Source organism: Bubalus kerabau, chromosome X (genome assembly GCF_029407905.1).
Source record: "Bubalus kerabau isolate K-KA32 ecotype Philippines breed swamp buffalo chromosome X, PCC_UOA_SB_1v2, whole genome shotgun sequence".
In the NCBI taxonomy this organism is placed as follows: Eukaryota; Metazoa; Chordata; class Mammalia; order Artiodactyla; family Bovidae; genus Bubalus; species Bubalus kerabau.
In genome coordinates this window covers 61,617,886-61,689,974 of record NC_073647.1, presented here as the reverse complement: position 1 = coordinate 61,689,974, position 72,089 = coordinate 61,617,886, and the positions used below count along the sequence as shown (strand labels likewise).

Genomic DNA, 72,089 nt, shown 5'->3' with positions numbered 1-72,089 from the left:
ACCAATTAGAGCAGAAAAACACCCAGCTGAGCCCAGGTGACCCATAGAATCCTGAGCAATAATACATGGTTATTGTTTTGTTTACTGCTAAGCAGAAAATGGACATTCAAAACACTGTGATCTTGTGAATGTTACTTCTTTTTCCCCCTGTGAACTGTTATTATTGGATAGTATAGGGATTCTCTTATCTTTGAAGTCTTGATAGAACTTTGTTATCATTTTGACTACAATTTGTGTGTTGGTTTATGAGAGGGAGTGCATTTCTGAGCATTCCATCAATTCCTTCTTGAGGAGATTATCTACAGAAATCTTCACAATATATGATATTCACACTAGTCTTGGAAGTTGGAAAATAATTCTGTAATAATAAGGGTATCACATTTCAATCACACAAATCAAGGTACTGAGAAAGTGTTGCCACAATGGCTGCATGGAGGCAGATTCCAAAGGTGACTTGGTGAGTATTTATTCAGAACAAGGGGTATTCTTTTACTCAGAGAAAATTTTCTCAAAGATCTCCTGAAATATTTTCTCCTGCTACAGAGACTGCCTTTGGCAAGAAAGCCACTTTTTTGAGTACACATAGACATGACTCTTCAACCAGACAGCAGATAGTTGTCCACTGCAGTCTTTGACCTTAGAGACTGTTCAGTGCAACACTGCCAAGTGGACAAGTCTGTCCAATTCTGGACATCACTAATAGGAAACCCATTTGCCAGAAAATCTAATCTGCTTTCTCCAATTTCACCTTCATAAGGAATCAAGTTGATACATTGTTCTTATTTTTTTTTTCATATTTCTTAGTTGATTTACATAGCTCAGACATAGAGCAAGGGTGTATTTGGGGGGAGAAATAAGGACATAAGCATTTTAAAGCAATAACATAAGAGTTGGTGAACTAGAGAGGCATAAAAAGGGAGAACTGTAAGCTAATTGTAAAACCCACACCTAAGGGCAGAGTAGAACACATGCTTCCCTATGAGCAACTTGCTATAAGAGTTTTGAAAAGAAGTCTGTGCCATGAAACCCCTATTTCTCCATCCAACCTCATGAATAAGATAAGCCATTTCTGCAAAAGAGAAAGAGTAAGTGTGGAGGGGCTGGAGGTGTTTTCATAATGAGTGTCCTTTCACATGCAAGAAAATAGGAGTGATGGATAAGAGTTCCCCTGGATAAGCGAATTTATGGATTAATTAACTTGGTTTCTGCCAAATAAATGACTATTATTCTATGCCTGCCTCCTTGAAAAAACTCTGAGATTTCTCAAATGACTTTTTTTCTATATCAAGTCATATGGTTATAGATCGTGTCTTAGTTTTCTGCTGCTACTGCTGCTGCTAAGTCGCTTCAGTCGTGTCCGACTCTGTGCGACCCCATAGACGGAAGCCCACCAGGCTCCCCCGTCCCTGGGATTCTCCAGGCAAGAACACTGGAGTGGGTTGCCATTTCCTTCTCCAATGCATGAAAGTGAAAAGTGAAAGTGAAGTCGCTCAGTCGTATCTGACTCTTAGCAACCCCATGGACTGCAGCCCACCAGGCTCCTCTGTCCATGGGATTTTCCAGGCAAGAGTACTGGAGTGGGGTGCCATTGCCTTCTCCGAGTTTTCTGCTACAGATGGCAAAGTGCTTAGCACGGCCTGTGATTTTACATGTTCACCCTCTCATCTTCAAGAACCCTAGGATACCTCCCTGGGTCTCTGTGTAGTGACAATATTCCCCTATTGCTTATTTAAAGGAAAAAATTCCTGACTATAGGAATATGCTTTGTTCCAACAACATGTGCAGAGTTCTGCCAACTACCAGTCGTGGTCTAGTGCCTCTAATCATTATGCTTTCTCAGGTGGTGGCCTGAAGCAAAGGTGATTTTCTTCAGCGAAACACCATTGGTGTAGCAATGTGAGGAGACGTTTCCGGTGCCGAGGATAAGCCTATGTAAAGCGGTTGCCATAGACACTGGATGTCACTATGGCGACCATGACGACTTTTCTACGGAGATAGATGTGGCCTGAGAAAAGAAGGTCACGCCTTTAGGTGTTTGGAAAACAGCTTAGGGTGTGGGTACCCACAGGGCGGGGGGAGGGGGGGCTGGACCACTCTGAGATGTGGGGAGACAAAAGGATCCACATCCAAGTCGCCTTTTTCTCACTTTGGGGCTCAGTGCCCCAGCTGTGTCTAAGGTAAAGCATTGGGGTCCCTCCCAGCCCCAGTGAGTGCGGTGTCCTCCTGCTGCAGGGGTGTCTTGGAGCCACCTTCCTCCTAAATGCTGGGTCATGGGAGGTGGGACAGGTAGTGACTCTCTGAGCCTCAACTTTCCCCTCTGTAAAATGGTAAGAATATATCACCTACAGGATCGCTGTGAACATTCAGTGGTAACACATGAGTAAGCCCATGGTCCTGTGGTTATTGGGGGATCATGAATGTTTTTATGAATTCAGGCCACTTCTTATTCCTTTTCCACTTTGTTGTTAAGGGATAGATGAGGAAAGGTGAAGAAAAAGGCTGTGGTGAGAAACCCATTGTAACATCTGGTTGTTATGATCACTACCCAGTTGTTTCACTGTCATTTTCACTAACCCAGAGCCTAGCACTGTGCAAGTCACAATTACATCAGTAAAGCATGGTGATGCTGGATGTATCTCTCCCTGTGCAGCAACTCATGCCGATAGCCTTGCTCATATCAGGTGTCTGAAGGAGGCAGCTTCTGAGGATCAGTGTCATGGCTGATGGAGCTTCTACTCCAGGTTCAAGGGCAGTGGTCCTTGGAAGACCCCCCCCCCAACACTTCACATCTTCAGTTGGATATGACACTTGAATCAAGTGAGTTCATAGATCTGAAAAAAGTGTGTTATGGGATAGCTCCTATGAGGTTCACCAAGTGAAATGAAGTGAAAATTGATCAGTTGTGTCTGACTCTTTGCGACCCCATGGACTGTAGCATGCCAGGCTCCTCTGTCCATGGAATTCTGCAGGCCAGAATACTAGAGTGAGTTCCTTTCTCTAGGGGATCTTCCCAACCCAGGGATCAAACCCAGGTCTCCCACATTGCAGGCTAATTCTTTACCATCTGAGCCACCAGGGAAGCCCATGAAATTCATAAATTAGCCTAAAAGTAGAGGAACTACTTTGATCTCCTCATGGAAGAAGAGGTTTAGCAGGTGGTATTTCATTCCACCAGCACCAACATGCTTTGCAGTAACCCTGCTGCCCTTCCTACAAATGCTTTGTTTGAAAGCAATGAATTGTCTAGCTTGACGAAGGATCTTTATGTTTAACATGCATGTGCATAAATTTACATATATTTTTTCTGACTATAAGTAATAATCAGTGATTCTTATATGTCTCTCAGATGGTGTTGAAATATGCCATTGGTTCAAAGGTCTTCTGATTCTTCCATAAACACCATGTTTTTATCCATTGTATAATGAAATTTTTAAGATGCCAGGAATTTTTTAACTGTTAGTTAAAATGTCAGTTGCAAAAATGTTTGCATTTTCAAAAATATTAATTATCCTATAGGTTGCCCTATTGTAATGATACCAAACCATGTCCCCTAAAATAACCAGATAGATTTAAATATCATTAGTATTATTTTTCTAGAACATAACATTTTTAGTTCTGTACTACATGGGCTCCCTAGCCCTCCCACTGCCCTATTCCTGAGCCAAAACAGTTATCTGTCACTGTGAATTAGTTTTCATGTCCTAGAAGTATATTTAAATAGAATCAAAGCAGTTTTATTTTCTTTATTTTTGGTCTGGGTTTGTTCATTCATTATACTTATTTTTTAAATTTGTCCATTTTATTGCATATATCAAAAGTTCATTCTTTTGTATTGTTTAGTAGTATTCCAGTATATGAATATACCACAATTTGTTTCATACATGCATACTCAGTCACTCAGTTGTGTCCTGCTCCTTGGGATCCAATGGACTGTAGCCCACCAGGCTCCTCTGTCCATGGGATTCTCCAGGCAAAACTACTGGAGTGGAGTGGGTTGCCATTTTCTCTTCAGGGGATCTTCCTGACCCAGGGATCAAACTGGCATCTCTTGAGTCTCTTGCATTGGCAAGCAGATTCTTTACCACCTGGGAAGCCCCACATTTACCTGTTGATAGATATTTGGGTGGTTTAAAATTTAGAGGTTTTTATTTATTTATTTTTGGCTGCACTGGATCTTCTTTGTCACACATAGGCTTCTCTAGTTGCGGTTTGTGGGCTTCTGACAGTGGCTTCTCTTGTTGAGGAGCACAAGAGGCATATCAGATGAGTAGTTTTGGCACACAGGCTTAACTCACCTATGGGATGTGAGATCTTCCTGAACCAAGAATCAAACCTGTTCCCCTGCATTAACAACTGAACCAGCAGGGAAGCCCAGAGGTCTTTTAAATAAAGCTGTTATGAGCATTCAGTATTACTGCTTGTATAGACAAAGACTTTCTTCCTCTAAAATAGGAGTGCAATGGCTGGATCATGTGGTAGACATGGGATTAGCATGATAATAAAGTGACAAGCCATTTGCCAAAGTAGTCACACCATTTTTAATTTCCACTAACAGTTGTATAAGCATTCCATCCCACACGGTCTTGCTAAGACTTGATGTGTTCAGTCTTCTTCATTTTCATCCCAGTCATTGTCACAGGGATTGTAGTAGTATTTCATTGAAGTTTACATTTGCATTTCCCAAAAGAGATGGGCATACCAGACCACCTGACCTGCCTCTTGGGAAACCTGTATGCAGGTCAGGAAGCAACAGTTAGAACTGGACATGGAACAACAGACTGGTTCCAAATAGGAAAAGGAGTACATCAAAGCTGTATATTGTCACCGTGCTTATTTAACATATATGCAGAGTACATCATGAGAAACGCTGGGCTGGAGGAAGCACAAGCTGGAATCAAGATTGCTGGGAGAAATATCAATAACCTCAGATATGCAGATGACACCACCATTATGGCAGAAAGTGAAGAAGAACTAAAGAGCCTCTTGATGAAAGTGAAAGTGGAGAGTGAAAAAGTTGGCTTAAAGCTCAACATTCAGAAAACTAAGATCATGACATCCGGTCCTATCACTTCATGGGAAATAGATGGGGAAACAGTGGAAACAGTGGCTGACTTTATTTTTCTGGGCTCCAAAATCACTGCAGATGGTGATTGCAGCAATGAAATTAAAAGACTCTTACTCCTTGGAAGGAAAGTTATGAGCAACCTAGACAGCATATTAAAAAGCAGAGACATTACTTTGTCCACAAAGGTCCATCTTGTCAAGGCTATGGTTTTTCCAGTAGTCATGTATGGATGTGAGAGTTGGACTATAAAGAAAGCTGAGCGCTAAAGAATTGATGCTTTTGAACTGTGGTGTTGGAGAAGACTCTTGGGAGTCGCTTGTACTGCAAAGAGATCCAACCAGTCCATCCTAAAGGAGATCAGTCCTGGATGTTCATTGGAAGGACTGATGTTGAAGCTGAAACTCCAATAATTTGACCACCTGATGCGAAGAGCTGACTCATTTGAAAGGACCCTGATGCTGGGAAAGATTGAGGGCAGTAGGAGAAGGGGACGACGGAGGATGAGATGGCTGGATGGCGTCACCAACTCGATGGAATGGGTTTGGGTAAACTTTGGGAGTTGGTGATGGACAGGGAGGCCTGGTGTGCTGCGGTTCATGGGGTCGCAAAGAGTCGGACCCAACTGAGTGACTGAACTGAACTGAACTGAATAATTAATAATGTTGAGCTTCATTTAAGGTAGTACTTATTTGATGTTTGATTTTTTGTGTGTGTGTGGATTTTCTATTCATAATTTTTGCCCATTTAATTGAATGCCTGTTTCCTTCTTATGGGCTTTTGTGAGTTCTTCTATATTCTGGATACAAGTCCTTTATCAGTTACATGATTTTCAAACAATTTCCGAGTCAATGGCTTGTCTTCATTCTCTCAACAGTGTCTTTGCAGGAGCAGAAAGTTTTCTTTTTCAGGAAGTACAATTTATCGATTTGTTCATTTATGGATTGTGGTATTGATTTCTTATCTACGAAATTTTTACCTAACCCAGAGTCACAAGGAGTTTCTCCTGTGTTTTCTGGTACAGTTTTTGATTTTATGTTTAGGTTTATAATGTATTTAGAGTTGAGTTTTGTATATGGTACTGTGTATGAATCACACTTTATGGTTGTGCATATGGCTATCCACTTCTCCAAACACCATTTGTTGAAAAGACTATTCTTTGCTCACAAAATTGCCTTTGTAGCTTTGTTATAAATCAGTTGTTCACATATATGGTGGTCTATTTTTGACTCTTCATTTTGTTCTCTTGATATACATTTCTACCTTCACCTCAATACCACACTGTTTTTATTATTATAGAGTTATAAAGAATCTTAAAATCAGGTAGTGTTTATCTTCCCACCCTGTTATTGTCAAAGTCATTTTTCATAGTCTAGGTCCTTTTTGTTTTTATAGGACATTAGAAATCATCCTGTCAGTTTCTAGAAAAAGTATCTGCTTGGATTTTTATTGTGATTGAATCTATAAATTCAATTGAATTTGAATTCAATTCATTCACTTGAATCTATAAATCAGTTTGAGAATAGACATCTTAACAATACTGAGTCCTCCAAACCATGATGATAGCATGTCTCTCTATTTATTTAGGTTTTATTTAATTTCTCTGAGCAATGTTTTGCAGTGTTTACAGTATAGGCGTTGCACATCTGTGGACAAATTATCCCTAAGTATCTCATACTTCTTGCTGCTATTATAAATGGCAGTATTTAAAAAAATTTATTTACTTTAGTTGGAGGACAATCTCTTCACAACACTGTGGTGGCAGGGGCCACCGCATCAACAGAAATCAGCCATGGGCACACATGCGCCCCCGACATCCTGGTCCGCCTCCCACCTCCCTCCTCACCCATCCCTCTGGGTTGTCCTGGAGCACCTGCTTTGAGCACCCTGCTTCATGCATCAAACTTGCATTGGTCATCTATTTTACATGTGGTAGTATTTTTAATTAATTTAAATGTTAAAAGTTTCATGTATTTTATTTTTGTTGAACTGGCAGCAATCAAATGTTCAACAGAATCTGTTGAGGAATCTTTTTGGTTGAAAGCACAGAATACTCTAGAATGGAAAGAGTATTTGATGCATAACTTGCATTTCCTGTATTTCCACATCAGTTTTTATTCTTTATTGCTGATCTACTGAAACTTTGGAGAAAAATGTCCCAGAGACAGTTCTACAAGTCACTTCCACAAAAATTCATCATTAAAATGGCCCAGTAGCTTTGAAATTTATAGAAATGAATCTGTTGAATTGTGGGGATTTTCTTCTTTATACTCCAGTGAATCTACCTCAATGAATTCCTGGGATATTGAGTGGTGAGAGAATGAGGGTGGGAGAAGAGAGGGAGAGAGAGGGATAGATAGAGCATGTATATATGTATGTATCTATATACATATGTGTATATTGCTAGAGTTCCAGGAATATTTATTGTGCAGAATACTTGAGGTTAATTCCTGTGTGTTACATCAGTCCTAATTTCTATCGCATATTGGAACATAATCAGAGTGAATAGTGTTTGATTTTTTCCCAGTTTTACCTGACTGCATCAAATCTCACTGCAGTCAGAGTCACCATGGTAACTCTGACTGCAGTGAGATTTGACGCAGTCTGAGTGTCTATTTATGATTCTTACCAAAACCACTTGTTGCTATGGTTTCTGCCAAGTATTGCTTTTCCAATTTTGTCATTCCTGCTAGAATTAATACTTAGCATTTGACTGTAGGGTCAAGCTTTTCCTTTTCCCCATCACTAATTAATTATTAAAAAATTGTTTTCATTTGTATAAGACCCCTAAAGTCTTATTTTTCTCAAAGGGTTTATTATCAGGAAGTATTTTTTTTTAATTTATTTGGCTGGCCCAGGTCTTAGTTTCCATATGCAGGATCTTCATTGCTGCATGTGGGATCTTTTAGTTGTGGCACGAGGGAGCTAGTTCCCTGACCAGGGATTGAACCCGGGCCCCCTGTGTTGGGAGTGCAGAGTCTTAATCACTGGGCCACCAGGAATGTCCCTATCATTAAGTATTTTAATGCTCAAATTGTCCCCAAATTGGCCAGTGTTAGTGCTTCAAGTTGACCTATGGGTCCATTTGACACCTCCCTCTAATTCTTTGCCCATGTATGTTCTCTGTGCCTATCTCCTAATCTGTAGAAAGTAAGTAATGATGCCCACAGAACACTGCTTTGAGAATTTGAAGATAGAAAAAACAACCTATAGCACACAGTATCTAATAGGTCCTCAGTAATGTTAGCTCCCATTCCAACATTACATCCTTCATCCTGTTTAGCGTGATGCCTCTGATATTACCATAATAGCATCTCTACTGCTACTGGTAAAGAACCTGTCTGCCGATGCAGGAGACATAAGAGACATGGATTCAATCCTTGGGTCAGGAAGATCCCCTGGAGAAGGTCATGGCAACCCACTCCAGTACTCTTGCCTGGAGAATCCCACAGACAGAGGAGCCTGGCAGGCCACAGTCCATATGGTTGGAAAGAGTCAGACACGGCTGAAGCAACCTAGTACAGTACAGCACTGGAGAGAATACTTGGACATGTAACACAGGCAGGGATAAGCGCATATGTCCACGATGTGAGAGCCTCAGCGTCACTGCTGTGTGTGGAGGGGGCTGTGTGATGGAGCTGGGGAAGAGGAAAAGCATCATTGCACAACTTCCAGGGAAATGAGAGGGGGCAGACGAGCACATCCTCACCCCCTAACCCTGCATTTCATGTGCTTTCCCTTCCTCTCACTTTCCTCTCTATTCCACGTGCTTTCTTATCTCCTTACTCTTCCTTAAAGTGAGACATCAGGGAAGGATGTGGACACTGAGCCCCAGAAACAGGATCCAGTAGAGAAGAATTATGTGTGATGTTGAGTCTGCTAGACAGGTTCCTAGAGCAAGAGTGAAGAGATCGGGTCCCATCGTTGGACACTAGGTAAGTCACTACCCTTTCCCATGCCTCAACAGGATGAAAGTGAAAGTGCTGGTTGCTCACTCGTGTCCGACCCTTTGTGACCCCATGGACTGTAGCCCGCCAAGCTTCTCTGTCCATGGGATTCTCCAGGCAAGAATACTGGAGTGAGTTGCCATTTCCATCTCCAGGGGGATCTTCCTGACCCAAGGATCAAACCCAGATCTCCGGCATCTGCCTGCAATGTAGGAGATCCCGTTTTAATTCCTGGGCTGGGATGATCCACTGAAGAAGGGATAGGCTACCCACTCCAGTATTCTTGGGCTTCCCTTGTGTCTCAGCTGATAAAGAATCTGCCTGTAATGCGGGAGACCTGGGTTTGATCCTTGGGTTGGGAAGATCCCCTGGAGAAGGGAACAGCTACGCACTCCAGTATTCTGGCCTGGAGAACTCCATGGACTATATAGTCCATGGGGTCACAAAGAGTTGGACACTAATGAGTGACTTTCACTTTCACTTTCTTCACCATCTTAGCCATCAGGGAAGTCCATACAACAGGGTAACAATATCCAATCCTCTCCAGCACCCAAGAGGATTGTGGAGTTTAAGTGTGATGCCATATGGGAAAATAATCTGTGTTCATAGGCCGAGGGAAGGGTCAGTGCACTTTGCAGTAATTACATTAACAGAGATGCCCAGATATCCTAGAACTCTGCAGGGTAGTCATTAAACTTTAATTCTATGCAAATGTCTGTCCTTTAGGTCAGAATTTCTCAAAGTGCGGTCCTTGGACCATATCACAAAATGATCAGGGATTGCTTATTAAAATTACAGATTCCTGGACCCAATGTAGGTCTGCTGAATCAAAAACATTTGCAATAATATCTCCAACTAGTTATGGTATTCATCCAAGTTTGAAAAGCACTGCTGTGGTTTTACAAAAAGGTTTTCTAAAATTTTTTAATTCTTTAATGTCTAATTTTATTGTTATTTGCACCTGATAGTCAGTTTTCATTATCTTTTCTTCTGCAATGTGTTTCCAGGACTCAAGAAGCTTGGATTAACCTTGTTAGAGTGGAGTCCATTTGAAGTCATACATCTTAGGTGGGTACTAACATACTTGTTGCTCCCTGTGGGCATTTACCCTTCATGTAGGTCTAGAGATCAAGATGAGGAAGGTGTGGGATGCAAATATGGAATTGGTCTGGCATGCAGTAGACACCCAACACACATTAATAAATTAATGAGATGTAGATGCAGGAGAAGGCAAAAAAGATCATGTATATTTCCTCTCAGTCTTTTTTATTATAAACATTATGAATTTTTCAGAGAGAGTTGTGATCACTCAGTATTCCTTGGTTCATAATTTGCTTTGAGAAAAAAAAATCTCTGTTTATAAAGCATGCCTTTTCAATTGGGAGAAAATAATCTGAGAAGGCAATGGCACCCCACTCCAGTACTCTTGCCTGGAAAATCCCATGGACAGAGGAGCCTGGTGGGCTGCAGTCCATGGGGTCGCTAGGAGTTGGACACGACTGAGCGACTTCGCTTTCACTTTTCCCTTTCATGCATTGGAGAAGGAAATGGCAACCCACTCCAGTGTTCTTGCCTGGAGAATCCCAGGGACAGGGGAGCCTGGTGGGCTGTCATCTCTGGGGTCGCACAGAGTCGAACATGACTGAAGCGACTTAGCAGTAGCAGCAGCAACCTGTAGAAAGTAGAGAAAGATGCCACCTGGTGATCAGAGTCAGAATTGCAGATGTGAAAGTCTCAATTAGGAGACTAGTTTTGGAATAGATTTCATGGAAAGGAGGGAGGTAGATGAATTCAACATATAGGCCAAAGCCTTCAAGAATTTTCCAGACACTGATAGAGATCCTTTCATACTGATACCCATCCTGGGATTTTCTACTCCTACAGCTGGAAGTCAAGCCCCTGTGTGAACTGAATAAAATGCTGCACCAATCAGTGTGAATAATTAGTGTGAATAAGTTTGAGACAAAGAAGCACATGCATGCACACACACAAAAATATTGTCAGGTAAATTATCTTGGTCTGCTTCTTTTACCTGCAAAATGGTATACTATGATCATGTTTCCAAACAATGAATACATGCATGTTATATTTGTAATCAGATTCAAATATTTTTAAGTTTGTTTCCATATTTAAAATAGTATAGAAATGCAGATTTAGAAAAGGAATGGATCCACTCTGTCACCAATGACTACAGATTTAATTATTATCAGAGAAATATCTTTAATGTGATATTTTAATGAGATAGTGTATGAACATATTTCCAAGTCAATAAATGTACTTCTACTCTGTTTTTTGTAACATAGTTTACACATCTTGTTTTACAAAACTTTATCTCAATGACTAAGACTACCAATGGTTTTTTTACTTTTCCAACAACTATCAAATCATATGGAAATGTTTAGAAGATGAATTTATTCTTTCCCTTCTTCTCCCACCTTCTGACCACCATAATATAAAGCCCATCTCTGTTAGTTTATTAGTGTTTCTTCTCCAGATTTTTCTCTACACATAGCACACTAACTTGTAATCACACACATATATCATATACACATGTATTCATGTTGATATTAATATTTATTCAGTTAGCCAAAAAATTCTCTAGGGTTTTTATGCAAAACCCAAATGAACTTTTTGGCTGACCCAATATATTGATACTTTTGCAGAAATCCAATATGTTGATACTTTTGCAGAAATGCCATCATATCTCTCATTATATTTTATGATTTCCCTCTTTCACTATTATTAATTTTCATTTATTTGTTTGGTATGTTACTACTTGTACAAAACATCTGGATCTAGGACAAAAAGGGGGCTCTTAACCTTGGAGAAGGAAATGGCAACCCACTCCAGTGTTCTTGCCTGAAGAATCCTGGGGATGGGGGAGCCTGGTGGACTGCCGTCTATGGGGTCCCACAGAATCGGACACGACTGAAGCGACTTAGCAGCAGCAGCAGCAGCAATCTTGGTGAGAGCATGTTTATTGCAATCATGGGAACAGAAACATAATGCAGTGGAATAAGGAGTTAGTGGGAATTGAAGAATGTTAACAGGAAATGTATAAAACTTTCTGCAACTTACATTTTCAAAGAGAAGACAGGGATGGAGGGAGGGAAAAGCGAGAGAGAGAAAGAAAGAGAGAGAGAGAGAGAGAGAGAGAGACTGTCTCATAGCATGGGAATGAAGGTTCCAAGGAGGGAATTTTTTTTTTTTATCTTCAGTGCCTTGAAAGTTGAGAACATTTGAGCTAATGTGAAGGAGCCATTCCAGCTCATTTTAATCCCTGAATTTGCCCATACATTCATTTCCCATCTTATCATCTTATTTCCATATAGAGTTAACGAGAATAGAATAATATAAGTTTTCAGGCCAATGTATGTTTAGTTATTAATGAATGAAAGAATGGACAATTGTGCATCCATGAAATGCTAGTAATTTAGGGTTGTTTTTCTTTTACTTCATAGGAAGATAGTAGATGGCTAAAATCTGGTGCGACATGGATGGATGTTGCATGATCTGAAACCCCCTGCAGTGTTGAACGGAAGACAGGTCTAAAATTTTCCTATCAATGTATTAACACAGGGAGCAGTCCAGGAGCAGCAGTTAGGCAACACCAGAGCCCCCTCCCCTGGTACCATCTCTCACTGAGCTCACCAGGTGAGTAAGAGGCAAGCCTGTCTTCCCAGTGTGGGGACTGGATTAGGGTCTGCTCAGAGGCATGATGTTGGGCACTTCTTAGAAGCTTCTAAGTATCCCAAGAGACTAGAGACCCTTCTCTCTTTAAAACTTTGAACTCAAGCCATATCAGAGAGACATTTGCTTCCTTCATAAAGATATCTATCTTTTCATTAGGAGAACAGTGAGAAATGATTTTACACAGTGCCTGCCTTAGCCCTGAGGCTCAGGCAGCCCCAACTGCTGTGCCCCAACATATAAAGGGCCTTTAAAGTCCTGCCATGTGCTATACACTCTGGGCAGGTTTCCACATTCATCCCTCAGGGCAGCTCTGTGACAAAGGTATTGTGAGTCCCAGTCACAGGTGACAAAGCAAGTCCTTGTAGAGCATGTATATATCACCTTCCTAGAAACTGGCATTAGGGGAATGAGGTTCCATCCCCTGCCCTCTGCAATGGACTACAGAGCAGCCTCCCTTTTAGACAGTGGGCTTTTAGGGCAGAAGGAATGGTCATTTTGCTCTCCCCTGATATTGTGAAACTGTGAGGACTCACTCAAAAACTCCTCTTGATGATGAAGATCATACTGTACCTACATGCTCACATACATTCATTATCTTGGAAAATCATTCATCGTGTTCAATTTTGTGAGGAGAGAATCAAAATGGAATTGACAACATAGCTCTGTGTGTGTGTGTATGAGCGAGTATTGTAAGATAGGTTTCGGATCATTTTTAAGTCTCACTCTTTCTTTTCATTTTGATTTTTTGATAATGTGAATGTTAAATCTTGTCTTTTTTTGTGTTTCACTGAATGTATATACATGTATACTTATATATGGGCTTCCCCGACTGCTCAGAGGGTAAAGAATCCACCTGCAATGCAGGAGACACAGGAGACGTGGGTTTGATCCCTGGGTTGGGAAGATCCACCTGGAGGAGGTTATGGAAACCTACTTCAGTATTCTTGCCTGAAGAAACCAATGGACAGAGAAACCAATGTACAGAGAAACCAACGGACAGAGAAGTCTATAGGGTCACAAAGAGTTGGACCCAACTGAAGTGATTTAGCACACATGCATGGAGAAGGCGATGGCACCCCACTCCAGTACTCTTGCCTGGAAAATCCCATGGATAGAGGAGCCTGGTAGGCTGTAGTCCATGGGGTTGCTAAGAGTCGGACACGACTGAGCGACTTCCCTTTCATTTTTCACTTTCACGCATTGGAGGAGGAAATGGCAACCCACTCCAGTGTTCTTGCCTGGAGAATCCCAAGGACGGGGGAGCCTGGTGGGCTTCCATCTATGGAGTCGCACAGAGTTGGACATGACTGAAGCGACTTAGCAGCAGCAGCGGTAGCAGCAGCATGCTTACATATATTTACACACACACACAAATATATATATATATATATATATATATATATATATATATATACGCACACACACACACACATTTATATATAAGCTTACACTGTTCCAAAGGCTGTAAAGCCTCACAGTCTTTACAGACTTGTGCAAGCTGAAGAACTAGGAAAATTAGTGTCATAATGTAACACAATTCCTAAAGCCCAATAACCAGGGGAGCCCATGGTGTAACGCCTCTTCTGAACTCAAAGGCCTGAAAACCACAGGGCCACTGATGTAAGTCCCAAAATATAAGAAGGCCCAAAAAACAGGAACTCCAATGTCTGAGGGCAGGAGAAGATGGAAAACTCAGGCCAAGAACAAAGAGGAAATTCACCTTTTTTGCCTTTTTGTCCCATTCTGGTCCCCCAGTGTATTGGATGATGCCCACCCACATGCAAGAGGGTGAATTTCTTTATTTAGTCTCCTGGATCAAATGTAATCTGTATCAGAAACACCCTCACACCAGGAACACTCAGAAATAATGTTTAACCAGCTATCTTGGCATACCTTAGATAGTCAAGTAAATATTAAATTAACCATCACACCTCTAGTCTTTATTATTTCCTCTTAAGGAAATAATTGAGAACGACATCAGGTAGTGTTATGCTTTTATTTTAACCATCAGACAGAACTTAGAAATCTAAAGAGGAGAAGGAAAAACTATAGTATTTACCTATATTTGTGTTCTTTCTGTTTTTCTTTTTTCCTTACTAATGTTCCAAGTGTATTTTTTTTTTTTTTGCCAATTCCTTTTTTTTTTTTTTTAAGAACCTCCTTTAGCCATTCTTTTATGGAGCATCTGCTATTGGCAAATTCTTTTAGTTTTCCTTCTTTTGAGAATGTCTGTATCCCCTTTCATTCCTAAAGGACAGCCTAGCCAGATACATTGGATGTTGACAGTTCTTTTCCTTCAGCACTTTAAAATTGCCCTTTTCTTCCGTACCTTATGGTTCTTTATGAGAAATTCTCTGTCACTCACATTACTTTTATGGTGTCATTTTTCAATGTCTGCTTTCAAGAGTTTATGTATGTATTTAATTTTCTGAAGTTTGATCATGATGTGTTTTCACGGATTTATTATGGATTATCCTTTTGGGGTCTGATCAATAGTCTGTACCTGTAGGCTTGTGTGTTTTGCCAAATAATGAAGTTTGTCAGCCATATTTCCTCTGAATACTTTTTATTGCATGCACATTTTCTCTTCCCTCCCAAAACATCAATGACATATTATATCTCTTACTATGGTATCACTGGTATCTGATATTTTGTTCTATTTTATTTTCAGTCTATCTTTTTGGTGTTGTTCAAATTGGGTACTTTTGTGTACTATCTTCATGTTCACTGATTTTTGTTCTCTCTCTGCTCCATTCCACTGTTGCGTTTATCCGTTGAGTTTTTATCTCAGTTATTTGTATGTATCAATTCTAAAATTTCTCCTTGGTTCTTATGTATATCTTCTATTTATTTGTTGAGACTTTCTATTTTTTTTCACAGTTTTTAAACATATTATTTACTCATTGAGATATTTCTATGATTATTTTAAATAATTCTGTAAATAAATTACTTTAAATAATTCTAATATCTGTTTCATCTTGATGTTGGCATCTGCTGATTGTCTTTTCTCAGTCAAGGGAAGATATTCCCAGTTTTTGAATAGAAGAGAGACTTTTGTATCTGAGATATTTTGCATATTATGTTATTGACTCTGGGTCTTAATTAATCAGTTTTAGTAAGTCTCTTGTGACACCATGCCCGTTAGGGATGAAACTCATAATATTGTATAATAGCAGGTGGAGATGAAAGTCCAGATTCACCACTCAGCCTTCTCTGACTCAAGAGTTGGAAGGTGAGTGGGAGGGGAAGGGTGCCTCATTAGTGCTTGGTAGAAGTGGAATTTCAGACTCCCCACCAGGCCTCCCCCTACACTACCCTGGCTGGGAGAAGGAGCACACCTCCTTGCTGTTCCCCAAGTGGCCTCCACTGACACCATGTTGGGGGAGGGGGTGTTTATTACTGCCAGGTGGGGATAAAAGTCCAGGTTCCCCACTCAACCTCTACTAACATGGGGGATGGGGCAGGCATGGGGGTGAAAGAAGTGTTCTATGTTACTAGTGCTTGGTGGAAGAAGGATTTCTCTGCCCACCAGGCCTCTACCGACACCACCCAGGTAGAAGTGGGAAGGCACTTCCTACCTGCCCTCCTTGTGGCCTCCCCTGACACTGTAGAGGGGAGGAGACCTCCTCATCAATGGATGGCCATGAAAGTTACACCGTCCCATTTGGCTTCTGGTGACACCAGCCCAGAGAGGGGAAGAGTGCCTTCTCTTCTATCAGAGAGGAGGTGAAAGAGAGCCTCATTATGATTGGGTGTGGGTAGAAGTTAGGTGGGCTTTCCTGGAGGTTCAGTGGTAAAGAATCCACCTGCCAAGCAGGAGACTTGGGTTTGATCCCTGGGTCAGAAAGATCCCCTGGAGAAGGAAATGGCAACTCATGCCAGTATTCTTGCCTGGGAAATCCCATGGACAGAGGAGCCTGGCAGGGCTACAGCCCATGGGGTCAGAAACAGTCAGACACAACTTAACAACTAAATAACAACAGAAGTCAGGCTGCCTGCATGGTCTCCACTGACACTATGTGTGTGGAAGGGTGGAACTAATTTCTACCATGTGGGGATAAAAGCCCTTTTTCCCCAAGTAGTCTGTTCTGATACTGCTCAGAGGGTGGGGTGGGGTGCCTGCTTACAATCAAGTGAGCATGGAATTCTCCAAGCCAGAATACTGGAGTGGGTAGCAGTTCCCTTCTCCAGGGGGTCTTCCCAACCCAGGAATCAAACCGGGGTCTCCTTCATTGCAGGCAGATTCTTTACCAGCTGAGCTACCAGGGAAGCCCAGTTTAGAAATGGTATCTTAGTGTAGTTGTAATTGCATCTCTCTTACTTGTATCAAGTTTGAGATTCTTTTCATGTGTTTATGGACATAGTACATATTTTTGGTAAGTTGTTTATATTTGCTACATGTCTTTGATAAGGTTGCTGTGTTTGATGCCTCTATATTGATAAACTTATTTATAAAAGGAATATCAACAATTTATTGGAGATACTAGTTGTAAATATTCTTACCCAGTGTCCTCTTAATTGGCTGTCATGTGCTTTGAACATGCAAAGTTGTTGTTATTTTTACTTAGTTAAGTCTGTCGATCTCTTTTTCCTTGATGTGCTTGGATTTTGAATCCTAGTTAGGAAAGTTACCTCCAACTTCCAGATTATAGAGGGGTTTACTCATAGTTTCTTCTAATACTTGTATGGATTCTTTTTTTTTTACATTTAAATCTAAACCCCTTGTTATTTCTCCTGATGTAAAATAGAGAGATGGATCTCTTTTTACCTTTTAAACCATGTGCTTATTAAAATACTAGTTCTTAAATCACCCACCATACCTCTACTCTAAGAATGCTGCCTCAATCATATTCAATATCTCTGAATATAACTGGACCTGTATTAGTATTTTCTACTGTTTTATTAGTCTTTCTGTTGATTCATGGGGCAATATCACATTCTTCTATTGTACATTATTATATGTTTTAGTATCTGGTAGGACTAGCTGCTACCCTTTCCCATCATGCTTCTTTTTCAAGATTTGTTAGGCTGTTCTTGCTGTTTCTGCCAAATCTGAGAATCAGCTAATTATCAAATAAATTTTATAATAATCTATTAGTCAATCCTAAAGGAAATCAGTCCTGAATATTCATTGGAAGGACTGATGCTGAAGCTGAAACTCCAATATTTTGGCCACCTGATGTGAAGAACTGACTCATTGGAAAAGAACCTGATGCTGGGAAAAATTGAAGGTGGGAGAAGGGGACAACAGAGGATGAGATGGTTAGATGGCATCACCAACTCGATGGACATGAGTTTGAGCAAGCTCTGAGAGTTGGTGATGAACAGGGAAGCCTGGTGTGCTGCATTCCATGGGGTCGCAAAGAGTCAGACATGACTAAGCAACTGAACTGACTAATGTTATATTGCTAATATCACTGTCTAAATTCATATAAAACATTAATGATATTTAATTAGATGCACATTAAATTAATTATTAGCTTGGAAAAATTGGCATCTTTTTGCTATTGACTTTCCTTACTCAAGAATATCATCTTTTCTGTATGTTCAAATCTACTTTTGTGTTCTACTCAGGTTTTGAACATTGCTTCTTAAGATCCAGTCATTTTCTTTTCTTTTATTATGTCTTCTAATTTTTAAAGCATTTGTATATAAGATCATATTGATTTTGGATGTTAATAGAATACCTACTACTTTTCTAAATTCTCTTTTAGTTTCTGGTAACTTTGTTCACTTTTTCTTTGGATTTTCTAATGTGTAATCACATCAGCAGCATAGAATTAACTACCTCCTTTTGCTTTTAATTTTTTGCTTTTTCACTTCCATTGTAAAATATCTCCTAAAAAATGTCAAACATTAGAAGAGATAAGTTGACATTTTATCTTGTACTTGCCTTTAGCAGGAACTGAAGGGTCCTCACTTTCTGCACTCATAGATGTTGTCAAATGTCTCTGTAAAGAGATTATACCAATTCGTCCTCTTCCAACTGTGTATGAAGAATTAATGCCCTCCCCAATAGGTTTTTTTTTTTTTTTAGTTTCTTTCTTTCTTTATTTTTGGCTGTGCTGGGTCTTCGTTGCTGTGCAGGCTTTTCTCTAGTTGCCGTGAGGGGTGGCTACTCTTTGGCTGCAGTGTGCAGGCCTCTCCTTGAGGTGGCCTCTCTTGTTGCAGAACACTGGCTTTATGGAGCACAGATTTAGTAGTTGTGGCTCCATTACTGACATGGCATCACTGAAGCCTTGCTAAAAAAGATGATTTCATTAAGACCCAGAGTCGATAACATAATATGCAAAATATCTCAGATGCAAAAACTCTTTTCTATCCAAAAACTGGGAAAATCTTCCCTTGACTGAGAAAAGACAATCAACAGATACCAACATCAAAATGAAATATATTAAAATTATCTGATATGGATTTTAAAGTAATTGTAGAAATATCTCAATGAATAAATAACAGCATGCTGAAAAACAGCAAAAAAAAAATAGGAAGTCTTAACAAAGAAATAGAAGATACAGAACAAAGGAGAATTTTTAGAATTGATACATACAATAACAAAGTATTGATATTCCTTTTATAAATAAGTTTATAGGAGTTTGTGTGGCCGCCGCCACGGGAATGTGAGCCCAATAATTTTTCAACCGAGAAAGGCGAGGCTTTCGAGTTTGGCCGGGTGAGACTGAGCGAGTGGAGGGCTCCAGCAGCTCCCTTCTGACGTGACACGCGACATGGAGGATGAGCAGACCCTCCAGCCTGGCTACGAGGCCGTGGCTCCCGCGCGGTGCGCGTCTCCCGGTCGGAGTGCGGGGACGAAGCCCAGCGTCCGACTCCTGAGAAAAAGCAACGGTGTAGACTTGATGGCCAAGAAACAAAAGCATCTACGTTGATCACCTCCAGTGCAAATGATTTCAGTGACCCAGTTTACAAAGAAATTGCGATTACGAATGGTTGCATTAACAGAATGAGTAAGGAAGAGCTCAGAGCCAAACTTTCAGAATTCAAGCTTGAAACCAGAGGTGTAAAGGATGTACTAAAGAAGAGACTGAAAAACTATTACAAGAAGCTGAAGCTGATGTTGAAAGAGAGCAATTGTGCTGACAGTTACTACGATTACATTTGTATTATTGACTTTGAAGCCACTTGTGAAGAGGGAAACCCACCTGAGTTCATACATGAAATAATTGAATTTCCTGTTGTTTTACTGAATACGCATACCTTAGAAATAGAAGATACGTTTCAGCAGTATGTGAGACCAGAGATTAACACCCAACTTTCTGACTTCTGCATCAATTTAACTGGAATTACTCAGGATCAAGTAGACAAAGCTGATACCTTCCCTCAGGTACTGAAAAAAGTCATTGGCTGGATGAAATTGAAGGAATTAGGGACAAAGTATAAATATTCCATTTTAACAGATGGTTCATGGGATATGAGTAAGTTCTTGAACATTCAGTGCCAGCTAAGCAGGCTCAAATATCCACCTTTTGCCAAAAAGTGGATCAATATTCGAAAGTCATATGGAAACTTTTACAAGGTTCCTCGAAGCCAAACTAAGCTGATAATAATGCTTGAAAAACTCGGAATGGATTACGACGTGAGGCCTCATAGTGGTCTTGATGACTCTAAGAACGTAGCACGCATAGCAGTTCGAATGCTGCAAGATGGATGTGAACTCCGGGTTAACGAGAAGATGCATGCTGCTGCTGCTGCTGCTAAGTCGCTTCAGTCATGTCCGACTCTGTGCGACCCCATAGACGGAAGCCCACCAGGCTCCCCAGTCCCTGGGATTCTCCAGGCAAGAATACCGGAGTGGATTGAGAAGATACATGCGGGGCAGCTAGTGAGTGTGTCCTCTTCACTACCAATAGAGGGCACTCCAGCGCCACAAATGCCACATTCCAGAAAATAACAGCATTTTTGCCCTTTTGCCTGTGGGTCATTCACTGTAACTGGAGCTGCTACAAAGAGGTAGCAGATGAATACCTATTGAATTAGTCCTGCAGTGCAAAATTTAAGCACCTTAAACATTTAAAATCTTATTACAGTAATAGGTATACGCATACATATGTGAACAGATTCCGTGGTAGGGTATACTGAATTCCTTGTCACCAGCACTTTTGATATGAGCAGTATTTGTTACACAGTAACAGTTCCTTCTTAGAATTGAATTTTATAATTTAAGGTATCCAACATGTGCTCCTTTGGGTTTAAAATGCAAAGGTTTATTGCCTTTCCCCTTGAATGTCATATCTTACTGATGTTAAAATATGTGATGTATTTCTACATTAACGTCATTAGATCAGATCATTTCTTCAAAGGCAGAAAAGATCAGAAAGGTGGGCCTTTATCTACTAGCCTTTGGGTTTTAAGAATATTACAGTCCTTTTGATTTTTGAAGCTTATTTGTGAACATGAGCTGTGAGTGGTAAATTTCATAAAGAACTTAGTAAACAACAACAAAAAATAAGTTTATAAATATAGAGTCATCAAATACAGCAACCTTATCGAAGATATGTAATAAATATAAACAACTTCCAAAAATATGCACCATGTCCATAAACACACAAAAAGAATCTCAAACTTGATTCAAATAAGAGGTATGTAATTACAACCACACTAAGATACTGTTTCTAAACTGTTACACTGGCAAATTCAGAAGTTTGTCAACACATTTGGTGAGGATGTGAGAACCATCTCCTTTCCCACACTGCTCATGGAGATTTTTAAAGCTGCAATTCTGGATGTGATCAGCAAAGGGGCACATGTCTCCATTTTGCTTGGGAGGGGAAGTGATAGACTTTGAGACATGTAAACACAAACACACCCAGGTAAACACAAATACACACACGTCTACTGTGTCTAGGTAATTATTTTAGCCTTCTTTTTCTTCCAGGAGCACTATATTTTGTACATATTTCAAAGGTACTAAGTATATGTATATGTCTTTGTCAATCTGTTTACAAACATCTTCGCTCCAAATTATTTCCTTAATGCTTTTCATAATATAATATTTCAAACAATAAGTGAATATGTATTTATAAAATAAAGTTGGTATATGGTATCGTTCCCCTTACAAACCTCATCAAAAAGTACAAAAAAGTGCCTGTCAATAGACTGATAGATATTCTCCATATATATTTCTGTAGGTGAAGTATTAACTTGTACTTGCAGATAAACAAATATGAATGCACAATCACACATTCTTCAAAATTATAATCGCTTTATACATACTTGCCTTTTGTTTGCCTTCCAATTTAATGTCATTCATTTTGATTTTTACATGTTTTCATTGGTTATTGTGGTTTTGGCATTTAGAAGTACTTTTGTACATGTACATTTTTTTTAATTTTATTTTATTTTTTAACTTTACAATATTGTATTGGTTTTGCCATATATCAAAATGAATCCACTGCAGGTATACATGTGTTCCCCATCCTGAACCCTCCTCCCTCCTCCCTCCCCATACCATCCCTCTGGGTTGTCCCAGTGCACCAGCCCCAAGCATCCAGTATCGTGCATCGAACCTGGACTGGCGACTTGTTTCACATATGATATTATACATGTTTCAGTGCCATTCTCCCAAATCATCCCACCCTCTCCCTCTCCCACCTAGTCCAAAAGACTCTTCTATACATCAGTGTCTTTTTTGTTGTCTCGTATACAGGGTTATTGTTACATGTACATTTTTAAGTGAATTCTCCATTGCTGTCCTAACCATCTCTCTTTTGGTTAACATGTGTGCTTCTTATTTCAAGCCAGTCATTCATCTTTGCTAGATATTTGCTAGCTGTCACCTTCATCCTCTCCAGAGTGACTGTACACTCACCATGGCACCTGTTAGTTCCCTTTTGCCAAATCATGCATCCAAAGGGGAGGCTGTATTCTTGGTTCCAAACACAATTTCTGGAGTCAGACAAACAGGCCAGATGAGAGTGACTCTGTCTCTCAATAGCTGTGTAAACCTCAAAACATTCTTAACCTCCTTAGCTTCATCTTTCTAATGTGTAAAAGGAAATCCTGACTCCTACCTTAGGGGATCATTTTGAGGTGTTCAAGGGGAACTTCCCTCAAGATCCCAGTATGGTATTTGGTATAACTACATCACCAATATTTGCTGCCTTCCCATCCCAAATGCTTTTATCTTTTACAGGGATGAGGTTAGTTGCCTCAATAACATTACCATATTTAAGTGAGTATTTGGGATGTAAGAAGAAGGGAAGCACACACACTCCACATAATGTAGGAATTTCAGGGCCATTTCTGTGATCTTCATTGTAATGGGCTGGGTTGGGGATTAAGCCCTCACCCTTCCAATGGAATAATTGTGCTTTTCCTGTCCTCTGTTGGTTCCTCTATGTTCACATCATGACTGCACTGACCTGAGGATCTGGGACCTCCTTGAAGCTCCAAGATTAGGTAACTGCGGGTCTGCAGGGAAGGACAAGATAGCAAGAATCAGGAGCTCCTGGGTCTCAGTACTGGAGCCACCCAATGGTGAGTTCCTTCTCCTGTTGTGATCAGCATCATCACATGGGTGTTTACTGAGCATCTGTTTCCCCTCACATGTCCCAGGACCAAGGAGCTGCACAGGTCATGGTAATCATTTCACATGATCCTGATCCCTGTGGTGTTGTGGTCACTTCTGTTGTTTTAGTTGCTAAGTCATGTCCAACTCTTATAGCCCACAAGGCTCCTCTGTCCGTGGAATTATCCAGGCAAGAATATTGGAGTGGGTTGCCATTTCCTTCTATAGGATTACCTCTGTAGAACCCCCTTAGTTTAAAAAGAGGAACAAGTGCTCACTGGAGTCATCAGAGACTCCTGAAAGAGGAGCTGGGCCTGGGACAGTGGGCAGGAATTAAGGGGGCTAGATGGAAGGGAGGTGATGGGGAATCCATCCTGACTCAAGTGAAGAGTGGGGGTTCCCAGGTGAGCAGACAGGACTCAGAGCTAACTGATGGGACACTCCAGGGATCTGAGGTCATCCTCAGACTGATTGGGATTGTTATTTATAGCAGGACTGATTTCAGGGTTATTATTTATTTGCTTCTTTGTGTTACCACATGAGCTTCCAGGAAGTCTGAAAGTGGAAGTGTTAGTTGCTCAGTTGTGTCCGACTCTTTGTGATCCCATGGACTGTAGCCCTCCAGGCTCCTCTGTCCATGGGATTCTCCAGGCAAGACTACTGGTGTGGGTTGCCATTCCCTTCTCCAGGGGATCTTCCCAATCCAGGGATGGAACCCGAGTCTCCTGCATTGCAAGCAGATTCTTTACCGTCTGAGCTACTAGGGAAGTCCAGGAAGTCTGGGTGAGATCAAAACTTTGCCTGAGCTACGAGGTACTTGGCTAAAAGCGTGCCCTTCTCCCATTACTTCACCATTTTTCTTTGATGCAGTTTGGTGTGCTAAGAATAGCCAGATACCACTTTTCCCTGTCTTATTTTATTTTGGAGGAATGAGGGACAGTATCTAAACTTTTCTGCTCTCCTTTTAGTTTTCTGCCTTTGGATATGCCCAGTGAGGAGGTTCTTCAGTGTTCACATCCAACCACTGACATAGTCCAGCACAGGGGTTACAGAGTGGTGGGATGACAAGGGGAAGTTAATGGAGAGGAATTCTGTGATCATTAAGGGCATGATGACACTAAAATCCTATAAGAAGCCACACGAGATCAAGTGGAATCTCTATTTGGGAAGATAAGCAACAGTTACACACTGCTGTGGAGGTCAGTTATTACAGGGGGCATTCCCAGAGGCAATGGTATCTGATTAGCTCAGAGATAAGTTCTGGGACAAAGTGTTGGGAGCAGAGAGTAATACACAGGAGCCAGAGATATTCTGAGGGAAGGCACACAACTTAGTTGGAGATGAAGGATGGAAAAGGGCATCATCAAGCCACTTCCTCTAGAGTTACTACATCTGTTTTTGAGGCACTTTTTCCAGGCTCTATAGGTGGTACTAGTGGTAAAGGACCCACCTGCCAATGCAAGGAGATGAAAAGGACTCAGGTTCAATCCCTAGGTCTGCAAGATCCCCTGGAGGAGGAAATGGCAGCCCACTCCAGTATTCTTGCCTGGAGAATCCGATGGACAGAGGAGCCTGGTAGGCAACAGTCCATGGAATCGCAGAGTTGAACATGACTGAAGTGACTTAGCACACTTTGGAAGTGTCCATGAGCTTAATGCCTTTGTACTTGACGGGCAGAAGAGAAAACACATACTGGAAATAAGGCCTATTCCTGGAGCTAATCCCACATGAATTCCACAGCCCCCTATGTGACCCTATCCCTAAACAGAGTGTGCCAGGGCCCAGAGAGTGAACAGAACAGCTGCCCCTGGACCCTCCTGGTCAGGACTCCCATTTGCTGCCTTTCATACTAATCAGTCTTCCCATACCACACATCATACCATTTCACAGTCTAACTACACCTTAGTCCAAGCATCTACCATGGACTCAGTTTCTTGCAGATCTTTGATCAGCCTGGAGACCAGATACTGTGGAAAGGATGAATGGTAGGACTTAAGAAAATCTGCATTGCCTCCGCTGGGGGGTGAGTCAACCAATTCAGGACCATTCTGCTGTCAGGGTTCTCTAGCCAGAAGACTACCAGGAACACATCTGTAGCCAAAGTTGGGTTTTTTCCTTATTACAGTTTGGCAGAATTCACCCTGTAGATTCCTTAAGAGGACATTAGAAATGAAGCATTATAGGACTTCAATTTGTGTTAGGTGACTTTAGAGAGGGTCCATATTGCTTCTTATTTAATGCTGTCAGGAAGCAGGAGTGATTCTATGAATGAATATATTAATAAATTTTGACTGAAATGAGAGAAGAATAGAGCAAGGCCAAAGCTATAATTGGTAAAGAAGAATCAGTCACTCATATTCAGCATTAGAAGAGGGTGTTTGGTCATTTTTGTAGTTTGCTTAGTGATCTCCCACCCCCAGCATTATTGAGATATAATTGACATAACATTCTGTAAGTTTAAGGTACACAACATGAAGTTTGATGTATGAACATATTGTGAAATGATTACCACAATAAGGTTACTTAACACATACATCAGTCTCACAGTTACCATTCTTTCTGTGTGTGGCAAGAATATTTAAAATCCACTCTCAGCAACTTCCTAGTATAGAGAACAGTATTATTAACTATAGTTACCATGCTGTACATCAGATCTCCAGAACTTATTAATCTTATAAACAAACTTTGCAATCTTTGATCAGTATCACCCATTTCCCCACCTCCAATCCCTGGCAACCACCAGTCTACTCTCTATTTCTATAAATTTGTCTGTTTTAGATTTTACATATAAGTGAGATCATACAGTATTTGTCTTTCTCTGAGTTATTTTACTTAGCATAATGCCCTCAGAGTTCATCCATATTGTTGCAAATGGCAGGAATTCCTTCCTTCTCTTGGCTGAATAATATTATGCTAACATATATATATATATATATATATATATATATATATGTATATATAAAACATTTTATTTATTCATTTATCTGTTGATGAACACTTAGTTCCTCTGAACTACATGCTCAGATTGTTATCTGAGGAACAATTATGCAGGTCATTGCTGAAGTGACCTGTGTCCCCAGTGAATCCGCCTCAAAAGTGGAAGAGTGTGAATTTTAGGTGAATCTTCAAGCAAGATATTTGAAAACTTCAGCATCTTAAGTCCATTGTGTGTTGCTACAACCTATGACAAACTGTGAACTCTGTCTTTGGCCCCCCTTTAAATATATGTTTGGCAAAACTAATACAGTGTTTCAGGTTTAAAAATAAAATAAAATGAAATAAAAATAAATATATGCCTGGAGACTGCAAATGTGGTAGAGTCACTAGATGCCTCAGTTCAGTTCAGTTGCTCAGTTGTGTCCGACTCTTTGCAACCCCATGGACTGCAGCATGCCAGGCTTCCCTGTCGATCACTAACTCCCGGAGCTTGCTCAAACCCATGTCCATTGAGTCAGTGATGACATCCAACCATCTCATCCTCTGTAATCCACTTCTCCTCCTGCCTTCAATCTTTCCCAGCATCAGGGTCTTTTCCAATGAGTCAGTTCTTCACATCAGGTGGCCAAAGTATTGGACCTTCAACTTCACTTTCTTTATGGTCCAACTCTCACATCCATACATGACTACTGGAAAAACAATAGCTTTGACTAGACGGACCTTTGTCAGCAAAATGATGTCTTTGCTTTATAATATGCTGCCTAGATTGCTTTTCTTATAAGCAGCAAGTATCTTTTAATTTCATGGCTGCAGTCGCCATTTACAGTTATTTTGGAGCCCAGGAAGATAAAGTCTGTCACTGTTTCCATTGTTTCTCCGTCTATTTGCCATGGAGTGATGGGACCAGACGCCATGATCTTAGTTTTTTGAATGTTGAGTTTTAAGCTAGCTTTTTCAGGTTCCTCTTTTACTTTCATCAAGAGGCTCTTTAGTTCCTTTTCACTTTCTGCCATAAAGGTGGTGTCATCTGCATATCTGACGTTACTGATATTTCTCCCAGAAATCTTGATTCCAGCTTGTGCTTCATCCAGCCCGGCATCTTGTATGATGCACTCTGCATGTAAGTTAAATAAACAGAGTGACCATATACAGCCTTGATGTACTCCTTTCCAAATTTGGAAACAGTCCATTGTTCCATGTCCGTTTCTTATTGTTGTTTGTTGACCTGCATGCAGATTTCTCAGGAGGCAGGTCAGATAGTCTGGTATTCCCATTTCTTTAAGAATTTTCCACAGTTTGTTGTGAACCACATAGTCAAAGGCTTTAGCGTAGTCAATGAAGCAGAAGTAGATGTTTTTCTGGAATTCTCTTGCTTTTTCGATGATCCAACGGATGTTGGCAATTTGCCCTCTGGTTCCTCTGCCTTTTCTAAAACCAGCTTGAACATCTGGAAATTTTTGCTTCATGTACTGTTGAAGCCTAGCTTGGAGAATTTTGAGCACTATTTTGTTAGCGTATGAGATGAGTGCAATTGTGCAGTAGGTTGAACATTCTTTGGCATTGCCAAAGAATTGGATTGGAATGAAAATTGACCTTTTCCAGTCCTGTGGCCACTGCTGAGTTTTCCACATTTGTTGGCATATTGAATGCAGCACTTTCACAGCATCATCTTTTAGCATCTGAAATAGCTCAGGTGGAATTCCATCACCTCCACTAGCTTTGTCCATAGTGATGATTCCTAAGGCCCACTTGGCTTCACACTCCAGGATGTCTGGCTCTAGGTGAACAATAATACCATCATGGTTATCTGAGTCATTAAGATCTTTTTTTGTATAGTTCTTCTGTGTATTCTTGCCACCTCCTCTTTATATCTTCTGCTTCTGTTAGGTCCATGCCATTTGTGTCCTTTATTGTGCCCATCTTTACATGAAATGTTCCCTTGGTATCTCTAAATTTCTTGAAGAGATCTCTAGTCCTTCGTATTCTGTTGTTTTCCTCTTTTTCTTTGCATTGATCTCTGAGGAAGGCTGTCTTATCGTTCCTTGCTATTCTTTGGAACTCTGCATTCAGGTGGATATATACCTATCCTTTTCTCCTTTGCCTTTGGCTTCTCTTCTTTTCTCAGCTATTTGTAAGGGCTCCTCAGACAACCATTTTGCCTTTTTGCACTTCATTTTCTTGGCAATGATTTTGACCACCGCCTCCTGTACAATGTCAGGAACCTCCGTCCATAGTTCTTCATTCACTCTGTCTATCAGATCTTATCCCTTGAACTTATTTGTCACTTCCTCTGTATAATTTGATTTAGTCATACCTGAATGGTCTAGTGGTTTTCCCTACTTTCTTCAATTTCAGTCTGAATTTGGCAATAAGGAGTTCATGATCTGAGCCACAGTCAGCTCCTGGTCTTGTTTTGGTGACTGTGTAGAGGTTCTCCATGTTTGGCTGCAAATAATATAATCAATCTGATTTCAGTATTAACCATCTGGTGATATCTATGTGCAGAGTCATGTCTTTTGTTGTTGGAAGAGGGTGTTTGCTATGACCAATGAATTCTCGTTTCAAAACTCTGTTAGCCTTTGCCTTTGGTAATCAAACCAGTAGGGTATATCTGGGATTTCTCACGTGAAGTGAACTTTAAGCCGAGATCTGAGGCTAAGGAGGCTTTAGCCAGCAGAAGAGGAGAGAGTGGAGACAAGCCAGATATAACCAAAGGAAATATCCTGTAACCTGGTTCATCCCTTTGGAAAATCCAAAGTGGAAATCCCTTACCCTGCACTCTATCATGCCAGGAAAAACTTCGTGAAATTTACAGGACGGTTATAGAGAGTATGTACATGGATCCCTTCTGCCCTCCTTGCTCCCACCCCAGGCATATGCTAATCAGCAGCCCCCTAAGAGGAGTCATATTATTACTATGATTTCTATCTGGAAAACCACAAAGAAGAAGAAAATCGTTAGGCAAAGCAATTTAACTATGAATTTATTTTATATGTTCTTTTTAAACTTTTAAAACATTTTTCATTCCATTTCCCAAATAACCCATTTTTCACTGGATAAAATTCAGAAATTAGATGTCTGGGCCACCTGGTGAACATATCTGGAATGGCAGCTTGTCTGTCACTTAGCAGGAAGCCTTGGAAGGAGGAAGAGAAAAATGTGCCCATCACGTGGAGATTTCTGGAAGATTTTTGTGGCAAATGAAGCATTAAGGGTGAGTCAGAGACCATGCACATTAAATCTAGGGGCAAGAAATTTTCTTCAGCCCCTCCCTTCCAATTATGACAAGAAATGTACATATATATGTGATTGAGAGAAGGGTAATGCAAAAATATATAAATTTAGATATATACATTTAAGTCACATATGTATGCATTATCTTTGCAATGAAATTCCCAACCAGGTATGTATCATAATGTTATAAAATTTTACATCAGCTATTTTTCTGATTTCAAATTAATATTTTTATTTTGAAAGCTAACAAAGTTCAGGAAGGTGTATTTATTAGAAAAAATATTATTCTATATTTTTTATCTTCTTACATAGCAAGATGCACACCTTTTGTAATTTAGTTTACATTCCCCAGAAATACTTCTCTGTGTGAAGTACTATATAAACAGGTTTACATGAACATATATATTCTTAAAATTTTGCTCAATATATATATATATATATATATATATATATATATATACACACACTGTTCTTCACAGGTTATATAATGTTTATGTATATATGCATATTTAGAATGTATATATAATTGTTTAAGCTTTATAGTTTTATAATGAATAGTTCTTATTTAAATTATTTCAATAGATTTGAATGACACACTTTTTACTAACCAGGTTTATTCATATAAGATAATATTAAACAGTTGCTTACAAAGTGTTTTGCCTATAATTCATATGCATTTATATATGAGAATTTTGGAGGGAATAAAGAAAGATTTTTTTTTTAACTTCACTTAAATTTCTCTAATAATTTTGTAACAGAGTTAAAAGCTTTTCTTGTACCACATATCCAGTTTTTAGTTTCCTAGTGTCAATGCCATGCTGATACAACCCTCTCCCCCATATCTTGGTCTTGAAGATGATGTAAGTGAAATATACTCCTTGGGTATAGGGACCCAGGGGTTGAACTGTGTGAGAGATTTGCATGGGGCTCAGGTCGAAGCAGAGGAAATTAGCCTCCATGAAGGAAAGAAAATGATCATTTATGGAATTATTTTAGATCAGATACACTTTACATGGTATCTCCTATAAGCAAACAAATATTCAAATATTTTCCCCATTATTCATCAATGTAGAATTTGGTTTAAAGTTTTCTTACATTTTGTCCTTAAGTCCTCAAGGCTTTGAGTCTATAATTCCCAGTGGACTAATAGTTGATGCAATCCTATGTATTATACATTTTTTTCTATTATAGCTGTATTATTCTTAAATTTAAAAATCCATAAATCTAAAGCAATTTTTGTACTATCAAGAGAAAAAAATCCAAAGATTTAAAAGCTGAGAGTCAATATTTCGAACAATGCTACAGATTTTGTGCTTATATTCAATAATTGAAAGGACTTTTACTTATCAGCAGAAAAAGGGACAAAAGATAATCGCAGATAACTCACCTAAAAAGTAAAATGCTGTCTCCAAAAACATCTGAAAAGATGACCAACCACAATAACTGAGGAAATGAAAATCTGGAGTTGTCATGATAAGTGAAAAACTCAATTTACAGAAAACCATGCACATTAAATCACTTCGGTCGTGTCCAACTCTGTGTAACCCTATGGACTGTAGCTTGCCAGGCTTCTCTGTCCATGAGATTCTCCAGGAAAGAATACTGGAGTGGGTTGCCATGCCCTCCTCTAGGGGATATTTCCCACCCAGGGATTGAAATCGTGTCTCTTATGTCTCCTGCATTGGCAGGCAGGTTCTTTACCACAAGCACCACCAGAGAAACCCACAGAAAACTGTATGTATGTGATTGCAAATCTTAGAAGGATGTACAGTATCTAAAATGACATAAATACACAAATATTTTAAGTTAGGTATCAGTTCAGTTCAATTCAGTCACTTAGTCGTGTCTGACTCTTTGCGACCCCATGAATTGCAGCACACCCGGCCTCCCTGTCCATCACCATCTCCCAGAGTTCACTCAAACTCATGTCCATCGAGTTGGTGATGCCATCCAGCCATCTCATCCTCTGTCGTCCCCTTCTCCTCCTGTCCCCAATCCCTCCCAGCATCAGAGTCTTTTCCAATGAGTCAACTCTTCGCATGAGGTGGCCAAAGTACTGGAGTTTCAGCTTTAGCATCAGTCCTTCCAAAGAACACCCAGGGCTGATCTCCTTTAGAATGGACTGGTTGGATCTCCTTGCAGTCCAAGGGACTCTCAAGAGTATTCTCCAACACCACAGTTCAAAAGCATCAACTCTTCAGTGCTCAGCTTTCTTCACAGTCCAACTCTCACATCCATACATGACCACTGGAAAAACCATAGCCTTGACTAGACGGACCTAGTATACACATTACTTAAAGAGTGCTGCCACCTATGGGGTTGCAAAGAGTCAGACACGACTGAGTGACTGAACTGAATTACTTAAAGAGAAACACATCTGGAGTGTTGAGAAAGTAACAGGCAGGAAGGCCAGGGGTCTCCAAATGGAGGAAATAGGCTGCAAGTGTCAGACATTTTTATCTCACTTAAGCGGCAGGAGGAAACACACTAGTGATATTTTTTTCCTTCTCTATACAAATTTAAAAGGAGTTTTCTCTTAAAATACTGTGTTGCCATAATGACACCTGGTTTCACCAGAAGTTAACTATTCTCAAACATTGAGTTAACCAATGCATTTTTCTTATGGAAATATTTGTCTTAAGCTATATTAATGTACTATGCATTTACCCCAGACTCTGCCTTCAAGTCGGTTCCGCCTAATGGCTCAGAACCTACTTGACAAACCAATATGTTATACTCAGATATTGTTCCCCTAATCTATGTAAACGAAACTATTTGTATGGTAATCTGCCCTTCTACAAGATTCAAGTCAATCGTTTTATGGCCCAGGATGAATCATCTGGTGCCAAGTTTATCCCAAAATGCATCTTTTGGATGAGGGGCCTGGTGCCATTCTGAGTTTTAAGACATTCCTTTCTTTCATTTACAGACTGCCTGTGACTATATAACATCCAGCTGAAGACTAGTAGGGGGGTACTCTTTCTGCCCCCTTCTGATGCCTATGTCAGAAGCTTTCTCTATCTGCTTTATACTTTGATAAAACTTTATTACACAAAAGCTCTGAGCTGTCAAGCCTCGTCTCTGGCCCTGGATTGAATTCTTCTCTCCTGGAGGCCAGGAATCCTGGCGTCTTTTCCTTCAGCAACAACCTTTCATCTTGGGGGCTCATCCGGGATCCTTCAGGACAAGGTAAGGATGCTTGGAACTCTAGTTCTTTGTTCTCCTAGCGAACACGTTTTCTGCTGTACTTTACTAACTCTACAGTGTGCTTGTGTGAATGAGTGAAATGCCCTGAGCAAAGCAAGTGAGGAGCCCTGCTCTGCGATTCCACGGTGATCTCATACAGCTTATGGCAGAAACCTGTTGGGGGTTTATACCGACCTGCCAATGCCAATAGGCACCCAATGTCTCCTTCAGGAACAGACCAGAAATGGGCAAAGCGTGTGGACTGAACTCTCCTTTCTCAGTCAAACTTTTCAGTATCTTTGACCATTTCATAACTCCTTGGGAATTAGAAGTACTAACCTAATCTATTGGATCATAGACTTTCAAGGGACTTGTGATCTATGCTGTTACTGTGTACTGTGGCTTAGGTCCCAAACTTGGATTGGTAGTCAGGAAGCGCCTAGCCTCACTAGGAATCAGAAGTTTGAAAGCTAGATGGAGCTCTAGCTCCAAGAACATCTCTGAGGTTAATGGTTACTCAGATTGGGACTGCAATGGGTTTTTTTCTTTTGGTAATGCTGGCTCTTAGTGGACCAGAGGAGGCTCTTATACTGGTGTGGTGACACTTGGAAGGAACATCTCAGTATTATGTTTGTATTGGTCTTATTGTGGTCAGGAATATACTCAGGGTCGTGCACAGGCACTCAGGTGACGATGTTTTCCCCAGTGGTCTTAGCTTGGGAGGCATTCTGGAAGGTTACTCTGATTGTACCCTGGGTGGCATCAGAGGCAAGCAAGGTTAATGGTGAAGAGCTGGATGTCAGTCAGGGATGCCATCATGTCTACCCCTGGTGCATCCCCACCCCGTCTCGGTGGTAGAACCAGAAGGGACGAGTACGATGCCTGCATCGATAAGGGACAGACTGAGTCCGACCAGGAAGGAAAAGCTTTTGGTGTAAAGTCTGTCTACACCCCCATCTAGAGCAGGGAGGGACGCCTCTGGTAGAAAGATGGCACTGATCGCTTTTTTTCTCTCTTACAGATGGAAGCTAACAATTCCAGCCTAACTCCTTTGAACTGTATCCTGAAAAACTGGGGTAGATTTGATCCCCAGCGCTTAAAGAAGACACACCTGGTCTTCCTATGTGATACTGCATGGCCGCAGTACCCACTGGAGGACGGCGAATGGTGGCCAGTTGGAGGGTCTCTTAAGTATAATACAGTTTCACAGTTAGACCGGTTCTGTAAAAAACAAGGGAAATTGGTAGAAGTAGCATATGTGTTGCCCTTTTTCTCTCTGCAAAATAGGCCAGACTTATGTACTAAGGGTATAGATTTGGGTGTGAAACCTTCAGCTCCCTCTTGTCGTCCTACTTTGTCTCCATACCTGGGGCTCCAAACTGAGCAAACTGAAAGCCAGAGAACACCCCCCTCTCAAGAAGGGTTGCCTTTGTCTCAATGGAGACTCAAACTGAGATCCAAACTACCTTGGTCTCAGTGGAAACCCAAACTGAGATTCGAACTGCCCACGTAGAGGTCCAACAACTCCTGTTTCAGTACGACCTCAGACTACTCTGGTTTCAGTAGAAACTCAGACCATCGAAGTAAGAGATGAGAGGGAGGACAGGAAACAAAGAGATAAAGAAAAGTAGGTTTCTCCAATCCATTCCTGGAATCATACGTGCAGAGCAGCCAGAGAGACTGAGGAACAGCCACACAAGCTGTTGCCTCTTCATGAAGCACCCACCGGGAGAAATAATCAGTCTATAAGAGTTAATAAGGCTTTTTCTTATCAAGAAATACAAAGAATCAAGGAGGATCTAGGAAACTATTTAGAGGACTCAGAACAATATATTAGAGCTTTTAAAGGTGTTACTCTGCTTTATGACCTTACTTGGAAGGATGTGGTGTATATCTTGGGGCAAACGCTGACTCCCGACTCAAAAAGTCGAGTTTTGGGAAAAGCAGTTGCTTATGGAGATGAATGGCTTGGTAATGAATCAGTAGGGAAGAGGGAGGATGAGACAGCTGCCCTCCCCACTGGGAATCAGGCGGTCCCAATTACAGAACCAGACTGGGACTATAACACAGCTAAAGGAAGATGGGCTCGGAGTCATTTTGTCAGATGTATTCTTGAAGGACTCAGGCAGGCACTTTCTAAGCCTTTAAACTATGGCAAATTGGCAAACATAGAACAGGAGGAGAAGGAAGCGCCTGGTAAATTCCTAGATAGACTGAGAGAAGCCCTTCGCAGATTCACTGAGATTGATCCCGAAAGTGAAGAGGGAAAAGTGATCTTAAAGGATAGATTTCTCACTCAGTCCGCTCCAGATATCCGCCGTAAGCTATTAAAACAGGCGTATGGACCAAATCAGTCTTTAGATAATCTGTTACAACTGGCTCAGACAGTCTATTATGGTAGGAAATATGAGGAAAAGAAAAAAAGGCAGAGAAAGACAAAGGAACAGGTGGAAACCTTCACAATGGCCATGAAAACCCTTCTTAAATAGCCTGAGAAAAATGCCCAGAGGGACCCAGGTGAAAAGGGATGGGCTTGCTATTACTGTGGAAAGGAGGGGCACCACAAGTGGGATTGCCCTCAGGCATCTAAGCCGCCCCCGGCTCCATGTCCTGTCTGCAAAGGACCACACTGGAAGAGAGACTGCCTGCAGTGGTATAGGTCTCAGGGGTCAGACTCTCAAGACAATCAGGACTGAAGGTGCCTGGGGGTCCCCACACAAGCTCCCGTCCTAATTACACCTGAGGAACCCCAGGTATTAATAACTGTGGGGGCCAATCCGTCGATTTCCTTTTAGATACTGGGGCAACTTACTCTGTGCTTACTGAAGCCCCTGGCCTACTTTCTTCCTGATCCACTTCCATAATGGGACTGTTTGGATGAGCCAAAAGGTATTATTTCAGTTATTCTTTATGTTGTAACTGGGATTCTGTGCTATTTTCACACAAGTTTCTATCGTGCCAGAATCTCCCTCATCCCTTTTGGGGAGGGATATACTGAACAAGGTCCATAACTCTGTTTTCATGAATATGGAGCCCTCCCTTTCTCTCCCTTTAGTTGAACAAAATGTAAATCCTAGAGTATGGGCTGATGGAAAATCTGTGGGTCAAGCACAAAATGCTATTCCTGTAGTTGTCAAGCTCAAAGACCCGCACTTATTTCCACATAAGAAGCAGTATCCACTGAAACCTGAGGTTAAGGAAGGGTTAAAACCCATCATCGAAAATTTAAAGGAGCAGGGACTATTAGTTCCCTGTAACAGTCCTTGCAACACTCCTATTTTGGGTATAAAGAAATCAAATGGTAAATGGTGACTAGTTCAAGATTTACAAATAATAAATGAGGCTATAGTTCCTTTACACCCTGTGGTGCCTAATCCTTATACTCTATTGTCAGAAATTCCTGAACAGCCAACTATTTCTCAGTAATTGATTTGAAAGATGCTTTCTATTCAGTGCCTTTGGCAGAAGAAAGTCAATTTCTATTTGCCTTTGAAGACCCTACACAGCTAGCTTTTTAGTTAACCTGGACAGTTTTGCCCCAGGGATTTCATGACAGTCCTCACTTATGTGGACAAAGTTTGTCACAGGATCTACAAAACTTTAATAGCTCTGAAGCGGTGCTGTTACAATATGTAGATGATATTTTGCTCTGTGCTGAGACAGAGGAAGCTTGTTCACGAGCCTCAGAAGATTTCTTAAACTTTCTGGCAGGCTGCAGTTACAAGGCATCAAGAGAAAACGCTCAGCTTTGTGAACAATCTGTTAGATATCTGGGCCTAATCATATCAGAAGGGACTAGGGCCATAGGCCCTGAGAGAATTAAACCTATACTAAATCATCCCCTACCTATGACTTTAAGACAATTGAGAGGATTTTGGGGAATCACGGGCTACTGTCATATTTGGATTCTGGGTTATGGGGAACTTGCCTGGCCTTTATATAAACTTATAGCTGAAACTCAGCAGGCCCAAACTGACAAACTGGTTTGGTTTCCAGATACTCAAAAGGCTTTTAAGTTTCTTCACACTGCTCTCCTGCAAGCTCCAGCTCTGAGCTTGCCCACAGGGTCAGAATTTAATTTGTTTGTCACTGAAAGAAAAGGTAGGGCCTTGGGAGTTTTAACACAACCCCGAGGGCCTCACCAGCAACCTATTGCTTATCTAAGCAGAGAATTAGATGTAATTTCACGTAGGTGGCCCCACTGCCTACGAGTAATTGGGGCAATGGCTTTATTAGCACCTGAAGCTTTAAAAATAATTAATGGATGAAACCTTACTGTACTGACTTCTCATGATGTGAGTGGAATCTTAAATTCTAAGGTTAATATTTGGATGACAGACAGTAGGCTTCTTAAATATCAGTCATTGTTGTCAGAAGGACCAGTAACTAAGCTTAAAGTTTGTGGAAATTTAAATCCTGCCACTTTCCTTCCTGAGAAGGAAAATGAAACACCTGATCATGATTGTTCCCAGTTTCTAACTTTAAACTATGCAGCTCGGGAGGATCTAATGGATACCCCATTAGACAATCCTGACATGAAAATATTTACAGATGGCAGTTCTTTTGTTCGGGATGGAAAGCATAAATCAGGTTAGGCTGTGGTGGCTGCTGAGCAGGTTTTAGAAGCAAAATCTCTCCCCCAGGGAACCAGTGCTCAGTTAGTGGAGCTTGTGGCTCTGACCCGAGCTCTAGAGTTAAGCAAAGGGGAGCAAGCAATTATCTACACGGATTCTAAGTATGCTTATTTGACTTTACATGCTCATGCTGCAATATGGAAAGAAAGACAGTTAAAACAACAACAGGAGAACCTATTAAGCATTTCAGAGAGATCAAGAGACTTTTTTTTATGATAACAATAGCAAACCTTTATTAAAGCACACATTTCCCCAAACACCCATTACTGAGTCCATTAAAGAAAGCTAGTCTAAGCCATCATTTTACAGATGAGTTAGCAAAGGCTCAGAGAGGGAAAGTCATTTGCCTGATGTCACACAGCAGGTCAGTGGCTGTATCTTGACTATGAATCCATTGTTCTATTTACTGTCCAAGAATGCTCTTTTAACTGCTATATATTGTCCTAAAGAAGTAGCTGTTATGCATTGCAAAGGGCACGGCAGGGATGGGAGTAAAGTAGCTGAAGGTAATCAGTTGGCTGACTGTCAAGCCAGGAAAGCGGCACTTTACGAAACCCCTTCACTGCAGACACCTTTGATCTGGACAGGTCCTGTGGAACAGGAAAAACCACAATATACTGAGGAAGAATTAGAAAGATATGAGAAAAAAGGAGCAAAGATTACGGATGGTTACAGTCCGAGGATGGACGATTAATAATTCCTGAAAATGCTCAGTGGAAAATTCTTAAGGGTTTACACCAGAGTTTTCATTTGGGTGCAGAGAGTACTTATCAAATGGCTTCTCGTTTGTTTGAAGGTAAAAATGTAATGAAAACTTTAAAGAATATTATCAAAAGGTGTGAGGTTTGTCAGAAGAATAACCCAAAGACTGAGAAGCTAGCAAAATCTGGATTACAACGAAGTGGAAAGTATCCTGGAGAGAACTGGGAAATTGATTTTACTCATATGCCAAAAGCTAATGGATATTCTTGTTTAAAAGTTTGGGTAGATACTTTTACTGGATGGATTGAGGATTTTCTCTGTCATAGTGAACAGGCTAAGGAGGTTATAAAGATTTTAATCCATGAAATTATGCCCAGGTTTGGGCTGCCACGGAGCCTTCAGAGTGACAATGGCTCCGCCTTTAAAGCTGCTGTAACTCAGGGGGTGTCTAAGGCTCTAGGAATAGAATATCATTTTTACACTGTTCCTGGAGACCCCAATCCTCAGGAAAGGTTGAAAAAGCTAATGACATTATCAAAAGACATCTGCACAAATTAACTCAAGAGACGCAGGACAATTGGATTAAAGTCCTACCCATAGCTTTAATGAGGGCTTGAACTGCCCCCTAAAAGGAGGGACTGTCCCCCTTTGAATGTGTTTATGGAAGGCCTTTCTTACGCATAGACATTGTTATAGACCCCGAAGCATTGGAATTAACTAGTTATGTAACTCAGCTCTCAGCTTTTCAACAGGCATTAACAGAACTCTGGGACTCCTGACCCAGCCTCTGAGTCAAGCAAGCCTCTATTTGAGCCAGAAACCGAGGTCCTCATAAAAACATTGGGATCTGAGGGCCCATCCCTAGAGCCCCTCTGGGAAGGCCCTTACTAGGTTATTCTTTCTTCTCCCACAGCTGTCAAAGTGCCAGGAATTGATTCCTGGGTACATCACACTCGAGTTAAGATGTGGCACCCTGACCAGAACTAAGTGACTTCATTTTATGTCTTTACTTTGTATGCTCTGACTTTGTACATTTCAGATGGGCCTGATAATCTGTGTGAGCCTACTTCTGCTGACTCCAAAATCCTGAGTCTGCTGTTTGATCCTCAACACAATGCCTTCCTGTCCTGGGCTCACTCCTACGCTACATTCCACAATCGGTCTAACTGCTGGGTCTGCGGAGTGCTCCCCTCTTCATCAGTGGAAGGCTTCCTGTGGTGGACATCTCCACTTTAAGGAAAAGACTTTCTCCAAGTCTGTGAATACCTTTGACAACAATCATATGTGATGCCTCGTCTTCATCTGATGACATCTAACAACCCTAAAATGGACTGGTGCGACACGTTGTACTTTAACTATGGACATAACGTGACTTTTAATTTTGATTATACACTGTCTCGGTTTAATGACTATTTCGCTACACATAAGGCAAATAGGTCTAGATCTAATGGTTTTTTACCTGACGTTTATCAAATATGGGATGAGGTTATATGGCTAACTCCTGAAAAAGGACGTCTAATATCTACTGCCCCTATATGCTGGGAACAAACAGAGCCATCCCCAAAAGTTAGCCAACAACTTAATTACAATGATTGGAAACAATTGGGATTTTTGCCTCAGGAAATATGCAACATAATCAGTCCCGTGTTTTCCAGCCCCAGTTCTGGTCCTCCCTTTGTCTGGCCAGGCACTAATTGGGACTGGATATCTCAGTCACGCTGGCTTGCTCCAAACGGGACTTACTGGATATGTGGCTCTTACTTATGGGCATGGCTTCCCCCTGGTTGGATAGGGAGATGCACCCTGGGTTGAGCCTTTACTCATGGCTTTATATTTTCAGAGCTTCCAGAAAAGCCTGCTAATTTACTCCACCTTAAAACTCGGTGGGCAAGGTCTGTATTTCACTGGTATGATTATTTGGCTGCAGTGTTTGTTTCCTCTTTGGGAACTACAGATGTTATGCTATGAGTGGATGCTTTGACTAATTTTACTCAACAGGCATTGCAAGATTCTCAAAAAGCTATCTCAGCTCTTAATGCTGAACAAGCACAAATTAGAAAGGTGGTTTAACAAAACATATTGGCTTTAGATATTCTGACAGCTGCACAAGGAGGAACTTGTGCCATTATTCATACCCAATGCTGTACATATATACCTGATATGAGCACGAATGTTACTCATTTTACTAACCACATGAACAAGATGACTGGGGCCATGGATACTCCTGAAGCCTCAATTGCCTCACTTTGGGAAACATTAACTAGTTTCCCACGGTGGAAAACTATCTTAATTACAATAATTCTGATTGTTTTGTTTTTGCTGTTTGCTCCCTGCATCTGTAACTGTGTAACTGGATTTGTTTCTAGTCGCATGAAAGCTTTTAAGTTACAAAAGGTTGCTCAAACTTCTGCTACTGCTGCAGCTTCTTCCAACTACTATTTGGGGCCGCTGGATCAGAAATCCTCAGTATGAGGGTTAGGAGAATATGCTGCCTCACCAATTTAGGGACAATGCCCCTTGTCAGCTTGGAAGCAGTTATGGAACAAGAACGATGCTCCTTTCCCCTAGGCAACATAATTCTCCTAAAAGAAAAGAGGGGAATGAGATGGTAATAGTCAGGAAGGCCAGGGGTCTCCAAACGGAGGAAATAGGCTGCAAGTGTCAGACATTTTTATCTCACTTAAGCGGCAGGAGGAAACACACTAGTGATATTTTTTTCCTTCTCTATACAAATTTAAAAGGAGTTTTCTCTTAAAATACTGTGTTGCCATAATGACACCTGGTTTCACCAGAAGTTAACTATTCTCAAACATTGAGTTAACCAATGCATTTTTCTTATGGAAATGTTTGTCTTAAGCTATGTTAATGTACTATGCATTTACCCCAGACTCTGCCTTCAAGTCGGTTCCGCCTAATGGCTCAGAACCTACTTGACAAACCAATATGTTATACTCAGATACTGTTCCCCTAATCTATGTAAACGAAACTATTTGTATGGTAATCTGCCCTTCTACAAGATTCAAGTCAATCGTTTTATGGCCCGGGATGAATCATCTGGTGCCAAGTTTATCCCAAAATGCATCTTTTGGATGAGGGGCCTGGTGCCATTCTGAGTTTTAAGACATTCCTTTCTTTCATTAACAGACTGCTAGAGACCACTCCAGTGTTCTTGCCTGGAGAATCCCAGGGACAGAGGAGCCTGGTGGACTTCCGTCTATGGGGTCTCACAGAGTTGGACACACTGACTCTACTTAGCAGCAGCAGCAACAGTGACTATGTAACATCCAGCTGAAGACTAGCAGGGGGTTACTCTTTCTGCCCCCTTCTGATGCCTATGTCAGAAGCTTTCTCTATCTCCTTTATACTTTGATAAAACTTTATTACACAAAAGCTCTGAGCAATCAAGCCTTGTCTCTGGCCCGGGATTGAATTCTTCTCCTCCAGGGGCTAAGATTCCCAGCGTCTTTTCGTTCAGCAACAACCTTTCAGTGTGAACACCAGTCTTTTTGCATTGACTATATTGGGACCTGCAAGTCATGGTGAGGGGATCATATATATGGAATGTGTAGAATACTTTCATTTTTAAGTATAGATTATTAAATGTTTAATATGTTTTGATAAGGAAAATTTGTTTAAACAATTTAAAATAATAACCAAATGACAAAAAATTCATGTATATGTATCATGTTATCAAAATGTTCACATGATACTGTTTTATAAAAAATAAAAAAAAATTTCAGCTTTTGACTTGACAGTTTATCTGTACTGAGTGTGATTTTCTGTCTTAAGCTTCTTTTACCCCAACTGTTCACACTCTCACATGCAGATTTTTCTCCACCCTTCTGTGGCTAGACTTCCTCTTTCAGGAAGGATAGAGATCCAGGAAGGGGATGTGGGCAAGGAGTGGAAAATTCCAGAAAGTAGCGGAAAATTCCAGAAGTTTCTGGCTGGTGCACTAGAACTACAATTCTGGTTCTGACCACTAGGGTCATCTATCTACATTGACTATATATCATAAATTATATAGGCTTCCCAGGTGGTGCTAGTGGTAAAGAACCTGTCTGAGAATGCAGAAGATGTAAGAGACTTAAGTTCAATCCCTGAGTGGGGAGGATCCCCTGGAGAAGGGCATGGCAACCCATTCCAGTGTATGCTTCTTCTCTCTCTCTCTGGTTTTTTTTTTTTTTTTTTTGGCGGGGGGTGGTGGGGGGTATTCTCTCTAGGATGAACTGGTATTAATTTCAGACATTTGACTATTATCACAATATTTTGTTACTTTGCACCAAGATGTTCAAGCTGGTTTTAGAAAAGGCAGAGGAACCAGAGATCAAATTGCCAACATCTGCTGGATCATGGAAAAAGCAAGAGAGTTCCAGAAAAACATCTATTTCTGCTTTATTGACTATGCCAAAGCCTTTGACTGTGTGGATCACAATAAACTGTGGAAAATTCTGAAAGAGATGGGAATACCAGACCCCCTGACCTGCCTCTTGAGAAACCTATATGCAGGTCAGGAAGCAACAGTTAGAACTGGACATGGAACAACAGATGGGTTCCAAATAGGACAAGGAGTATGTCAAGGCTGTATATTGTCACCCTGCTTATTTTATTTATATGCAGAGTACATCATGAGAAACGCTGGGCTGGAGGAAGCACAAGCTGGAATCAAGATTGCTGGGAGAAATATCAATCACCTCAGATATGCAGATGACACCACCCTTATGGCAGAAAGTGAAGAGGAACTAAAAAGCCTCTTGATGATAGTGAAAGAGGAGAGTGAAAAAGTTGGTTTAAAACTCAACATTCAGAAAACGATGATCATGGCATCTGGTCCCATCACTTCATGGGAAATAGATGGGGAAACAGTGGAAATGGTGTCAGGCTTTATTTTTCTGGGCTCCAAAATCACTGCAGATGGTGACTGCAGCCATGAAATTAAAAGACACTTACTCCTTGGAAGGAAAGTTATGACCAACCTAGATAGCATATTCAAAAGCAGAGACATTACTTTGCCAACAAAGGTCCGTCTAGTCAAGGCTATGGTTTTTCCAGTGGTCATGTATGGATGTGAGAGTTGGACTGTGAAGAAAGCTGAGTGCCAAAGAATTGATGCTTTTGAACTGTGGTGTTGGAGAATACTCTTGAGAGTCCCTTGGACTGCAAGGAGATCCAACCAGTCCATTCTGAAGGAGATCAGCCCTGGGTGTTCTTTGGAAGGACTGATGCTAAAGCTGAAACTCCAGTACTTTGGCCACCTCATGCGAAGAGTTGACTCATTGGAAAAGACTCTAATGCTGGGAGGGATTGGGGGCAGGAGGAAAAGGGGATGACAGAGGATGAGATGGCTGGATGGCATCACTGACTCGATGGACGTGAGTCTGAGTGAACTCCGGGAGTTGGTGATGGACAGGGAGGCCTGGCTGCTGCGATTCATGGGGTCGCAAAGAGTCGGACACGACTGAGCGACTGAACTGAACTGAACTGAACCAAGAATTTAGTGAATCTGTGCATAGGGAAATCAACCCAATTCCTTGGAGCTCAATTCCAGTCTCTGTTGCTCCAGGTAGCAACTGAATGACTCCACAAGCTCCAGCACCTCAGTAAGCCTCAGCAACCTTGAAAAGTTGGTGGTTCTGATATCAGAATCTCCTCGTGAAGAATACATGAAAGAACAGATGCAATGTAGCAAGTACAGAACTTTTCCTACCTCTGGCACTCACAGTTCTCTGGGTCTGCAGAATGAAGGAACACAGTGTAATGTAGCCGATGCAGAATCTGGCATAGAGAGTTCTCTGTGTTTGTAGCTATAAGTACCCGGGTCCCCAGTGCCTCCTAACACCTCTGTAGGGGTGGTTTAGTTGGAAACGGTCCCTGGGTGTTAAGCTGGTAGAAAACCCAGAGGGCTATTATTATAAGAAGTTAAAGCTCCTCTGGCCCCCAGGGCTCTCCTCCTCTATGCCCTTGGGGAAAGGACTTCCTGTAAGGACTCCATCTTGCTTGGCATTGAGAGAGAGTTTGGGGCCTGCTCTCTCTTTGCTTGGCAGCCTTCCTTGATATTCTCCAAACCTCCAGCTCCAGACCCACACATTCTCTTCTAGAGAAGCCTGTGAGGACAGCGGTGACAAATCTCTGCCTTCAGGTTACCCCATGGGTGAGTCACTCTACATGAGAACTTCTTTTCAGATCTCCACAGGACAGGAGGGTTTCTGGGTTCCCTTCCCCACCCCAACCCACCGGACCCCTAACCAGCCAATCCTCTTTTAGAGAAAGGTGAGAGAGGGCCCAGGCTGACTGTTTTCTACTCTCCTGAGGAAATGGGTTCTCACAAACTCCTGATTGCAGGTAAAAAACTTCCCCTCCTATGGAAATTGCCTTGGCTGGGTGAATTTTTTTCCTTGGCTAAGGAAAAGGCATGAGTAATGTGATCTTCTTGGGTCTAGGGTTTGGAGAGTGGGGATGGTAACCTAGGTAGAGGGTGGGATTGTGTAAACTAATGTTCTTTGTATTTATACTAGAGGTGGAGGGAGGACGGAAACCCCACCATTGCTACTGAATATTGCATTAACTAGTCAGGGTAAATTGTATTAGTCCTTAATTTTTGAGGCTTGCTTTTTTGCCTAGCATATGACCTATTCTGGAATATTCAATAAGTATTTGATATGTGCATTGTTCTATGTCAATTAAATAAATTTGTTTATTTAAGTCACATTTAAAAATCCTCTCCCTCTAGCTGAGTTTTTGTTTGCCATTTTGTGTGTCACTCAGTGAGAAGTGTTAAAGTTTCTCACTGTGACTGTGGATTTGTCCATTCCCTCTTATTTCTGTCAGGTTTTATTTTGCATATTTTGGCTCTATTTTAAGACCTGTATACAAATTTAGAATTTTGTATTAATATCTTCTTATTGCATTGAACCCATCATCATAAGGAAATTTCCCTCTTTCTCTTATAATGTTTCTCTTTAAACTGTACATTTTCTTTTACTAATATGGTTATACCAGTTTTCTATAGATTAATGTGGACAAGATATACATTTTGTCATTTTTTATTTTCAGATTTCCTGATGATTAAATTTCACATGTTTCTCTTTTCAAGAGTGTTTGATGAAATGTTTCTAGTCCAGTCTGAAAATATCTGTCTTTCTATTTAGAATATTTAGCCTGAATCTTTTAATGTAAAGATAGATATAATTTGCTTTATGTGTATCATATTGCTACGTATTTATTTTGCTGCTTCTAAGTTCCTTTTCCTTTCCTTTGAAATGGTTAATATTTTGTAACTATTGAATTCTTAATTCATGCAGATATCTAAACATTCTTTTGCTATTCTTGTAGTGCTTGCCCTTCATATTACAATGTGCATTTTTGCCTTTTAACAGTCTGGTGGTGGTGCATGGTAAGTTGCTTCAGTTGTGTCCAACACTTTGGGACACCACTGACTGTAGCCCACCAGGCTCTTCTGTCCATGGAATTCTCCAGGCAAGAATACTGGACAGGGCTGCCATTCCCTTCAGCAGGATATCCTTCCAACCCAGGAACTGAACCCAGGTCTCCTTCATTGCAGGCGAATTATTTACCATCTGAGCCACTAGGGGAGTCCTCTCACAGTCTAATATTAGTTAATTAGTTCTTTAAAACTCCTCAGAAAATTATGGGACCTTGAGACACATTGATTCCACATACTCTTTCCAAATTTATTGTCATTCATTTTCATTCTCTATATATGTGAACCCCCAGAAAATATTGCTATCATCATTTTATATAGTTTAAATTTGCCTACATATTCACAAATGATATTAGTCTTTCTTTCCTGTATCTATGTGACTCCACCTGGGATGATATTTCTTCTGCCCAAAAAAGAGCCTGTAATATTACTTTTAGTTTGAGTCTTCTGGTCACAAAATTTCTGACTTTTTGTTACATTATGGTGAAATGAATACATTTTTTTTTAGGAAAGTTTTTCCTTAAAATTTATTTTTTCTCCAACTAACATTGTTATCCTAAGTTGATATCTTGTTACTTTTGGAAACTTTTCAATCAAGTTCTCTTCAAATATCATTTCTCTACTTTTCCTTTCCTTTTCTCTGGGATTCACATTAACCATGTTTTCGGTATACTCACTGCATCACCTTTAATTCTCTACACCTCACTTTTGGTATTTTCCATATTATATGTAGGAGGAGAAGGGGATGACAGAGGATGAGATGGTTTGATTGCATCACCGACTCAATGGACATGAGTTTAGGCCTGGCGTGCTGCAGTCCATGGGGTCACAAAGAGACATGACTGAGCAACTGAACTGAACTGAACTGATATATCTTTCCAGGCTCCATTCTGGATATTTTCATCAGACTTATCTTTCATTTCTCTAGTTCTTCCTCCAGTGAGGCAGACCAGTTTCAACCCTTGAACATCACACCAGGGTAGATTTCAGGGAATGTTTTATTGTCCCCCTAGAGCAGAGCAGAGAAGTGTGACTTGGGGATTAAAAGTCACTTGTCCCATGTCACCTAGCCTGAACCAAGTAGAGCAGGATCTAACATCACAGACTACACTCTAGATCTAGACCCTTTCTTCTGTGCCTGTTTTCTTGGCTGTGAATGCTCTGACCTCTCATTTCCTGAAAAGTGGAGCCACAGTGAAGTCTCTCAGCCTTTGCTTTTAGCACAGTGATGCATTTCTGTTTAGATTATACAGTCAGTGATATTTTTTCCTTAGCCATGATATTTACCCAAGACTTCTTCTGGTATTGGGACCATTGATCTGTTGTTGTCAATTTTAGAGGACAGTGATAAACCAAACCCTTTACAAAGAAGAGCACGAAGCTGGAGTTTTTACCGAAGGCGATACAACTATTCGTCTGAACGTGTCATTTCCCAGCAGCAGCAAGATTCAGGTGATGTTCCCATGGACTTCCGAGCAAGATAGTAAGTGACCAGTGAGCATGGCTGACATGTACCAACCAGTGAACAATAAAACCTTGTAGTTAAACATGTCATTCTTCTCTCCAATCTGGAAGAGTGAGGAATGATGGGATCTGGCTAATGTTTAAGCAATCTTTATTGTAGCTCTGATATCATGTGGAAAAATTTGAAGAAGACTTTCTAAGTCTATATGGACCACTTTCTTCTCTCCACTTCCTGACAGTGCTCCCTATGCTGTTCCATCCCATCGTCAGAGAAGCAGTTTTCAGAAACAAGAGCAAATGCATATTAATATGGAGACAAAGCAAAAGCCTTCAGAGAGAAGAATGAAGCGAGACAGACAGAATGAGACCTTGGGGAGCTGGTTCAAGATCATAGTGAGTGTGCTGGATAAATGGACCTAATATGTAGATGATGACAGAGAGAGTCATGTTGGATTTGTGTACAGATGCTGGGAACTTTTCTGGGGCAGTGGTGTTGGTAATGTATTGTTATTACTAGGGACTATCTTCCTAGATCATCTAAGGGTAAGTTCAGAGAAGCAACAGAAAGGAAACAGACTGACTGCAAGAAGGAGCATGGGAGAGGTTGTCTAAAAGCAAAGGAGGAAACCTACTGCCAGGGAGATGAAGCACTTCATACCAGATCACACAGTTTGGCTCAAGCTGAGTGTGGGAGGAGGTTGAGTCTCTGGGGTCCATGTCAGAGTGGCAGGCCAGGCCTATCTCACATGGATCTCTTGGAACGTTATAAAAGGAAATACATGTGAAACATATTATTTTTTCAGGAAGGGTATATGAATGGAAAGAAACTATATTTAGCAAATCCATGCTTTGTACAAAAGTTAGTGATAACAGATATTGTCCTATCTTAAGAATATATTTAAAGCCTGAAAATAGGTTCTAAAGTAAGACACAGTTGGGTCTTATCTTAACCTTGGATTCTATTGCATCAATTTTGTTTCCCATTTCTTCTTTGGCCCCTAGATTCCCTTTGGTATAAAATATGATGAGAAGTGGCTGCTGGATTTGATTCAGAAGGAATGCAGTGTCCCCTTCATTCCAGTCGAAGTAAGAGAGGACATGGAGGCAATGAGAAGAAATGGGGTAGATGGCAGGCCCAGAAGAGAAATGGCTCTGGTCTCATATTCTGCTTCTCTTGTCACTCTCCCTACAGTTTCACTATGAGAAAATGCAGGCCCAGTTCTTTGTAGAGAATGCCAACATTGCAGGTGCATTGAAGAATGTCAATGGCAAGATTTTCAATGAGGATAATGAAAAGGTGTGTGTCAAGGGCATTAACAGGGCTGAATAGGGGCAAGAGGGAAGGAGAGGGGCATGGTCTTGCTTGATCCCATGCACAGATTTCCTGGAGCTTACCCAGCCCCTCTTGTGTTCTCTACAGATATCTGTCTTTGTTGAGCCCTGTGATGCACCCGAATCTGTGCAGAAAGCACTGAAGTCTGAAAAGGTGGAGCAGATGAAGGTAATGCAGACTTAACACAAGCTGTGCACTGATACCCAGCCCCACCTCTTCCCCCTGCTCACCCTCAGACACAGAGCCACTGAACCCCATCCCTAACTCTGAAGCTGGCCATGAACAAACCATACGATGTCCACCAGCAATCTCTTGACATCCAGAGACTCCTCTTTGGCCCTGGTGTGGCTGTAGCAATAACTGTAGGGCAGGTGAGGGTAGAGGGTCTGTCTGGGAAGGACACTCGGAGATGATATCATGGGGATGGGATGGTGCTGGAGGTGCACCAGCCAGGGCCCTCTCAGCCTGTGTTTCCCTCCTGGTTTCCTGGAGACTTGATGATCTATGATATTGCAATGACATGGAACCGTAGAAATGGCATGCCTGCCTCCCTGCACATCCATCCAGGGATCAGGTCCAAGGTGAGGACCTAGGCCCAATGTTGAGGCTGATGATGAGGATTGGAGAGATCAGATAGAAGAGGCATATTTGTCTCAGATATCCCCTTTGGGGTCCTCACTCTTCTTTCTTCATCATAGCTTTCGTCCTTGGACCAGAGCAACAAAAAACCCTACGTGGTGCATAGCCTGTCCACCATTATGGAGAATGCTTCCCACACCAAGAACTTGAATCTTTCCAACACTGAGGTGAGGTGGAGCACTTAGATCTTCCTTTCAAAGGGATGTGGGAAGGCTTATGGGGTGGTGACAGATGAAGGGAAGTGGATTTGTAGGGAAAGGATGGGTGTGGATGCAGAGCCATCTAGTCCATGTGGGTGTTCCCCATAATTCCAGGTGAAGTCTGCAGGGGAGATGGACAAGGGTCAACAGCTGGAACCAGAAGGGATGTGGGTTGACAGAAATGCCACGTGCACCACCTCCCCTGATAAGTCAACCAACATAAGGTCTCTCTCTGCCTTGCCTCTACACCCTTATGTCTCTCTCATCTCTCCCCTCCTCCCTCCACTCCATGTCTGTCTTCATCCTCCTCCCTCCCTCCTGAGTCCCATCTCACTCACCTCCCTGTCACAGCCTCCTGGGTCATCCCTGAGGTTTGTCCTGACTTGACAGAGTGATGAAACCCCTGTGAAGTATCAAAGCCCTGGGCTCTCATCCCCCCATTTCCTCTTCTCTCCACAGCCTTCACTGGGTGGTAGAGGAAGGAAGGAAGGGAGGGGAGGAAGACGTCCAGTAAGGGTTTGAATTGCTGGTCCTTGTGGCACTGGAGAAGGGAATCAGGACCTTCTGGCTGGGAGCCACCCAGGGGAAAGGCGGTGGGAGGAAGGGATAGAGGGAACAGCCTTCCTCTGGGTCAGTCCACAGAGTGGTGACCAAGGCCCTGGAAGCCTAGCATACTGCATTGTGGGTGGGGGGCACACACAGGACTGTGATTGCTGTAAGTGACTTGCTCCCATGAGGAGGGTCATGTCCACGTTTTCACTGGCTTTTCTCTTTTGTCTTGATTTTGGCAGCACCATCCTGGAGTTGTTCCCCAGGTTACTAAGCTTGGTAAGCATATCCCTTGATCACAGAGTCCTCTAACTAGCACTGACAGTGCCCACAAACTACTCTGAAACCCATTAGGACCTGTCCAAGTTCCATTTTTGAACCTGACCCTTACATGTCCTGCGGGATGAAGAGTGTACCATCCTCTGTGGGAACCTGAAAAGGCCCTGGATCTTCTTCAACTATGTTCTCCACAGGCTCTGGGGACCCATGGAGATGACAGACATGTAGTCCTGCCCCTGGCATTTCCAGGACCCTTTCTCCTCTTATCTCAGATCCCCACCCTCATCCTGGGTCTGTTCTTTTCCCTGATCATCTAGCATCACATCCTGGACTGCCCTGCTGACTTCCTCTTCCTTCCCCTAGGATGGCCAGGAGACACCCTCAGGGTCTAAGTGTGCTATTGAAGCCCCCAAGTGCTTACCAACATGCAAGGTGAGCATGGAGGATCCAGCAGGGTTCTAGGTGGTACGCAAGGGGGTGTCAGCCCTGGTCCTGAGGACTGTTTTGATTCTAGGGAAGCTTCTTTGGATCTGATGAGCTGAAGAGTCTAATCCTGCAATTCCTGCAGCAGTAAGTACCCGTGGGAATCTGAGCAAGGGGAGGGCTAGTACAGGGGAGGCCACCCAAACTCAGGTCTGCTCATGCTGCTGCTGCTGCTGCCGCTGCTGCGTCGCTTCAGCTATGTCCGATTCTGTGCGACCCCATAGACGGCAGCCCACCAGGCCCCTCCGTCCCTGGGATTCTCCAGGTAAGAACACTGGAGTGGGTTGCCATTTCCTCTTCCAATGCATGAAAGTGAAAAGTGAAAGTGAAGTCGCCCAATCGTGTCCGACTCTTAGCGACCCCATGGACTGCAGCCTACCAGGCTCCTCCATCCATGGGATTTTCCAGGCAAGAGTACTGGAGTGGGTTGCCATTGCCTTCTCTGCAGGTCTGCTCATGGGAGTTTTCAAATCTCCTTTGAGCTCGATACCACAGAGCCAGACTGTCCTCATTGTTCCCCCTCAGATATTACTTGATCCATGACTATGGGGACCGCCAGGGACTCCTGTGTGCTTATCATGAGGAAGCCTGCTTCTCCTTGACCATTCCATTCCACTTCAAGGACCCAGGCCCGTGAGTATCACAGCCCAGACTCCTCCCCAGGGCCATCTAGTTCCCCAGCAGATGCAGGCCAGCTCCTGCTGACACCTATGCTGGTTGGACCACCAACCCGTTTCCTCTGTGTCTCCTAGAAGCAGCATGTGTGCATACTTCAAGAACAGCAGGAATATGAAGACACTCAAGGACCCTGGTGAGTGTGTGGTGGGAAGACTGGGCAGGAAAGGGCAGTGAGTGGAAGATTCATAGGGTCCCTGACCTTTGCTTGCTTCCCCTCCTCCACAGATCTGCGGTTCCTGCTGCTGAAACACACAAAATGTGACATTGTGCATGCCCTCTGTGGGTTGCCCAAAACTCAGCATGACTTAAAGTCCTTCATGGTGGACATGTGGTTCCAGACGGTGGGCACCTGCTTCCTGCCTTGTTGGGACCAGGGGTGGGAAGCTGCAGATGGGGAGGAATCAAGTTGAGGGGTGACTGAGTACCTGCGTTCTTCCCTTTCAGCAAACAATGCTCTGCTTCTCTGTGAATGGAGTGTTCAAGGAAGGTGAGTGTTCATAGATCCCTCCCAGACCGTCCACTGCTCCCTCCCCTGGCTGGGCTCCTCCCTCCCTCCTTCCAGCTTCCCTCCCCTCACTTGCTCTCCATTCCGTCCCCTCCTCTGGACTCCCCTCCCTCCCCTTCCCTTTCCCTTCTTTCCCTCCCCTCCCCTCCCTTTCCCCTCTGTGATCTCCAGCCCTCAGTTTTCCCACAGACAACCCAGGTCTGAACTGCGTTCATGTCTGCCCTGTTCACTCTGGGCATTAGGGACACAGGCGGTGGAGTTTCGTGGCTCCCATACCAGATCCTTACACTGAGAACTTGGGCTAATACTTAACCTCTCAGTTTCCCCATATACCCACATCTTGGGCAGTTAAGAAAAATGTATCCCATGAACTTGTAAAGTGGTTGTCATGGGAACATGTTACTGGGAGCAGACCGCCCTCCAGTTGCCCTCCCCATTCCCAACACCCAGGCTCCCCAAGTGAACAACTGACCCCTCAGCATGAGTGTCAAGTCAGACCCTGACTGGGGACCCCTGTGGGAACCCGTAAACACATGGGGCTCTAAGGGGTACTCTTGTTTATTGTTTTTTGTTGAAGTAGAAGGAAGGTTTCCTGGCTGTGTGCGTGCCTTCACCCGGACCTTCATCATTACCCCTGCCACCTCTTCCAGGTGAGAGCTGTGTTGTGGGCGGGATGGCCCAACCAGCCTGGTCTCAGGGCCCTGGGCATGTGGTAGTGCAGACCTTAGGCTGACTCAGTATTGTGGAAAGCCAGCAGGTCATTCCAAGGAGCAGTCTAACCTAGTGGTTCGGAAGAGCATGGGCTTTCTCACTGGCACATGGGCTTTCTCCTTGAGCACATGGGTTTTCTCCTTGACCCAACACTCATTCTCTGTGTGACCTTGGTTAAGTCACAGGGCTTCTCTGTGACTTGGTATCTTCTTCTGAAAATGGGGATCAGAATGTGCACTCCTGTACTGTAGTGTACTGGGCTGCTGTTCAGGGTAGATGTGAAGTTGTCCCTGGGTTGGGGATCAGCCTATCCATTGATTGAAGCTGGTAGACAATCTCTCTGAAGGTGGGCTCTGTACAAGGGGCAGAGGAACCAGTCAAGGAGTCTGGGGACAGACACAGGAGGGGGATGGAAGGAATCTGGTTGCTGAGTGCCAGTGGGAGCAGATCTTTTTGGGGTGTGGGTCGGTACATCTGTCAATTGTCTAACAGTCCATATTTCCTCCAGTTTTTGTATTGTGAATGATAAGCTGCTTGTGAGTGACTTCAACCCCAAGAAAACTGAACCTGTGCTCTTCATCACAAAGCCTAAACCTGTCAACTCCATGCCTACCTTCTCCTTGGAGTAACAGGAAATGGTGCAGGATTTCTCCATCCAGTCTGGGATGAACTTCCAGCAGTCTCAGAAGTGATGTTGAAGATTATAGTGCACGTACATGCACACATATACTCATTGCCTTGGAAAATCATTCATTGTGTTCAATTTTGTGGGTAGATGAAGTTTAATCAAAATGTACTTGACAGCATATCTGTGTGTGCATGTTTCTCTTTCTAGGTCTCCTCTAGCCCAATCACCCCCTTCTCACTAGTGTAAATTTTTCTTCAGCTCAGACTCCCACTGGATTCCAATCTCGGGATTCAGTAATCCAGAAAATGATAGATAAGGAAGGATTGCTTCCAGGTGGTGAAAAATTCCAGAAAACTCTGATTGAAGCCATTATACCAAGATCCCAAGTTCCATCCCTTCTTTCCCCTTGCTGAACACCCTCTTCTGAGGCTCTCGTAGCTGACATTCTTATCTGGCCACCTGGTTCCATCCATCTTCATTTTTAAGGAAAAGAAGTACATTTTGCAAAGAATAACAGATGTCTTGGAATGGCTTGTTTAGTATGAATCCAGTTCTGTTTGGAAAATTCACAGCAATCCCATCTGTTGTTGACCCCAAAGCTACATCACATTCATTGGTGTATCTCTTCCCCCATCAATGTAGGTTGACTTGTTCCCCCTGTAGAGGGTCCCTCCCAAGGAGCTGAGTGTTTACGTCCATCACCCACCTCTGTATCAGCTGCCCAGTTCTTCTCCCACACCCTGTTCTGCCATCTCATGACTGGGACACTGGATATAGCTGTCCAGACTTCAGTCTCTGCCCCATTCCTCTTAGGGCCCCGTGTTTCCCTACGCTGCTGACTGCCGATACATTACTGCTACCTGATGATTCATTGTATGCAGGCTCTGGAGTGTTTTACCAGCTTATTTAACACCTATCAGATTTCTTTTTTCAGACAATTAAAATTACTTTATACTTAGTTCAATATGCTGGCTTTTAAGGGACCACATTGTATTTTTTTTTTTTTTTTGCTCTTTAAATAAAGTTCTTTGTAGAGAACTCGGATACTGGAGTTATGTTGGTGCTACGTCATGACATAAGCCTGACAGCAGCTTGAACAGGCAGAGCAGGCAGGTGGGAGGGAAGGTCTATGTGTTGCCAAAATTCACCAGACAGAGCTTTCTGGAATTTTTTATAATGGTTGAAGTCATTATACCAAGATCCCAAGTTCCATCCCTTCTTTCCCCTTGCTGAGCATCCTGGTCTGAGGCTCTCATAGCTGACATTCTGATCTGGCCACCTGGTGTGTAAAGAGAGAAACCCAGTTACAGGTACACTGAGGTATCCAGACAGAAAGCACAGCCCCTCTCCATGTATTAGCACTCTATTCACCCTTTGATTTACTTTCTCTGCAACCTCTCACAGAGTTTTTACTAAGGGCCTTCTCCTCACTGACTGATGAGCTCTGTTCATCAGCTCAACACAATGCTGTTCTGCCAAATTTACTCCAAATTTACATTCACCCTCACTATCTTTTCTAAATTTTTACTTGTGGTTAAAAAAGCATAAAATATAGTTTTCTACCTTAATCACTTAAACATTTTAAAGTGTGTACTTCAGTAGTATTAATTTTATTAATCTTTTCCTTTAGCCTTTATATTAAGTGGTTAATATCCCAATCTGTTACAGAATTAGATTTTTCCAAATATGACTGTATATTTACCTTTACCAATGCATTGTATGCTTTCATATGTTTTTATGTCACTGACTAGCATCTTTTTCATTTCAACGTTAAGAACTTCTTTCAGCATTTCTTGCAAGGCAGGCCTAGCAGCGATGAACTCCCTTAACTTTCATTTGCCTGGGAAAGTCTTCATTTTTCCTTTATACCTGAGAGATAACTTTGCTGGATAGAGTATTCTTGGCTGAATTTTTTGTTAACAATGTATCACTCCATCCTTTTCTGACCTATAGACTTTCTGCAGAGAAATATTTGGATAGCTTAATGGGGGTTCTTTTATAGGTTACAATCTTTTTTTCTCTGGTTGCTTTTAGGATCCTATATGTTTGATTTTTTGACAGTTTCATTTAATGTGTCTTGGAGAAGTTTTTTTTTGCATTGAGATGAAGGTGATTTATTAGCTTCATGAATTTGGATGTCTAAGTTTCTTCTCAGGTTTGGCAAGTTCTAATCCATTAAAAAAAAAGTAAACTTTCTGCCCCTTCTCCCTTTCTTTTTCTTCTGGAATACCAATTATTTAACATTTTACATTTCATAGGGGCCCTCCTGTTGGCTCAGATGGTAAAGAATCCGTCTGCAATGCGGAAGACTTGAGTTCAAACCCTGGGTTGGAAGATGCCCTGAAGGAGGGCATGGCAACCCACTCCAATATTCTTGCCTGGAGAATTCCATGGACAGAGGATCCTGGAGGGCCATGGTCCATGGGGTTGCAAAGAGTCAGACACGGCTGAGCGTGACTAAGCACATAGATCATGCAGGCTTTCTTTGCTCTTACTTCTTTGTTCTCTGTTACTTCACATTTTCTGTCCTTCAGATCACTTATTATAAATTCCATTTGGTCTACTCTGCTGTGTACATATATATATATATATATATGCTGTATATATACATATAGCTATATATATATAGTTAATTGCACTTTTCATTTCATTAATTGAATTCTTCTGCTTCAGAATTTCTGTCTGATTCTTTTTAATGATTTCTGTTCTTTTGTTAAATTTTTCATTTTGCTTATGTATTGTTTTCCTGTGTTTTATTGAACTATCTTTCTGTGCTTTCTTTGAGTTTCCTCAAAACTGCTGTTTTGAATTCTTTATCAGCTAGATCTAGGTCATTGAGTTTGATAACTGAAAAATTTATCATTATCTTTTGGTGATGACATGTTTCCTTGTTTCTTCATGATCCTTGGATTTTTGTTGCTACTTTCACATTTGAAGTATTGATAGCAGTCATCTCTCACAAACTTTATTATCTGTCTTCAAGTAGAATATTTTTTGTTGGTCCTGCTTGTATCTAGGGTTTTCTCAAATCTTGTATGGAGACACCTGCTCTGGACTTCTGCACTCACTCTTGTAGCAGAATTCTTAACTTTTTATGTCCTCTTTGGTTCTTGCCAGGCTGCTGCTGCTGCTGCTAAGTTGCTTCAGTCGTATCCGACCCTGTGCGACCCCATAGATGGCAGCCCACCAGGCTCCCCTGTCCCTGGGATTCTCCAGGCAAGAACACTGGAGTGGGTAGATGCTGGAAAACTCTGTTTTATTTTCTACAAGGTGGCACTATAGCTCAATGTGTATTATTTCCCTTACCTGAAACCCTGGTCTGTTTTTCTGAAAGCACTCCGTTTACTCTCACCTCTGCCCTTGGAGGTGCACACAGGGAGCCAGTTTCAGAATGAGGGAGGTGTGGGTTTAGCATTCAGTATTGGGAGAGCCCACAGACCTAGTAGGGGGATCATTCAGTGAAGTTCTCTCAGAGGTTTGTGGGCCAACTTCTGCCCCTTTTCCAATATATTTCCTCTCCTGAGTCATTGGGGTCCAACCTCAGTCCTCTAGGTGCTGCTGGTGAGAAATGCATCCCACAAAGCTGGAATAACCTGGTACTCACTCACTACTCTTCTTTTCCCTTATGAGAGAGGTCACCACCAACTGGGTCACCCTCATATTGTTTTGCCTTAGGGGATGAGCAGCATTCTTAAAATTCCTCTTATTTTCTTGAATGCATTCAAACTCAAGGAAAAATATAATCGTTTAGTATGGTAAATAGCTTCTAAGCAGAGTATTCCTTATACAAGAAACTATTGTTCACTAATCTAGTAGGTCATATGGTAGATAAGAACTGCTCTAAGCTGAAAGTTTTATCACTGTTTTTTCATGGTATTAAAGATTTTTTGTTGCATTTATTTCAAGTTGAAATATTTTCCATATGATAAAACAAGTTGCAAACAATGGTGATTGTAAGAGTTATCGATGCTTTAAAATATGTAACAGTAAAAGTAACACATCAAGTTCAAAGCTTGATAAGTTTTTTGTTAAAGAAAGAATTTTGTTTTCCCTCTATGAAAGTCAGTTTGTCTTGATAACATAAGGAAGAATTCTTTAAAAATTTTCTTCCAATTGAGACAGAAACAAAAGTAAGTGTGACAGTTTTCTTAAATCTTAAATGCAGTGCAAAAGTTTGTGTTTTATTTACATCTCCATCATGCAGAATCACATATAAATTTATGCACACATAGAAGCATCTCACTCCTTTTAATGGATGCATAGCATTTCACTGTATTGGTGTACTCAGTATTGTTTAATGACAAGTGTGGTTGATGCCTCACAAGAAGAGTGACCTCATACCCCTAAACACCAATGTTGCTCCTATTGAAAAACATTTGGAGTTTTGGATTCTTAACAAAATTTCACAGTCAGCAAATAGCTCCCATTAAGCTCCACGAATGTTATTTGTTCTCCAAAAAGATTGTGAAATTTAGATATTACAGTATCTGTTTGCCCACACTTTCAAGTTATTTTAAAATGCAACATGACAAACACATATGCATGTGCAATAAAGTTCAGAGAATAAATTTACAAACACTAAAGTATCCATTACCCAGATTTGCCACCTGCTGATATTTAGCATTCTCTCCTTATAGTCCTCACACTAATTGCATCAGAGCAACATACTAGAAAGATAAGTGACATGCTTTGGATGAACAGACTAGAAAGATAAGTGACACGTTGTGGATGAACAGCGTATGGGTGTTTCCTGCCAATAGTGGGATTGGGAATTCTCAGTGAAGCTTCAAGAAGGAGATGCGATTTGAATTGATGAAGGATAAGTAGTCATGGAAAGGTCTCCAGAGGACATTCCAGGTATGATCCAAGGTACAGAAGAGACAATGTACAAAGGTATACTTGGTAGTTATGATGAACAGTCCAGTGTTGCTTCAATGTAAGATACTTGGATATGAGAACTGATGAAAGGATAGGAGCAGACAAGTCTCTGAGAGCTTAGAACACTGTGTCCAGGGGATCAAGATGCGACCCTGTAGGTTTGTTGTTGCCAAACCTGGCAAGCAACAGAATCTGTTTTTTGTTTGTTTGCTTAATTAATTTTGCTGTTGGGGATGGTGAGGGGAGCAAATGTCAAGATCTGATCTAGAAACCTTCAAGGTAACTTCTGAACCTATCATTAGGCTTGGACGGTCTATGTCTGTAGTTTTTGTCTAGAAATGATTAACGGTCTCTTTAAAACTTTGGATCCTAATGAGAGAGGATCTACAAGTTTTACCTGAAGTCTCCACATTTATATCTTGAAGACGTTGCACACCACCAGCACCAGTGACTTTCCTCTTTGTCTGTAAAGTACAAATCCTCAATTAAATACTTAATATCTCAGAAATGTGGGGGTACCAGAACTGTACAAGGTGTGAGTTCAACAACAACACTTTTCATAAACACCACCATATAACTCCCACCCCAATCCAGGTATAGAACATTACCATAACCCCTGAGGAGTCCTTCACGGCGTCCTCCCAGCCATTACTACCACTGCCCCTATGCAAAGTTCACTACTACTTGGATTGCTAAGTCATGGATTAGTTTTGCCTGGTTTTGATGTTTACAAAAAAAAGTATCATACAGCTTGAACTCTTTTGTGTCTGGCTTCTTTATGTCTGTTACCACTTTTTGCAATATTTTGTTCATTTTCATTGCACTGCAGTTTTCCATTCTTTGACTTTACTAAATTTAACTTATCTGTTCTTATTGATGAGCATTTGGCTGTTTCCAGCATTGGATTTTTATGCATGATGCTCCTATGAACATTTTATACATATATTTTTGCATACACACAAATGAATTGTTGTAAAGTATTATGTATTTGTCCATGGGGTTGCAAAGAGCTGGACATGAATGAGTGATTAACACTTTCACTTTCAATATATATTTGCCTATGGGTATAATATAGGCTATCAGGATAACCTGTAGGCTATCAGGTACGTGCAAGTTCAGCCTTAGTAGATACACCCTAACAGTTTTCCAAAGTGGCTGTACCAATTCACATCCATACCAGCCATGTAAAGGGTTCCACTTACTTTATAGCTTCACCAGCGTATTATTAGAGAGTTAATTTTACTTTCAGCCATTCCAGAGGGCACTGCATTAGGTTTGTAGTTTGGATTTTCCCAATGAATAATGATATTGAGCAGTGTATTATATGCTAAGTAGTCACTTGGATAAAGTAAGGTCATATCTTTTTCTCATAGCATATGCAACATGACTATATTTGGCTAAAACATATATATGAAATTTATGAGTGTGTGCATTTATATGCATTTATACAAAGAATATGAACCTAACTACTATTAGTGGCAATATTGAGCATTTGTTCTTTTCCAGGCACATTTCTAAAATGCTTCATTCATATAAACTTATTTAGTCCTTATAAAACTTTATAGGGTATATTTTTCAAGCCAATAAAGAATTCAAAATGCAGAAATATTAATATCACATCTATCTGTTATACTGGTTGTCAATGGTTAATGAGATCCCTGATTATATGCATTTTCTTCTTTATGCTTGATTGAAATGTTGAACATTGCCAGAACCTCAGAGGAATTCTTCCATGTATAAAGGGATGAATATGTTGTTTTCCCAGTGGTCACTAAAATTCCTCTTAGGACTGGTATGGCAAAAAAACCATGTGGTATTAATCCCTTGCACCCTGATCCTTTGTATATTTCTTAGGTCATAAAGGTGTTATCTGATATAAGTGCAGAGATGAATAGTCTTAAGGCCATTTGGTAAAGTATTTAGAAAAGAGCAAAGTTGTACTATACCACCTGCTGTATGCTGCTGCTGCTGCTGCTGCTGCGTCACTTCAGTCGTGTTTGACTCTGTGCGACCCCATAGATGGCAGCCCACCAGGCTCTGCCATCCCTGGGATTCTCTAGGCAAGAACACTGGAGTGGGTTGCCATTTCCTTCTCCAATGCATGAAAGTGAAAAGTGAAAGTGAAGTCGCTCAGTCGCGACCCCATGGACTGCAGCCCACCAGGCTCCTCCGTCCATGGGATTTTCCAGGCAAGAGTACTGGAGTGGGGTGCCATTGCCTTCTCCGACCTGCTGTATAGTTTCATTTAATTTTTTATTGTATGTGTAATGTAATATATATGTGCATCTATGGTCATGTGCAGAAAAATAGGTGCAACTGAATAATAGTCAAAGATAGTGATTATAAGTGTCAGCGCATTTTCTCTGTACCCCTCTGCCCTTCAAAATCTGACTCCTTTGTCACATGACAAAGTCCTTTCAAAGTGCAGACACCTTTCCAGTCCTCAAGGTGAAGTGGATATGAAAAAAGCGTTATTTTGGTTCAGAAGAGCCCTCTGCCTTCTACAGAAAAACCTACAGAGGGAAACACTGCACAGTGTTAACAATGGTTGCCAGCAGGTCTTTTGGTTGCCTGTGTTTACATTATATTTTCACGTGTCCACAGTTTTAAGAAATTGTAAATTACCACCAAAGGAACATAAATGAGGCAGGCTGAGCACTGAGGTAATATGTTAACTAGAAATGGTTCATACAACAGGTAAGAGTTTGGGGTAGATTGAAAGTAAGCATGTCAGCAAGAATGTATTTTTTATCTACAATTATATATTTAAGAAGATGGACTTCAATAAAGGGACAAATGTTCCCAGAACATTTTTTGGTGCTTTAATAGATGTTTGGTTCAACATCTTTATATTTAATGTTCTAGTTTTTGCTTTATTTTGTTGTAGACTTCTGGGGAGAGGGAAAAATTTAGATCATTTAGTGAAAAATTTGTATTAATTTTAATTAAAGCAGACTGAACATTATATATAGTGACATCTTTCTTAAAAGAATTACTAACATGTGTTAAAATATGCATACATGAAATACAAACACTACACTGAAACTAACAGCAACCGTCATTAGAAGAGAAGAGTACCAAAGAATTTTACTTTCTGTGCTCTATATTTGTGTACTCTTTTTTTTTTTTTTCAACAAATGGAGCATATATTTTTTTTTCATTTTTAAATTTTGGTGAAATAGACAGAATATAAAATTTTCCATATTCACCATTCTAAGTGTGCAGTTCAGTGATATTAAATATTCATAATGTACAACCATCACCAACATTCACCTCTATTTTTTTTTTCATCTTATAAAACTGAAACTCTATACCTATTAAACCAAAACTCCCCATTTCACTTCCTTCTGTCTCTGGCAGCTGCCATTCTATTTGCTCTCTACTCTAAATACCTCATATAATGAACTAATACAGTATTTGTCTTTTTGTGACTGGCATATTTCACAAAGCAAAATGTCCTCAAGGTTCATTCATGATGTAGCATATGAGAGAATTTCATTCTTTTTTCAGTCTGTGTAATATACCATTGTATGTATATATTGCATTTTTGTTCATCCATTCATCTGTCAATGGACCCTTGGGTTGCCCCCATATTTTAGCTATTGTGAATAATGCTGCTCTCTATCATTGTGGGTGTATAAATATTTCTTCAAGATCCTGCTTTCAACGTTTTGGGATAAATATCCAGATTTAGATCATATGGCAATTCTCTTTTTTAATTCTTATGGAACCACCATACTGTTTGCCTCAGTGGCTATCCCATTTTACATTCCCATCTACAGTGAGGATGCTCCACATCCTCAGTGACACTTGTTTTCTGTTTTTTTTTTTCTTTCTAATATTAGCTATCCTAATGTGTGTGAGGTGGTATCTCATTGTAATTTTAATTTGCAATTCATGGTGACTGCGGCCATGAAATTAAAAGATGCTTGCTCCTTGGAAGGAAAGCTGTGACAAACCTAGACTGCATATTAAAAAGTGAAGACATCACTTTGCCAACAAAGTCTGTATGGTCAAAGCTATAGTTTTTCTAGTAGTCATATATGGAGGTGGGATTTGGACCATAAAGAAGGCTGAGGTCTGAAGAATTGATGCTTTCAAATTGTGATGCTGGAGAAGACTCTGGAGAATCTCTTGGACAGCCAGGAGATCAAACCAGACAATCCTAAAGGAAATCAACCCTGCATATTCATTGGAAAGACTGATGCTGAAGCTGAAGCTTTAATAATTTGGCCACCTGAAGCAAAGAGCCTACTCTTTGGAAAAGACCCTGATGCTGGGAAAGACTGAAGGCAAAAGGAGAAGTGGGTGGCAGAGGATGAGATGGTTAGATAGCGTTACTGACTGAATGGACATAAATCTGAGCAAACTCTGGGAGATAGTGACAGACAGGGAAGCATGGTGTCCATGAGGTCGCAGAGTGGGACACGACTTAACAACTGAACAACAACAAATAATTAGTGATGCTGAGCATATTTTCCTGTACTTACTGGACATTTGTATTTTTTTTTCCAGAGAAATTTCTATTCATGTCCTTTGCTCTGGTTATTTTTGAATCAGGTTGTATGGATTTTGTTGATTTTTTAAGATACTAATTTCTTATTATAAATATGATTTGTAAATATTTTCTCTCATTCTACAGGTTGCCTCTGTGGGTTTACTCTGCTGACAGTGTCTTTTGATGAACAAATTGAAAGATTTTTCATGAAGTCCAATTTGTCTATTTTTTCTTTTGTTATCTTTGGTGTCACATCAAGGAAATTGCCAAGTCCAACACTGTGAAATTTTTATTTTAAGAGTTTTTATAAGGAATTTATCTATTTATTTGGCTGGGTCAGGTCTTAGTTGGAGCACATGGGATCTTTGTTGAACTGTGTGGCGTCTCTCATTGCAGTGTGCTAACTCTAGTTGTAGCACCTGGGCTTAGTCGCTCTGTGACATGTGGGATCATAGTCTCCCAACCAGGATTGAACCTGCGTCCCCTGCATTGCAAGGCAGATTCTTAGCCACTGAATGACCAGGGAAGTTCCTTTTTTTAAGAATTTTTTTTTCTTAAATTTTTTTTTCTAATTGGAGGATAATTATAATACTGTGGTGGTTTTTGCCATACGTCAAGGTGAATCAGTCATAGATATACATGTGTTGCCTCCCTCTTGATCCCCCCTCCCTCTTCCCTCATTGTTTTAGATCTTACATTTAGGTCTTTGATGCATTTTGAGTTAATGTTTTCATATGTTGTTAGGTAAGGATTCAACTTAATTCTTTTGCATGTGTATATCCAGATTTTCCAGCACCGTTTGTTGAAAAAACTTTTCTTTTTCCATTGAATGGCCTTGGTACCTTTGTGAAAAATCATTTGACTAGATACATAAGGGTTTATTTCTGAAGTCTCTATTCTTTATAGAGAGTCTCTATTCTTTATAGTCTGTCTTTATGTCAGTACTTCATTGACTACTGTACTTTGTAATACATTTTGAAATCAGAAAGTGTGAATCTTCCAAATTTGTTTTTTTTATTTCAAGAATGTTTGGGCTATTTATGGTTTCTTGAAATTCTATATGAATTTAAAGATAAATTTTTCTGTGCTTGTTAAAAACATGATTGGGATTTTGATCAGGATTGAATTAATCTATAATTTGGATACCACTGACATTTGAACAATATTATGTCTTCCAATCCATGAACATGGGTTGTGATTTCATTTGTCTGTCTTCTTCATTTCTTTCAGCAGTGTTTCATTTTTATTGTTCAAGTCTTTAATACCCTTGGTTATTTTCTATTTTCTCATTATTTTGATGCTATTATAAATGAAATTGTTCTCATAATTTCCTTTTCAGATTATTCACTGCTAAAGTACAGAAATACAATTGATTTTTGCATGTTAGCTTTGTATTCTGAAAATTTGCTGGATTCATTTATTAATTCTAACAGCTTTTTTTTTATAGAGCCTTTAAGGTTTCTACATATAAGATCAATTCTTTGGTGCTCAGACTTCTTTATGATCTAACTCTTACATCCATACATGACTACTGGAAAAGCCATAGCTTTGACTATACAGACTTTTGTTGGCAAAGTGATATCTCTGCTTTTTAATACTATATCTAGGTTTGTCATAGCTTTTCTTTCAAGGAGCAAGAGTCTTTTAGTATCATAGCTGCTTTCAAATTGTGGTGTTGGAGTAGACTCTTGAGAGTCCCTTGGACTGCAAAGAGATCAAACTAGTCAATCCTAAAGGAAATCAACCCTGTATACTCATTGGAAGGACTAATGCGAAAGCTGAAACTCCAATACTTTGGTCACTTCATGCAAAGAGCTGACTCATTGGAAAGACCCTGATGCTGGGAAAGATTGAAGGCAAATGGAGAAAGGGCAGCAGAGGATGAGATGGCTAGATAGCATCACTGACTCAAGGGACATGAATCTGAGCAATGTCTAGGAGACAGTGGCGGACAGAGGACCCTGGTGTGCTGCAGTCCATGGGGTCACAGAATCAGACATGACTTAATGACTGAACAACAACATGTAAGACAATATCATTTACATTTTATTTCTTCCTTTCCAATTTGGATGCCTTTATTATTTTTTTTTCTTGCATAATTCTTCTGGCTAGAACTTCCAGTACAATGCTGAACAGATGTGGTGAAAATAGACATCCTTACTTTGTTTCTTGGAGGAGGAACTGGCAACCCACTCCAGCATTCTTGCCTGGAAAATCCCATGGGCAGAGGTACCTGGTGGGCTACAGTCCATGGGGTTGCAAAGAGTTGGACATGACTGAGTGACTTCACTCACTCACTCAGTTTGTTTCTTACCTTAGAGGGAAAGCTTTCAGTCTTTCCCCATTAAGTATGATGCTTACTATGTATTTTTTGTGTATGGCTTTTATTATGTTGAGGTAGATTCCTTCTCTTTCTAGTTTATTGAGTACTTTTGTATCATTAAATGGTGTTAAATTTTGTCAAATGATTTTCCTGCCTCAATTGAAATGATTATGTAGTCTTTTTCATTCATTATGTTAATGTGGTGAATTACACTGATCAATTTTTGTATGTTGAACCATACTAGAATTCCTGGATCATATATAAACTGGATCAAACTCTCTTAATTTGTGTGTATCTGAGAAAATCTTTATCTCTCCTTCACTTCTGAAGGATAATTTTATTGGATACAAAACTCTAAATGAGTAATTTTTTTCTTTTCAACAGTTTAAATAATTTACTTTATTCTCTTCTTGCTTGCATGATTTTTGAAGAGAAGTCTGGTGTAATTCTTATCCTTGCTCCTATATAGTTTTTTTCCCCTTTCTTTGGTTTCTTTCAATATTTTCTTTGTCTTTGATTTCCTAAAATTTGAATATGATATATACTGATGTACATTTTTAAGGTATTTTTACTGCTTGGTGTTCCTGAACTTTATTGATCTGTGCTTTAGTGTCCGTCCTTAATTTTGGAAAATTCTCATCCATTATTATACTATTTTTTCTGTTCCTTTATTTCTTTCTTTTAATTCTGGTATTCCTATTCCATACATGTTACACCTTTGGTAACTGTCCACGATTCTTGGATATTCTATACTATTATTTTCTTTCTTTCTTCTTTTCATTTCAGTTTGGGAAGTTTCTGTTGACATACCTTTAATTGCAATGTTTCCTCAGCCATGCCCAGTCTATGGCATATGCCTACAAAAGACATTATTCACTCCTCTTACAGTGTTTTTTTTTTTAGCATTTACTTTTGAATCTTTCAATCTCCATGCTTACATTACATACCCCTTCTTTCACATTGTCTACTTTTCCTGTTACAGCCCTCACCATAAGTTCATGGTCTGATAATTTCAAAATCTCTATCATACTTGAGTCTAATAGTTGTGTGCTCTCTCTCTCTCTGAATTATATTTTTTATATTTGGTGTGACTCATAATTTTTGTTAAAAGCCAAAAATGATGTAGTATGGGAAAGGAATTGAGGTACATAGGCTTTTAGTGTGAGGCTTATGTCTGTCTGACTAGAAGTTATGCTGTACTCACTATTTGCTGTAGCTGTAGGTATCAGAGATTAAAATTTTCTCTTGTGTTCTTGTTTTTGTCATCTTTGTTGACTTTGGATTTTCCCAGAGACTTTTTAAGTAAGTTCTCATATATGCAATGTTCAATTTTTTTCCATCATATTCCTCTGTTACTATACAGGAGCCCTATTGATGTGACAGTAAGATGTGTGGGAAAGGGAAGTGTTTTGCTCTCCTTTAATTAAGTTTTAGTCTTGTTATGAGGAAGATCAAGATGGTGGAGGAATAGGAAGCAGAGTTCACCTCCTTCCAGAGAAACATTGAAAATATATCTACAGGAGGAATGATTTACACAGAACAGCTGCTGAGTGCTGACAGAGGACCTCAAAAAGACAATAAAACCTTCACATAAGCAGGTAGAACAAAAGGAAAAAGAAGGAATCAGGATGGGGCTTCCACCCCAGGGAGGGAATCGAAGGAAAGATTCCTGCACCTTGGGAAGGCTTTTCACCAGCAAAGAAATTAGACTGGGCAGAGGGCAAGTTTCAGAACCTAAAAGGGGAGAAGAGTAACTGGTTTGTGGAAGGCAAAATGGAGTAACCTGCACAGAGGGTTGGCACCACTACTCTGTGTTTCCCAACCTGAAACACTCCTCTGTCAGTGAGGGTGGGGGTCAGGTGTTCAAGCTCAGACTCCAAAGATCAGCCCCAGAGAAAAGACCAGGGTTAGGTGTGGAAACAGCCTGAAGAGGATCCACTGTGGCAACTGAGGGTGTACTAGTGAGAGAGTTAACTTAGGCAGGTTGGTAAGGAGTCCAAGCCTAAGACCCCTTTAGGGTGGAGGTGAACATTCTTTCTTTTTCACATTCTTTTGCCTTATACAAGTAGGCCTCATAGGCAGCAGTATCTCTTGTTCAAGGACATGTCTTTTTTTGAGCTCAGAATGTATGTTATGGAAGAATGTCTGGGTAAAACTTCCACAGCCTTGAGCTCTGGGTTAACCTGTTCCTTCTGATTAATCTCGTGCTGATGTCATCCCAGTATGTATGTTACGGGGAAGGGTCTGGGCAAGATTTTCTCAGCCCTGAGGTATTTTTTTCTATCCTCAACAGCTAGCAGAAAAGTATGTAATGCCCTGCTTAAAACTAGCAAGACGGGTAATCTCTTTACCCTCTTCTGATATCTATGTCAGAAGCTTTTTCCTGTGACTATCACTTTAATAAAATTTCTACTACACAAAGCTCTTAGTGTCTGAGACTGTCTTTGGTCCCAGAGTTAAATCTTCTCCTTTGGAGACAACGAATATGGCAGGACACTGTAAGCTTTCAACTATCACTAGGAAGAAGCCTGCCCCACCAGAGAGGCAAGGCACCACTATTGGCAGATGCACATGGAGAAAGGTGTGACAACCATAAGAAATTCTAACCCTGTGAGTGCACCCAGGCAACAGGACAATGCCTATAGGAGCTCAGTGGGCAGGCGTGAGTTGCTGCCACTATCTTGGGTTCCAGAGGTGGGCACTAGCTGCCTCTTCCAGACTTGTAGGAAGGCAGCAGGCCTTGCCCCTGCAGACCCAAAAAGGTGCAGACAGCTTTCCCCACTAGCAATTCTGCCAGTGGGCCTCAGTATCTGCCCCTGCTGGCCTAGAAGGCCATGGTTAGCTCTCGGTACTAGGAAATCCACCAGTGAGTGTCAGGACCTGCCCCACTGTCCCAGGAAGGTGCAAATAGCTACCCCCACTAGGAAGTTCTCCCATAGGAGGGATGAAACAAGAGCTGAGCCCTAGGGGTTGAGTGACTAAGGAAGAAGAGCTGAAATCTCTCCTTGTGGTGGTACAAAATGTCAAGTTTTATCTCTACTTATGGCTTCCTTAATTCAGAGCCTACAAAACATCTGAAAGGAAAATTACTCTTGCATCTGGGATGGGGGATGAGGGTGGTTTAGCAGCTGTGGCTTTTGTGGGCATGTACACATGGGAGTTGGGCCAGACCAGAGTACAAGCTGCCTCTATAGCTCCCACAGAAGGTCCAGGTGCATGAATACTACAGTCCTGGGATCTAACCTTGGTGGACCTACACTGGTGGCCAGGTGAAAACAATGCCTGAGAGTCATCAAGGCCAAATGCTGGCATATCCACAGTTAAGGTGGGACTGAGAGCAGTACCAGCAACAGTGTACTTTGTGAGCCCACACAATGGGCAGAAGGGGACAAAACCAACCACATTCACAAGTGAACATCTTCAGAAGAGGCGTACTCAGTGACTTCTCTCTCAGTAGGAATGCTCCAATCCCACCTACCTCACACCACAAATCAGAATCACAGCTAAGAAACATATCTTGGGGGTTTTACTCCAACAACTAGGGAACAAACCCTACCCCTGACAAGGCAACGACAACCACAGAGCAAAGGGGAGCCCCCGCTCAATATTTAGGGCAGGCTCTGATCACTGCAACACCAATCAAACTACATAGCAATGGGATAATGGCAAAAGCCTTGGACCAACCTCACCCACCACAGAGAGCAGACACTATAAACAAGAGGAAATACATTCCTGTAGCCTACAGAAACGGAGAAGGCAATGGCAACCCACTCCAGGACTCTTGCCTGGAAAATCCCATGGATGGAGGAGCCTGGTAGGCTGCAGTCCATGGGGTCGCTAAGAGTTGGACATGATTGAGCAACTTCACTTTCACTTTTCACTTTCATGCATTGGAGAAGGAAATGGCAACCCACTCCAGTGTTCTTGCCTGGAGAATCTCAGGGATGGCGGAGCCTGGTGGGCTGCCGTCTATGGGGTCGCACAGAGTCGGACATGACTGAAGTGACTTAGCAGCAGCAGCAGCAGCCTACAGAAAGGAGACCACAAACAAAGTAAGTCCAACAAAATGAGACAACAAAGAAATATATTGCAAAAGAGAAAGATGAAAACCTACAAGAACAACTAAATGAAGACAAGATAAACAATTATCTGAAAAGAATTAAGAGTAATGATAGTAAAGAAGATCTAGGATCTCAGAAAAAGAGTGGAGTCATGGATCAAGAAGATATAAGAAAATTTTAACAAAGATCTAGACGAACTAAAGAACAAACAAACAGAGATGAACAAGACAATAACTGAAATGAAAACTACACTAGAAGGAGTCGATAGCAGAATAGCAGAGGCAGAACTGATAAGTGACATGGAAGACAGAATGGTGGAAATCTCTGCCATGGAGCAGAATTTAAAAAAAAAAAAGAATGAAATAAAATGAAGACAGTCCCAGAAGCCTCTAGGAAAATGACAACTTTCAAATTATAGGGGTCAGAGAAAAAGAAGAAAAAGACAAAGAGTCTGAAAATATTTGAAGAGATCATAGAGGAAAACCTCTATAACATGGGAAAGGAAATAGCCACCTAAGTCCAGAAAGTGCAGAGTCCCATACAGGATAAACCCAAGAGGATCATGCTGAGACACATATTAAAGAAACTAACAAAATTAAATACAAAGAAAAAATACTAAAAACAACAAGAGAAAACCAATAAATAACACACAATAGAATCCCCATAAGGTTATCAGCTGATTTTTCAGCAGAAACTCTGCAGTTCAGAAGAGAGTAGCAGGATATATTTAAAGTGATGAAAGGGGATGACTTACAACCAAGAATACTCTCCCCAGCAAGGCTCTCATACAGATTTCGTGTGTGTGTGTGTGTGTGTGTGTGACTCAGTCGTGTCCCACTCTTTGCGATTCCATGAACTGTATAGCCTACCAGACTCCTCTGTCCATAGAATTCTCCAGGCAAGAATACTGGAGTGGAGAAATCAAAAACTCTACAGACAAGCAAAAGCTAAGGGAATTCATCACCAACAAACGAGCTTTACACTGCTAAAAGAACTTCTCTAGGCAAGAAACACAAGAAAAGGTAACAAAAGAAGAAGGAAAGAAAAAAGAAGTACAAAAACAAACACAAAACAATTAAGAAAATGGCAATATGTGTGCTTAGTTGCTCAGTCGTGTCTGTTTGCGACCCTATGGACTGTAGCCCGCCAGTCTCCTCTGCCATGGTAATTCTCCAGGTAGGAATACTGGAGTGGGTTGTCATGCCCCCCTCCAGGGGATCTTCCCAACCCAGGGATCGAACTCAGGTCTCCTGCATTGCAGGTGGATTCTTTACCATCTGAGCCCCCAGGGAAGCCCATGAATACTGGAGTGGGTAGCCTATCTCTTCTCCAGGGGATCTTCCCGGCCCAGGAGTTGCACCTGGGTCTCCAGCATTGCAGGTGGATTCTTCACCAGCTGAGCTACCAGGAAGCCCATATGTATAGATAATTACCTTAAATGCAAATGGATTAAATGCCCCAAATAAAAGACATAGACTGGCTGAATGGATACAAAAACAAGATCCAAATATATGTTGCCTACAAGAGACCCACTTCAGATCTAGGGACACATATGGATTGAAAATTAGGAGACTAAAAAAGTAACTCTATGCAAATAAAAATCTAAAGAAAGCTGGAGTAGCAATACTCATATCAGACTATATAGTCTTTACAATAAAGACTGTTACAAGAGACAAGGAAGGACACCACATGATGATCAAAGGATCAATCCGAGAATGGTGTGTGTGTGTGCATGCTCTGTTGTGTCTGATTTTTTGTGATCCCATGGATTATGGCCCACCAGGCTCCTCTGTCCACGGGATTTTCCAGGCAAGAGCACCAGAGTGGGTTGCCATTTCCTACTCTAAGGGATCTTCCCAACCCAGGGATCGAACCAGCATGTCTCTTGCATCTCCTGCATTGGCAGATGGATTCTTTACCAACTGTGCCACCTCCACCAAAGAAGACATGACAATTGTAAATATTAATGCTTTTAACATAGAGGCATCTCAGTATATAAGGCAAATGCTAACAATCATAAAGGGAGATTGAGCACAAGCAGATTGCCTATATGTGCCTGGTTTTTACCTTTAAAAAAATGGCGGTTTAGTAGGATTTAATCTACTATCTTGTGGGACTTACCATGTGTCAGGCACTGGGCTAGTTGCAGGATACGCCCTGTTAAATAAGAAAGACGTGATCTCTCAGAGCATGAGATGAACAGTCTAGTGTGGAAGAGAAACACTAAACAAACATGTAATCCCAAATTACGATAAAGAAAGAAAACAAGTTTCTGTGAGGCATAACATGAGGAGCTAGACCAGGGATTAAGCGTAGTCATGATGTTTAAGTTGAGCCCTAAAGGGGAAATAAGGAAATGAGTTAATCGGGGCCAGTGAGATGGTAGGGAGGGAAAGTGGTTAGCCTTTAAGGAGCCATGGCACGTGCACAGGCTCTAAGGCAGAAAAGTCGTTGGCTCAGTTAGAAGCAAAGGAGGGAATTGTAGCTGGAGCTCATCAAAAGCAGGGGAGAGTGGCCTGGCTGAGTGTGAGAGGTGAGCAGGAACCAAGTCTTGCAGAGCTCGAAGGCCATGGTAATGATTTGTTTTGTTTTAAAGTATTCAAATGCAATGGAGGAATTTAAGGGATCTAATTGAAAGAAGGAGCATGTTCTAATTCTTCTTTAAAGTATTAAAATATTCCTTGGACTCCCATATAGAGACTGGATTGGAAAGGGGCAAGAAGAGAAACAGACTAGTTCACTGATTCGGTGGTCTAAAGTCTGTGAAAGATACAAAACAATTATAAAACACAATCCAAGATATCACAGGGAAAGGAGAACAAGATGGGCCTGGGAAGGTCTGCTATTGCACGTAACTTCTAGTAAAAAAGAAATTGAAAAACTATGGGGTTCTGTCAGCTTAATAGGAGTATAAGAAGGGAGATATTCACAGAGCCAGGAAAGCGGTCATGAGGAAGAAGGATCTCGGTTGAGCCTTGAAATGTAGCTAACTCTGGGATTTTTTTTTTCCCCTAGGAGAGAGAGTTCTGGAAAGAAAGAATAAGTAAAAGAGAGTAGCCTGGCTCAGGTAGAGGTCATGAGCCCACCAAGCGAGCAAGCAATGTCCAGTGGAAATCCCTACAAACCCCAATAAGGTTAAAAGCTGAGACAACTAAAACTTGGGCTTCTTAGAAATGCTGTTAAATGACATTCAAGGCTGACTTTCTACCTACTTCAGAAGAAAGGGATGTGCCCAACACATGTGGCACAGGTCCACAGAGCAGGGCAAGATTCTCCGAAGGGAGGTGTTATATATGTGATGAACGTGGAAACTCTGTGAAAAATTTATCTCCTTGGAATTATCTCCACTGGGTTCTCTTTCTCACTGACTGGTTTCTAGGGCATCTGTGGGCACAGACCCACCTGAAGTCCGTTGAGCCATAGTGAGTGATCTTACCGGACCTGGTAACTTGGAGCAATGTCCCCTTTTTTGCTTTTGGTTTTTGATCATAGGACTCCAAGG

General features: G+C 41.2%; 1 protein-coding gene and 1 pseudogene across 1 annotated transcript; both read left to right on the top strand.

Annotated features, from left to right (window-relative positions):
* Positions 1 to 18,777: 18,777 nt before the first annotated feature.
* LOC129638772 (3'-5' exoribonuclease 1-like) lies at positions 18,778 to 21,166 on the top strand (annotated as a pseudogene).
* Positions 21,167 to 47,068: 25,902 nt separating this feature from the next.
* On the top strand, positions 47,069 to 53,853 carry LOC129638961 (nuclear RNA export factor 3-like). Its single transcript, XM_055563741.1, has 15 exons — positions 47,069 to 47,215; positions 47,825 to 47,908; positions 48,015 to 48,119; positions 48,243 to 48,323; positions 48,854 to 48,961; positions 49,109 to 49,218; positions 49,786 to 49,822; positions 50,186 to 50,254; positions 50,337 to 50,392; positions 50,831 to 50,938; positions 51,058 to 51,116; positions 51,209 to 51,324; positions 51,428 to 51,470; positions 52,066 to 52,138; positions 52,708 to 53,853. The coding sequence occupies exons 1-15, from the start codon at positions 47,120 to 47,122 to the stop codon at positions 52,826 to 52,828; spliced, it is 1,266 nt and encodes a 421-aa protein (XP_055419716.1). The 5' UTR covers positions 47,069 to 47,119; the 3' UTR covers positions 52,829 to 53,853.
* The last annotated feature ends 18,236 nt before the right edge of the window (positions 53,854 to 72,089 follow it).

Bases quoted from the DNA above. Each gene is read 5' to 3' on its own strand.
- LOC129638961 (XM_055563741.1), top strand. From the start codon at position 47,120: ATGCATATTAATATGGAGACAAAGCAAAAGCCTTCAGAGAGAAGAATG. The intron at 47,216-47,824 runs GTGAGTGTGCTG...TTTGGCCCCTAG, and splicing joins GGAGCTGGTTCAAGATCATA to ATTCCCTTTGGTATAAAATA. The intron at 49,823-50,185 runs GTAAGCATATCC...TCCTTCCCCTAG, and splicing joins TCCCCAGGTTACTAAGCTTG to GATGGCCAGGAGACACCCTC.